This window comes from Pongo abelii, chromosome 13 (genome assembly GCF_028885655.2).
Source record: "Pongo abelii isolate AG06213 chromosome 13, NHGRI_mPonAbe1-v2.0_pri, whole genome shotgun sequence".
In the NCBI taxonomy this organism is placed as follows: domain Eukaryota; kingdom Metazoa; phylum Chordata; class Mammalia; order Primates; family Hominidae; genus Pongo; species Pongo abelii.
Genome location: NC_071998.2, coordinates 47,100,274 through 47,172,362, shown reverse-complemented (window position 1 = coordinate 47,172,362; position 72,089 = coordinate 47,100,274). Strand labels below are relative to the sequence as shown.

Here is a 72,089-nt window from a genome sequence, read left to right as displayed (position 1 = left end):
TATCCTTCTGCATTTATAAACTGACTTATTTGTTTTAAGATTTTTTTTATTTCTTTGGATTTACTATTTGTACAATTGCTTAGTCTATGTATACTGAAAATTTAAACGTTATAAACTGACTTATTTGTTTTAAGATATTTTTTGATTCCTTCGGATTTACTATGTGTACAATTGCTTAGTCTATGTATATTGAAAATTTTATATCTTCCTTCCAAAGCAGAATGTCTTTTATTTCTGCTCTATGTCAAATTGGACTAGCCATGACTTCTAGTATAATTCTGAATAGGAGTTATAGTCAGAAAAATCCTTTCCTTATTTCTGATCTTAGGGAGAAAACATTCTGTATTTACCATTATACATGGTATTTTCTGTAAGTTTTGTATAGATACCGTTTATAAGGTTTAGGAATTATCTTTCAAGTATTAGTATATTAAGTTTTTCATCAGGAATGGATGTTAAATTTTGTTGAATACTGTTTCTGCATCTGTTCAGAGGCACATGCAATTTTTATTCTTAGAGTCTTTACATACGGTAAACTATACTGATTTTTGAATGTTAAATCATTTCAATTGTATTTATCCTTGCTGTCCCAGGATAAATACCATTTGGTAATGATGCAGTAATATTTTCATATGTTCCTTCTTTGGGCTTGCTAATATTTTCGTTAAAAATTGTTTCTACATTAATTAGAAATATTGGTCTAAATCTTCGTTTTCCTATAATATGTTCTCTAGTTTTATTGTGTGGATTGTATTGGTCTTATAAAAAGTTTCAGAAAGCTCCCTTCCTCATCTATTTTGTGAGATTATGTAAATGAATATTATTTCTTCTGTACATACTTTCCACAATTTTTCTGTGAATCTACCTAGACCTGAAGATTTTTTGTTGTTATTGCAATGTTTTAATTACAAATTTAATTTCTTTTCTGGATATATTATTGGTGTGCTTAATTATTTATAAATTTTGATAAATAGCATCTTTCAAACAATGTGTTCAATCATAAGTTGTCATAGTTATAGGCAGAGATTTACTTGAGAGATGCCATTATTTTATTTTTTATTTATATTGGGCCAGCAGTGATATTTTTCTTTCATTACCTTGGTACTTTCTGTTCTCTTCTTTTCTCTCTCTCTATATATATCTTTTCTTGGTCATTTGGGAAAAAGCTTGTCAATTTTATTGATTCTTTTACTGTAAACCAGATTTTTCTTTAGATGGTTTTCTGTATTGTTTTTCTTTTGTTCAATTTCATTTATATTTTTTATCTTGATACTTTTTTCCTTATTAATTTTGTTTTAATTTTCTATATTTTTTATTGTCTTAAGATAGAAGATTAGATTCTTGATTTAAGACATTTCTTTTTCTCTAATATAATAATGTAATGCTGCTATGGGCTGAATGTGTCTCCCCCAAAATTCATTTATTGAAACTGTAAACCCCAATGTAATGGCATTTGGATATGGAGCCCCTGGGGAAATAATTAGGTCATGAAGGTTGGGTCCTCATGATAAGATTAATGTGTTTATATAAATAAACACTAGAGAGCTGGAGTTTTCTCTCTCTACTCTTTGCTATATGAAGATACAACAAGAAGATGGCTATTTGACAAGCAAAAAGATTATTCTCACCCAAACTCCACCAAGCTGCTACCCTGATCTCTGACTTCCCAGCCTCTACCATTATGACAAATAAATTTCTGTTAAGTAACCCAAGCTATGGTGTTTTTACTGTAGCACCTAGTACTGACTTACACAAATGCTACAGAGTTTCTTCTTAGCACTGCCTTGGTAACATACCACAAATTTTTATACGACGTGCTTTCATTGTGTCCAGCTCAAAATATTTTCTAACTTCTAAATTAAGTTAGAAATTTTGACCAATGCATTATTTGACCAATGAACTATTTAAAAATCTGTTGTATTTTTTTTAAATAATTTGTGATTTTCTAGATGTCATTATTTACTGATATCTAGTTTAATTCAATTATGCTCAGACAATAGACTTTATATGATTTCAATATTTTAAGCTAGATTTATAGGATTTTTTCAGATATGTATATATATTATGACAAACTGCTTTTGATATTCACAAGGCAGCATAGATCAGTAGCTGATAAAGTGAACTTGGAACTCAAGAGAGAGGTTATAGAGACATGTTCAAATTTGGGACAAGAAGAAAGAGTTAATAACAGGTTTAAAATGCATTCAGAGGAGAATCTAATGTGGAATCAAGAAAAGCTTAAGAAATTCTACCTTTGACCATATTGGAATAAGAGAACTGGATTTATCTATCTATTTGAAACAAATAGAGAATAATAAAAATATAATTATTTTTTAAAAGCTGGGAATTATTAAACAAAACATAATGACCCTGAGAGATGGAACATATATGAGCTGAAACCTATAACTGCAACAATTTCATTCCCTGAGAGTTTTTTCAAGCCACAATGCAATGAAAGGGTGAAAGGAAGCTTGGGTAAATGAAGCAGATAAACTGAAAAAGGGTTTGACATCTAAGAGACTATGAAAGAGAAGGTAGCTAGAGTTTATAGATCAGGGTAGAAGAAAGGAGGGCTGCAGAGACAGAACTCAGGAGATAAACAAAAGATGTCCCTAGAATATTCATAAAAATATTGATAAGCTCATGCACGTGGTGAGAAAAGTATCTATGGCCAAGAAGAAAATCACACAAAATGATAAGAGGAAATGGTACCTGATTACTGACACAGAATTTCTAAAAATATATATATTATTATTTTAAAATTTTTATTCCCATTTGCTTATTTCTACCAAACATTCTGGAAAACCTATAATTCACAGGCTATTGGGAAGAATATTTGAAAGAGAACAGTTAGCTCAAGACTAAACAATAACTATTGTCCTGTCTGAAAAATATGTTAAGCAAAACCTTATTGGATAAAAGTGTTCTAGAACAAAAGTGTTCAAAGGTAAGTCCAGAAATACAAAATCATCCCACACTCAACAAGGTAAAAAACACAATGTTGGGCATCCAATCAAACAGTGCTAGGTTTGCAGAGAAGCAAGAATGTATGACCCATTGTTGCAAGAAAAATCAATCAGTTGACACAGATTCACAACTGACACAGTTACTAGACTTAGCCAATAAGGATATTTAGAAAGAGTTATTGTAACTTGAGAATATATACATTCAAACATCTAAGGATGAAAATTACAACGACTGAGGAAAAAAAACTGGATGAGTTCATAAGAGATTAGACATTACAAAATAAAATATTAGTAAATGCGAAATTATAGAAATATCAGCTATCTAAAACAAAATAAAGTTAAAAATATACATCTTTATACATAATATAAATATATATTTCTGTATATTATATAACTCCTATAATACGTAATAAAAACTATATGTACACAAAACATTAGTGAACCACGGAACAACTTTATGCATCCTTGTAATTGAAGTCTCCAAACTGGGGTGAAAGAGTAGGGAGAAATACTTAAAGAAATGACAACTGAATTTTTCTGGATCCAAGAAACTTAAAGAATCCAAAGCACAAAAAGCATGAAGAAACTGCACGAAGAAATACTGTAATCTAATCATCCCACTGAATATAGCTGACTTTAGAGACTCACTTCTAACAGACAATGAAAATAGAAACAAATAGTAAGTTTACAGTAGAGAAACCTAGCAGATATTACCTTACACAATGATTAAGGTAAACATTATCATCGATGAATCATTTTCCCAGTACTCTCTGATATGATATGATGAGAAAGGCACATAATCTCTGGAGTATACCTCCCTAAAATTCGTAACCTTATTCTATTCATAAAAAAACAGACACACTCATATTCAGCAAAGGAACTTAGCAGTATTCTTCAAAATGTCAGTCATGAAAGAAAAAGAAAGACTTTGAAACTGGGAGAGGTTGAGGAGACAGGTGATATGACCACTATAGGAAAATAATGTCCTACATTGTATCTTGGGAGGAAAAAAGGACATTAGTGGAAACACTAGGGAAATATGAATAAAGTCTGTGGTTTAGCTAATAGTGTTGCACCAATGTTAATATCTTAGGTTTGATAAATATACCATAATTATGTAACTGTTAAAATTAGGAGAAACTGGGTGAAGGGTATATGAATAGCCCCTGTACTATCTTTGCAACTCTTCTTTAAAGAAATTCAAATTCATTTCAAAATATAAACTTAAATAGATACTATTTGCAAAGAAATCATTCAAGTATATTTAAAACCAGAATAACTATGACTTCAGAATGCTCTGTGACCCAAAAGACATCACCAATAATGTTTGCTTGAAAAAACAATCTTAAATTATGATTTGAAAATATTTCAGTTTGTGGTTGCTTATATTCATTCTAAAAATAAAATAGCAGTTCAAATAGATTATCTTGATATTTTCAAGCTAGAAATATGTCTTCAAACAATATGGCACCATTACCCCATATATTGCAAAAGTGTACACCTTGTGTGCAAGGCTGGCAGGTGTACCTGTTATTTAAAACATTCCACATAGAACTTTCCAGATTCTGACATTTTAAAAGGGATTATTCAATATTTTCTTTTATACAAATATGAATATAAATATAAATAATCCCATGTCTTTACTATTCCTGGTCCTACTTTGATGCAGCAGAGAAGAGAAATGGGTCATAGTTTTGAAAAAATAAAAGAAAAGAAAATGCTAGTAGTGGGAATGAGGAATGACCATTTTTCTGTTACTTTTAAAACTGTTTATAGCATAGAAGTCAGAGCAATAAGGTCATAATCTACCACGACAGCTTCTCACTCAGCAAATACAATGAGAACATCCTTAATGTCAAGGCACCACATTAAATTGCTCTGTGGGAGACAGATGAATTTTCTAATAACCAATTTCGCATTCTTTGGAGGCTTTCTCACCATTTACCATTGCCAGGTTTTCTGCTGTTTTGTAGTTTACCATTCTGTTGTATTTCCAGAAGGATTGCCTAGGGCAATTAGCAGTCAAGTGAAGAGAGAGATGATATGCACCTCATCTCAAGTTGCAGTTGACACTGAATAAATATTTCTGGTACTGTGTGATAATCATATTGCTGTGTTTAAAAAAATCTGTAACAAAATCTTCACAATCGTTCAGTGGGCCCTATTTCAAATAGTGCTGCACTTCTGAGGCTCATTCTCAAAAACGGAGGAGAAATTTAACTATATTTACACCTAAAATATAGTCCTTACAGACAAGAAGGAATTGGAATAGCCCTGCAATACTTGTGGTTCAGATGAACTTAACTCTGCCTTTTGCCCCTACCAGAAAGGCACAGTGTCATATTTTGGCCACCACACAAATTCGGAAACTAGGAATCATCCGCAAGAAGAAACTATTTTGTTGCCTTTTTTTTTTCCTCCAAAATAATTCTGTGTTGATAGTTTGAGAAAATAATATAAATCAAAAGCCGTAAGGCAATTAAAGACATTATAGTGATTTTTGCCTAGTGAAATTATCAGTTAGAGGATGATCGTTAAAACTGCACAATGCATACACTTCAGTCTTGGAAGATTGGCAGCTCCCTCTACTGTTTCTCTGGGTGAGGTGCGAGGAATCAAATCTCACCCCTTTGTGTAATTTCCTTGCCTGTGATGCTGGACTTTCACAGCTTGTCAATTAATGGCCTTCAAACTGGCAAGCTTTCAAACACTGGCTGACTTTCAGTAGTCTGATGGCACCTTTAGGGCACCTGCTTCGAAGACCAATCTACTTCAAAAGAAAGCTTGATACTTCTATTAAAGCAAGACATATGAATCACACTCTTTCTTTGAAGCTTTCTATTTCTGGGTATATCCGTCTGGTCTGTTTACAACAGATGCAGGCTTCTTCTGAAAAGCAGTGCTCCTGGCAATAAAAATTTGTGGCTTCAGAATCTGATTTCTTTTGCATTTTTTGTGGAAACATTCATTAGTTTTTATAAAGCTCAGATTGGTTTGCATCTATTCTTCTAGACCTCATTCATATCACATGTAAAACCAACTTTTTCATGTTTTGTCCTGCTAGATACATTTCTCATAATGCAGTCTTCATTTCTTTTAACCATGCTTTTGTTATTGTGACTACAGAGAAAAGGGGAAAGAAACAGGTGCTATTGTCTCTCTAAATAGAATATTCCAGGAACTTGTCTGCATTTGTAATTCCTTTTCTGTATACTGAGAAGATCTTTTAAATAGCCTGGAAGAAAAGTATTCATTATACTATAGTGGCTCAACTATTGCAGCTTAAGACACAAGGATAAAATAACCTGCTTCATTTGTTAAAACATGTAGAAGCATAATTACTTTCTTTTCTCCTTAAAATAAAATTTAGCACAACAGTACAGATTCTCTGTTAGAAGTTCATTTAAAACATATAAGAAAATGAATAAAAGAACTAAACTTCACTTCATCCCAGTATCTGTTCTTAGAAATAATGCCATTTATTTAAAAGAAAATACACACATTTTTGACAGAGTTTTCTATACTAAACTAACCATGGTTATTATTACTTTTCAAATGAATTGACATTATTTTTTCCAAAAAAAAATCTTTTAAAGATAACAAGGGTAGGCCAAATATAAAGGACAAAGTAAAATATACTTTTATTAGAAAATAATGACTCTGTTATTTGTGTAACTAGGAATTACTCTGTGTATAATGGCAATAGTATTGTGTATCTCTTGATGTCATGTAGTTGTTCCTTATAACAATGAGACTAAATGTAAAGAAAATTTCATGGACTGACAAATGTATAAGAAAATATTTCTCCCTCTTCTCTTTCCTTCTTCAAGATGCTGTAAGGTAGTGTTGAGTTTAAAATAATAAAACAGATATAGATGCTATATGTGAAATGCTTTCAATTTTGAAAGGAAGATGTTATATACATAAATAAACATGAGTTAAAATGCTGAGAGCCTTACAAAAGTAGAGAGTTAGTCTTTAAGGAATTTGAAGCAAATATTATTTAAGTAGATAGAGAAAATTCAAATTCCTGAACAGTATACCTTGAGAAAATACGTCTGTTTCTACATAGCAATGAAGCAATCATGTCAATTAAGATAAAAAATGTCAATTTTAACACATAACCAGATTGCAGAATATCTCACACTGATGTTCCTTAACAGCTAGATGTTTCACTATTTATGGCAAATTCTTCATGGACTTTACAGGCTAGAACCTTGAAGATGTAATGAATAATGATACTCACACTCCTATTATTTGATCATTCAACTGTTTTTTACTCATTCAACAAAATTATGAATACGAAATATTTCCTGGCACATGAAAAGAAAACATTAAAATGCATAAAACTAAATTAATTGAAATGGAAATAAAAGAATCATAACTTAAGTTTTAGGAGAAATTTAAATTAGTCCTTAGCCAAAGAGCATGAAAAACATCAAGTTGGTATGGACTAATTTTGTTATGAGTTTACCTGGATAACCAATAAGAACCAGTTATAGGGTTCTATATGAAAACTGTCTCCAGTGCCTGTAATATCCTCTGTCTCATTCTCTAAAATTTTGTTGGAAGAACTTAGCCCCGCTGTAATATGCTGCAGCATTACATCTAACATCTCATGCTATTACAGCATTCACTGGTGCATTGTCCAAAGCCACTTAGGGCAGCAGCTGAACTGCAATGGAACATTTAAATATTTTCTTGTCAGATATCTAGCTGCTAGGTTGCTATGCTGAGATCTAGTAACTCCACATTTCCATTTCTTTTTTTTATTATTGTACTTTAAGTTCTGGGTTACATGTGCAGAACGTGCAGTTTTGTTACATAGGTATACACGTGCCATGGTGGTTTGCTGCACGCATTAACCCGTCACCTACATTAGATATTTCTCCTAATGTTATCCCTCCCCTAGCCCCCCACCCCCTGACAGGCCCCAGTGTGTGATATTTCCCTCCCTCTGTCCATGTGTTTTCATTGTGCATTTCAACCACAAACATATGCCATGGAAAAACAGGGCATACCTGTAGCTCCTGAGTCTGTGTATAGAAAAAATTCTGACTCTAATTATGATCAGATAGCTAACTATGCTCCACTGAAATAGTTTAGTTGTATAAGCAAATGCAAAGTATGGTTTAAATACCATTCTTAAGCCTGGATATTAGTGATTCAGGTAATAAGTTAGAAGTGTCTGACATCTGTTGTTTGTAGACAAATAGTTGCTTTCATATATTTTTTCTTGTCTATCTCTCTGCAAAATATCTTTACAATAATAAAGATACCTCTTTTCTGAAGTATAATATGTACTAAGTCACTGAAAGTTTAGACATTTGGCTTTGTCAAATGTGAAAGAAAAATTACACATTTATCACTCAATATTATAAAGGATTTCTGATAGAAATACATTGTTTTTTAGAAGTTCAGATGTTGTTACTAACATAGGGATGCTAGGTGCATTATTATCAACAGTGTAAATTAAGACTTTCTTCCTTCATTTTACAAATGTTAAAAAAAAACCATTATTTTTAACCTGTATTTCCCAAAGATCAATAAAAGCCTTGCTATTGTTCAGGCATTGTTGGTTTCATAAAACATACTTCTTTGTAGAAAGCTTTGCCATGAAATCTCATACACTCATGTGCTTGGACACAGTCACTTCTATGTTCCTATTCCACTAGAATTTCATAAATTGTCTCTCATGTTTCCATATTTTGCAGATGTTACAATGTTGAGAAATATAAGGATAATACCAATCTGTGTGTTGGTTCATCGTAGAACAAACTCGTGATCTAATTAAAATAACATGTTACATTTCTAAAGAAACTGATCATAAATATTGTCAGAACTGTCTAGTACATCTACTACTCTAAGGATATCTGTCTTCCAATTGCAAATTATAATGCAATAAATTTTTACTACATATCAACATATCCTGAGTTGATTTTTCATGTTTCATCTTGGTGTCAAGATTTTGAACTGCCTTTCTTTTCCATGTGAAAGTGTGATCACATGAATTTCGTACCATTTGACTCAAAAGTTGGCAAAGCTTTTGTATCACATTTCCCAGGATCAAAATGACACCTTTATATTATACTAAAAAAACAGATTTGCTATGAGCAACTCTTAGATATACTTAGCAAGAATACAATAATAATAATGATCATAGAATAACATGAAACAGACATGCCTGCCACTGTATTTGTATTCACAAATTTAAAATCTTTTACAGAAATGTTGAAGGTAGCTTTAAGAGTTTTTTCCTTCACTATAGTTTAGCTGCATTTAAACTTCTTTCTTAAAGAATTTATTTCTACGTAATGTGTTTTATTAGTAACATGTTCTATAGCTTAGCTTTGCTCAAACAGCAAAGAACATTCTAAATGCCTTGAAAAAACTCTACCAGTTAAAGCTTTAAAATGGATAGAATCGACTTCTTGCTTCATTAACATGGTCATTCACATAATGTAATTCTAAAACCACATGGGTGGGTCTTATGTCTAGATAAGGTAAAGACAACTAAAAACTTATATGGCTCATGGACATTTTTCATGTTGAATTGAAGATGCAGCTCTTAATAATTGGTGTGAAAATTGGGCATGCTAAGATAAACTATAATATGACTATGGTACCTTTGGGACTTTAAATATGATCAAATTGAGGTTTTGCTTTTTGAAGTGATTGTACCAGCAAGAAAAATTGATAATAAATCAGTAAATGACAAATAACCCTGGATGCTAGAACTGTCAACTCAGAGTTAATTATCCAATGGAGAGTAATTTTTCAAGAAGATAGTGTTTGATTCCCTTTATTAAGCATATTTTTGAATGAGTAAAACCAAATTTGTGTGATTCATCACCTTCCCAGATTATCATTGTTTATGTCCTTTTTGGAAGACAGTCCTTGTTTCTAGTCTACATTAAATCACTGTTAAGGCTTGGGATCAGGAGAGCAAACATACAGTAACCATATACTTAAGAGACTCAAATAGTCTGAATTACACTTATATAATACAAATATATTTATAGTTATATACAATATATAACATGTAATATGAATATAATTATATTGAAGATAACAATTATTTTTAAATATAATTATATTTTATAAACATTAAGGAGTGTGTTGTACATATGACTATGATTATTTCATGCTTTCTGGACTGTTTCTTAAGCAGCATTATGTTTTAACTTTCTCCAGACAGTGTAATGTGGTGGTAACTCTTTTTACCAAACAACTGCATAATGTTCTTTTTCCCCCACTGAAAAAAAATGTACTGTGGGAAGCCTTCAGACAGATACATTCCCTTTACCTCCTAACTCCATGATAAGCGCTTTGTTTAACTCCAGCCCAATGGCTCTGGCTATGTATTTGCCAATAGCAATGTGCTTCTGCTGTGAGAAACCAGTGTGTAACATTGATAGTATTGGCAGTTATGGTCCCAGAACTGATGAATCCCTGAATTGTACACAAGAATCATGTTTGCCACTTATTTTTAGGAGGAGATTAAATATGTATAGGGACAAACGCAAAGGGAACAAGATATATCATTTTGATTTAGTTACTAAAAAAAAAAAAAAAAAAGAATGGTGAAGCCTATGGACACTGGTAGATTGCATGGAACCTAAGACCAAAAGGGCTGAGACTTAAAGGACTTCTGCCTACCTTGTTTGACCAAGAAAGAAGGAACATGTGTGGAAAAAAAATAAGAATTTGTGAGTGCAAATGTCCAGGCCTACTCCCATGTGGTAATAAACAATAATGATTTATTTTGTTAAAGCACATACTCTGTGCCAATAGTATAATAATAGTTTTTATGAATTATCTTCTTTCACCTTCATGTTATCATGTAAATTTTTATCTGCATTGTCCTCAATTGCATATGAGGACATTGATTTGTTTTTATTAGTGTTTTTTTTTACTTATTCACATTTTCTATATCCTCTTGAATACATTTTTAATTTTGTCTACAAAAATGTTTTGCTTTGTTTTTGAAATTTATTAAAATAATGTAATTTATTTTAATCTTATATTTAAGATATCAATATTCTCTAAAACTATTGCTTTTTCTCCTTAATATTGTTGTATTTTTCTCTTTTTACATTACATGTTTTGCTAATGACTTAACACTTTCTGAAAATCTGCTTTTAGTTTATTGAAGCTGTTTTCTTGGGGGTTTCAAATTTTCTGTTTATTGTTGTTGTATAGTTTAACTGCTTTGTAAAAATAGCCTGTGAACTCTGATTATTTAACACTTGCTGATTTCTATATGTCTCCATAAATGGCCGAGTTATAAAAATACTGCCTCAAAGTTCAAAATTTGTCTGATGTTATGTTTTATAGGTTCCATTAAGTCCAGTTTGATAACTGCAGTATTCAAAACTTCCTTGTCTTTGCTATGTTTTCATCAGAGAGAGGCAAGTTAATCTATTACTATACATTTCAGAGAGAGGTAAGCTCATCTATGGCTATATTGGAAGTTATGGAAAATTGAATGATTGCCTAACCATTATTTGCCCTTTTCGTTTCCATGAGTTTGTAACTTTGTAGGTCTTCCTGTAGAGGGAAAGTAAAAATTTTCTGTGACACTTTACCTACTTGACTTGCTTTAAACCATGTGATGTTAGCAGACATTGTATAAGTAGGAGCTTGTAATAGGCTTGTACAATGAGGCTTGCCCCTTAATTATTCTCCTTTTGAAGAACAGTGCTTCCCCAGGTAGCTGCTGTTACTAGAATGATCACTTGTGGAGAACACTAGACTTGATTATCTGTATAATGCAAGCTCAGCTGTAATTGTAGCTTCAAGCAGAGCTGCCAAACTGAATCTGTAATGGGTTACCACAGTTTTTAAAAATATACTTTAATCATCCACTTACTTTTCTTCCTTCCACTTTCACCTCTTCATTCCTTCCTTTAGACATTTCTTTATGGCAATGCATGCTTATCTAATTATGATCTTGCTTAAGAAATCCAAGAGGATAATCATGAAACAAACCAGAATCCTCCTGCTTAGGGGCTGCTATAAATAATTAGTTCACCATCATAGATAACATCAACCAGATCTCTGGATGTGGGATTACCCAAGAGAGCCATAGGAACAAGACACATAACCCCTGTACTCCGCACATCTCCAGCATGTCTTCCATGCCACGTTTCTCTTTATAAACACTATGATAAATTTCAAAATTTAAAATGGCACTTTAGAACACTAGTTGGCCATCTTCTCGGTTTGCTGGCTCTCAGATTAAAACTGCTTTTCCTCTCAACAAACCTTGTCTCTTGTGTTTGGCTTCTGCAACCAAACCTTGGTCTGGTTACAAATTCACCCTGAATTAGCTGATCTCCAGCCAACCCACACCTGTGAGAGGAACAGGTTCTTGTTATATGCCACTGTAGTTCCATTGTTGGATTTTATGAAGTATTACTATGGAAGTATCTAACTGATTTAGAGGTTTTGTTATTTTCTCATTTTAATTTGTCAGCATTATACCCATTTTTTACAGTTCATGCTGCCTACAATTATATAAACATTTAGGTGATTGTGTGTGTGTGTGTGCATGCCACTCTATTTCATGCCTATTAATTACTTACCTTTTATATTTTCCAAATCTGACATAATTATTTTTACATTAATGGTATTTAGCTAGTTTTTGTATGACACATGACCGACAAAATTTCTTCCTTGTTTTATTTTGGGTATTTACCTCATATGCCATGTATGTATATAAACATTTTATTTTGAAATAGTTTAGACTTTTATAAAAGTTGCAGAGATAACACGACACAGAGTTCATATACACCCAAGTTTTCACTATAGTTATTATCTAACATTAATATGACATATTTGTCACAACTAATGAACCAATACTGATACATTATTAAGTAAAGCCCATACTTTATGAGGATTTTTTCTAAGTTTTTATCTAATGTTATTTTCCTGTTACAGGATCAAATTTAGGATACCACACCACATTGTTTTGTCAATTATCTTTAGTCTCCTCTTTGCTGGGACAGTTTCTCTGACTTTTCTGGCTTTTGATGACCTTAAGGTTTTGAGGGACACTGGTTAATACTTTGTATAATTTCCTAAAATTTGGGCTTGTCTCATAATCGTTTTCATAATTAGATTGGAAATACAGGCTCTGGAGAAGAAACCACAGAGGCTACATGCTGTTATTATTATATCATACTAAGGGTACATGCTATCAACATGACTTATTGTTATTGATCTTGTTAAGCTTGGTCACAAGCAGAGGGAATGTTTGTTTGATTTCTTCACTGTGAAGTTATTCCCACGCCCTCCACCCTCACCCCCATAATTCCTTACTGTACTCTTTGGAAGTAAATCACAATGCCTAGCCCATATTTAATGGGTGGGGAGTTAAAATGCCTCAGTTTCTTATTGCTGCTATAACAAATTACCATAAACTTTAGTGGTATAAAACAACATAAATTTATTATCTTATAGGTCTGAAGGTCAGAAGTCTGAATGGGTCTAAGGTTTTCATGGAGTTGAATTTCTTCTGGAGGCTACAGGGAAGAATCTCTATTCAAATCCTTCTTCCATCTTCAAAGCCACAGCATAGTATCATTACATCTCTGTCTTTCTCTCTGACCCTCGGTTTCCAGTGTCACATCTCCTTCTCTTATCTTTCTGATTCCTTCTTTCTTATAAAGACCCTTGGAATTTCATTAAGTCAACCAGATAATTCAGAAATATCTCTCACTTTAAGATCCTTAATTTAATTACATCTGCAAAGTCCATTTTGCCTTAATTGCAGGAACATATTCAAAAGTTCCTGCAGTTAAAACCTGCAAAGTTAGGGGAGGAAAGGGAGGCATTACCTACTTACCACACATACTGGGTACCACACATACATTCATATATTTGCATAGATTTAATTTTTTGTTCAAAAATGTTTCATCTTTCAACATTTATTTTTTAAATGAATTTTACTATGTATATTTACGGTATACACTATGATGTTATGGCAGGAGTCCAAAACCTGGACCAGTACCAATCTAAGGCCTGTTATGAACTAGGCTACACAGCAGGAGGTGAGCCAGGAAGCTTCATCTGTAAGCCAAGAAGCTTCATCTGTATTTACAGCTGCTCCCTATTACTCAAATTACTGCCTGAGCTCCGCCTCCTGTCAGATCAGTGAAGGCGTTAGACTCTCACAGGAGCATGAACCCTATTGTGAACTACGCATGTGAGGGATCTAGGTTGCACACTCCTCATGAGAATCTAATCTAATAAGGAACCTAATCTAATAACCATTGTTTTATTCTCTATCTCTGTATATCGTACTTTTTAAAAAAACTGAGATTATGCAATATTTTTCTTTTCGTGTCTGGCTAATTTCACTTAGCATCACGTCCTCCAGGTTTATACATATTGTGGCAAACGGCAGGATCTTCTTTTTTAAGGCTGGATAATATATCATTATATATATGTGTAAATATATATTCCACAGTCTCTTTATTTCTTCATTCGTCTATGAATTGACATTTAGGTTGTTTTTATGTCACATCTTCCAAACATAGCTTGCTTTAATTACTCAGTAAATATCTCCCAATTTCTCATATTATTGTTAGAGTTTTAATTATGCTATCTTCCTGAAAACAAAACAAATTAGTTATTATTTTTACATTCAATAGGTGACAATTTTTTGAAATAATATGTCAACTTCTGAAGCTTTGATTCTATTTTATTTCTTCAGTTTTGTGGTTCATTTTCATACCTGCAAAAAATATTTTTAATAGCCTATTGTGTCAGAGTCTATGGCTAAAGAACTCTTGTCTCTTACTATTATAGATGTTATTATTTTGTATTCATTTTCTTATGAATAAAAATAAAAATTTACACTTTATATAAAGTATAAAATTTGAAGGTCACTATTTTTCCATTACTATTTTGAAAATATTTTAAAATTCTTGTCTTGTTATTCATAAGTTATATGTTATCAACTAAGTTACCTTTAAATTAAAAGCAATTTGTTTTTCTCTGATAGCTATAATAATTGTCTCTGGTTTTCCTGCTTTTCTGTATCTTCAGTATAAAATTTCTTGGGGTGGGTTTATAAGTTTATTCTTCTAAGTTATTGGTGTAAACTTTTGATTTGAGAACACAAAGGTCTTAAATACTAGAGATGTTTTGCCAATTACCTTCTTATATATTGCCTTTAGTTTATTCTTTCTGATGTTTTATTCTAGAAATCCTGTAAAACGTACTGTAGTCTATCAGTTTCTCCTTCTTGCCAGATGTTTTCATATTTTATTTAAACTTTTCTATTGAATTTCAAAGGAATTTCTCAAAATTATCTTCTAATTCATAAATTATCTCTTTCCCTGTGCTTAAACTAGAGTTCATCCCCTCTATTAAATTTTTACTATTTATCACATTTTAGGCTTTTAGACAAATCTCTAAGTTCTTATTTAGTTTTATCTGTTTTTATTGTACAAGTCCTTTAATTTATAAGGGAGTTGTGTCATCACTAATTTCAAAAATATGGATTATACTTATTTCACATTGTTTGATACATTTTTAATAAAACCATTCCACTGAATTTTCTTGGCTTTATGTCTTTTTTTTTCATTCATTTTGAAATTTTGCATTTGTTTCATTATTTAGGGCATACAGTTTCTATGTCTTTTTTTTTTCTTTTTCTTTCTTTTTTTTTTTTTTAGAGGGAGTTTCGCTCTTGTTGCCCAGGCTGCAGTGCAACAAGCGATCTCAGCTCACTGCAACCTCCGCCTCCCAGGTTCAAGCGATTCTCCTGCCTTAGCCTCCCAAGTACCTGGGATTACAGGCATGTACCACCACACCCGGCTAATCTTGTATTTTTAGTAGAGACGGGGTTTCTCCATGTTGATCAGGCTGGTCTCGAACTCCTGACCTCAGGTAATCCACTTTTCATTTTTCATTATATTTGACCTGAAATTAACACTCATTAATGAGATATTTTTTTCCTTTTAATTTTATGGATACATAATAGTTGTATATATATGAGGTACATGTGATGTTTTGATACAATCAAACAAGATGTAATGATTGAATCAGAGTAACTGGGATATCCATCATCTCAAAAATTTATTATTTATTTGTGTTGGGAAAATTACAAATCTACTCTTTTATTTGGAAATATAAAAAATCATCAACCAAGTTATCTTCTCCTAGCCTCTAAGACCCTTTTCAGAACTAGAAGTCTAGTGACAAATTGGATTTTATGAGATAGCTAGATTCAGAAGCAATATCTTAGGTCTTCTTAGCCCTCTAGAACAAAAGTTGCTATAAGCCACATGCCAGACAGCAATCGTAGTATAATTGTATCAGCAGTTTTTCAAAAAGGAAACATGAACACAGTCATTTGCTATAGTAAAGTGAACTTGACTACAGTTCCCCTCCCAAGGGAAGCAAGTTTATATCCCCTTTACTCTATGACAGCTGAATGCCTGAATGATGGCTGCTTCATAATAGGGCAGAACTGTAGCCCAGAATGCTTTATGCTTTCAGACGCGCTCATTGATTTGCATGTATTTTCAATTTCTCATCCATGGAGAAATCACATCATGCTTTCTGAGCTAGCTAAGGATTCTTTTTTTTTCTCTTTATAATTTATTTAGTTTTGCGTGGTTTTCAGAGCAGAGAGGATGAAAATAAATATTGTCTTGTCCAGTGTGGTAGGCAGAATTTTGGCCCCAGACTTCTGCCATCTCTCATACCTGGTATCACACTCATGAATATGTTCAACTACATGGCAAAAGGGATTTTTATGATGGAATTAAGGTTGCTTGTCAGTTTATATTAAAATTAGACAATTACCCCAAATGATCTGTATGAGACCAATGTAATCAGATGAGCACTTAAAATAAAAGTTATCTCCCAGATGAGGACCGAATAGAAAGTCAAAGAGATGTGATAGAAGGGGAAGTCAGAGACATCTGAAGTACAAGAAGAATTTGATGTCTTATAGCTGGTTTTAAAAATGGGGAGTGCCACAAGCCAAGGATGCAATGCAGTCAGCATTTAGAAAATGAGAAGGAATCCCAGCTGACAGCAAGTCCTACAATCTTGTGGGACTGAATTCAGCCAACAAATGTAAAGAGCATGGAAGCAGATTCTTTCTCAAATACTCGAAAGTGCCAGCCCACACCAGCTGACACTTTGATTTAGGCCTTGTAATCCTAGGTAAGCAGATCTATGCTTCTCACCTGCAGACTCCTAAGATGATAAATGTCTATTATTTTAACTACTAACTTTATGGTAATTTGTTACAGAAGCAATACAAAACGAAAACACCTAGATATGTATTTGCAACTTGTGTCAATAAAATCATCATTTCATATTACATATTTACTAATTAAACAGTAATTAAGTATGTTAAGGTGTTGCTTTTCCTCTTAGGTTGATATAGCTCTACTATTTGCATTTTGGAAGCTAAATTACAAAGTCCAATTTTAAATCAAAAGTGTTTTAATAAAGCCTTTAAAAATATTTTGATATTTTTGGGTTTATTTCCTTTTTTCCTATTAGCTATAGTTTTACATTAAGTGTTTGTTCAGAATATTTTACTTTAAATTTAAACTATAAATTTAACTATTCCAGGTTTTTCTGGTTTGGTAAACGTATGCCTTGTTATTTATAAGAGTTGGGGACTTGAAAGTAGATATATTTATTATTTTCAGAACGTGAGATATATCAGTTTCATTAAGTTCAGTGATTTAGTTTACTCTTTCTTACATGATATTCCATATACTGAGGTGATTTTAACTTTCATATTACAATTAAGTTCACACTGTTTTTCCCTTAGACTTCTTTTGCTATGCTTAGTTAATTTTTGAGGCTATCTAAATGACTCATGATATTTAGATCTTTGCTATGGATCATATTTTTGTCACTATTGTGTGTCTTTTTGTTTTAATTATTTCACTTTTACTTCAATTTTGTCAGATATTAATTTCTTAATCACTGTTTTCTCATTTTGCATTTGCCTTTCTATCTTCTCCATTTTCTTGTTAGAGTAAATTCCTCATGAAGCCATAAATGTACCTTGAAAGAAAGGGAGTAAAGTAGGAGAAATGACTAGGAAGCTTCAGCCAACTGCTTATGTGCTTCGCTTCACCTTCTGGACCTTATTAGGCCTGGTCTCACTTATTCCATTCTGTTACATGAAAAAAAATTTGCTATCAATGTCTAATTTTGTGATTTATTTGATCAGATAACATATAGCTCCCGATAGGTACCGTGATGTCCTGTGATTGTATATTTAGTGTCTGCTAGTGCCCAGTATTGGGCAGAAACTACTTTTTTAAAAAACTACTTTTATTTTAGATACGGGGGTATATGCATAGATTTGTTACGTAGGAATATTCTGTGATACTGAGGTCTGGAATGTGAATCTTGTCACCCTGATAGTGAGTATAGTACCCAATAGGTAAATTTTCTAGATTAGAAAGTTATAATAAATTAGCATGATCTTTCTCAAAAAATTACAGTTGCAAAATTTTGAACTTCTCTATTGGAGTGTGGCAAAGGCTTTCTCTGGCATTTATGTTTGACAACAATGCTACTGAGATCACTGGGTGTGCTTTGCCACGTTGCCCAAATGAGAAAAGAACAACTGCTTTGCCATGTTGCCCAAATGGGAAAAGAGCTATTCTACCTACTATAGAGCCTTTTGTTTGCTTTTGTTTTGCCTCAGATATTACTGAAAATAGACTTCTAGGATACATAATAAGTGAATCTGAACAATATGCCTGCATATGGTATATATTGCCTTCAAATATCAGAGGCATAACCACAAATATTTGGCCTTTTTGCATCATGTAGTATAAAGCTCAGAATATTCTGTTTAGAAAAATACTCCAATATACCCAAAACCACTGGATTCCTAGAACTTCTGCTAACATGGGAAGCCAGGAACTTTTCAGGATATATCTTCCTCTCTCTGACATGCAATCATTTACCAAGGTATATCTACATTTTTACCAAGGTATCTAGATTGCTTACTACTTTCAGTTCACCAGGAAAATTAGTGAAATATGATTATTGTAATATTCAACTTTGTATTTTTTGAGATATTAAGATGATCAAAGATACCTCACATAACATTATAACAAAGAGAAGAGTTACCTTAACCCTTAATTAAGACAATGGAGGTATTGTGCTGCTCTTGCCACGTAGAAATGAAATGGGATTTTTCTTGGCCCTGCTTTGCTAGCCAGAATTCCACTTCTGTGGCTGGCCAGGCCTCTGCTTATTTGTTCCCATCACACTGCTCTGACCCATGGCTCCAGGGCTAGCCCAGCTCCACCCCTGCCTGGTGCCAGCAAAGGATGAGAGGGTTACAGCTTATAGCTCCTTTCACCTCAGCTCTTTGGCAGGTCCCAGGTTCTTGTCCTGTGTCCAAGAAGAATGAGATTACTCTAGCAATTGAATGGTGAGGAGAGTGGAGAATAATTTTATTGAGCGGTGAAACAGCTCTCAGCAGAGAAGGGACATGAAGATGGTCCCCTCCATCCCCACCAGCCACATTGGGTAATTTCTCTCCCAGTGTGGCTGGGTCTAGGCTTTTATGGGCTCAGAATGGGGAAGTGTGTGCTGATTGGTTTGTGAGTATGCAAAAAAGCTAAAACAAAGACACCACTCAAAGGTGGGCAGAACAGTAAAAAAAAAAGAAACAATTAGGGAAGAGTAGGTATATGTAAAATAGGTGAAGTATGAGGGTCAATCACAGGAAAGTGTGCCAAACAGGAAGAGAGGTTCTCAGTCTGATCAGTGGGTTTGACTTGTAGCTTGGCTTTCAGGCTTTAAACTGTCTTTGGCTTGAAGGTGGGGTTTCACTGAGGACCTGCCCCTATCTGCCTAGACATTTGACTGCCTTCTGCCACTATTAAACCAAACTGCTTCTGATTATTATTCTGATATAAATAGCAATTAAAGCATAATTTAGGTCAATAACTTCATATATCTGTGTATTAAGTATCAGATATTGCATTAATTTGTTAGAATAAGAATACTTCATCTGGAACCAGAGCTGAGATTGGCATATGAATGTGTCTACATTTCCAATAACTAATCATTATTATCCATGTGCTATTTGCACTGGGCAAAATATAATTCTCATAGGGATGTGGTAAGAATCATCATCTCCTGTATCCCTCTTTAATCTCTGCAATTATCCTAGAGATGTGATATTGCTCTTGTCTTATTTTCCTGGCAAAAGTCAGTAGTTTGAAGGGTTTTCACTTGTCCTATGTTTTATAGTAGCCCTGATTCCATAGATCAAGAAACCAATTAGGAATCTTCTCATCTTCTAGATATAACTAACTATTCCCACAATACATTGAGAGGACCAGATAAGTAACCACAGAATGAGTCTATAATCACATTTGATTCATTGTGAGGCAGACTGGTGTAAGGCTTCTGATATAGACTGAGATGTGTAAGCCTCATTATGACTAATAAAACACTGTGACATTTTGATTTCAAGGAATTAATGCCAAACCTAAGCCAATTTTTGCTATTGTGAATATGCTTCTAAGAATATCCATGTGCAAGTCTTTGTGTAAATATAGGTTTTCATCTCTCTAATAAATACCGAATAGTAGAATTGTTGCATCATACAGTAAAATTATGTTAAACATTTTAAGAAACTGCCAAATTGTTTATAAAGTGATACATTATTTTATATTCTCACCACAAACATTTCAAATATTCCAATGTCTTTACATCCTTGCCATCATTTATGTTTCATTTTATTAAAAAAACAAAAGCCATCCTAGACAGTGTGAAGTAGTATCTCATTGTAGTTTTGATTTACATTTCATTAATGGTTAATGATGTTGAATCATTAAATATGCTTATTGGTCATTAAATATGCTTATATCTTTTTTTGAGAATATCTATTCAACTTATTTGCCCATTTGTCAATTGAATTGTTTGTTTTTGAGTTGTTAGCACTCATCATAATATTTTCAATTGGCAGGAAAGCAATGGTAAGAAAAAATAAGGTATTTATAATAGAATATTTTATTAGAACAGAATTTTTATTAAAATTAAAATTAAAAGAGAAGCCATAATGAAAATAAGGTTTTAAGTGGCTCATTTGTTAGCCATACAATAAAAAGTATTTATTAATAGGAAGTTAGTGAATTACTGTGTGATTACAGCAGCCTAAGAAATATGTCCAAAGAAAATAAATTTGTGTAAGAATATAAGACTCTTAGTAAGAACAGTTCTTTAAAGGGTTTATAACATTTGGAGCAATGCCAATAGTCAATCAAAAAACAAAGCAATTGCTTTTATAGTTGTTTGCATTGAGTTTTAAAGAATAGAAAGTGATACTGCCCATTTATTCAGACTCAATAAATGATTAAAGGATGAAGTGATTAAACAATTAGAGAGTCAGCCTCTGTTAATAGTGTATGTGGAACAATTACAGGCCAAAATGTTTTAGGAAAAGTTGAGAAAATACTAATTTAGTATAACCTGAAGAGGAATCTTCTAAGAAGTGTTAAAATTCATAATAGTAAAAATATATGTGAGGCAGAAGAAAGGCTTAATTGGACAAATTTTCAAAGATTGTGAAATTTTAAGGTGTTTAAATCCTATGGTGTTCATTGTATTATGTATCAGCAGGTATTTGGAAGAGGAAAATATTTAATATAGCATATGTTGTTAAATTAGTGGTGTCAAGGGACAATGTCATTAAGAATTGTGAACTCGACCATGATTAATTCTGTAAGTTTTTGTCATAATAGACTTAATGTACTGAGTAGCCCTACATCACAGCAGTTTCATGTCTTACCTTATAAACTTTTGTTTTAAGCTTTTAAACTTAAGGCTAAGATTGATATTCTTCTGACTATGAAGATTCATTCTCAACTACTATTATTGAACACTGAATATTTTTGGAAATTAGCTTTGCCACATGTTGATAACATTTGTTAGTGAATTTAATCTAAAATCACAAGGTAAAACAGTGTTCATGTATGAAACTTATACTGTGACAGTGTTATTTTGACAGAGATTACTGCTGTTTGAATTACAAATAATGTCCAAGTCCTTAATACACTTTTCATGCTGTCAAAGTTAAAACAAGATGCAAAATCTCCACTCCCACAAAAAATGCAGCAAATATATTTTCAAAGTTTAAATTACATTCCAGCAACATTTTTCAGACATCAATGCAAGTGCAAATACAATTTCCATATTTCTCAATCCACTTAACTGTGTAATTCAGGAGCTTCTACCTAATATTCATTTGGAAGTGATTGATCTGCAATGTGATGGTATGCTAAATGATGTACATAACAATAGAAGAGTTTAATATGTCTGTAAATGTCCTCTAAATGGTAAATATTCTCAGTTAAAACCATATGCTCATAGATTGATAGCAGAATTTATCTATGAGCAAAGACATGTTCAAAGATGACCTATGTAAAATGCGATTACAGATCAGAAATAACAGATGAAGTTTTGCAATTTATTTAATAGAAACGCTAACTTTGAATCTTAATTGAAAAACATCTGTCCAAACAATACCATTCTTCTACTTAGCAGACATGTATTGCAAAAAAATTGTATGCAAGTTTAATATATATAATAAAATTATATATGTATTTATAATTTTATCAATTACAATTTTTGCATTTCTTTCTCTCTTGTTACATAAGCATCTACATATCATTGATTTGCTTCTTAGCCTAATGAGCCTAAATTGCTTCTTATCTGGCTTTTTACAGAAAATGTTTGCTTACCCCTAATATATTGCTTCCTACTTTTTGTGTAAGAAAAAAGGAGAAATAAGAACATGCATATATATATCTGCAATTTTGAACCAAAGAAACTCCCACAATAGGTAACATAGAGATTAATGGAACTGGTTACCTTTAGGGTATAGGTAGAAGTGGGATGGAAAGGATCTGGGGAATCAGGGAAGATAATACTTCTTTGAATATATCTTTTTACACAGTCCTGCATTTTCAAACCATTTTAAGTTTTCATATTCTCACAAATAAATGAATACAGAGATATATAGATAAATAAATAAATACTATCAGCAAGGATGGAATGAAAATCCCCCAAATTTAATACAGACTCAAATGAACATACCTAGATATCAAATGAATAACAAAACCACATTTTTATAGGATTATAAACAACATTAACTCAAGTAACTTTTGAATACAGTATTAGAATTACACATCTTTATGAAAAAGACAACAAAGAACTCAAATAGATAAGAAGCTCTAATTAGTATATTTTTCTGAAAATACTTTTTGTACATTCAAAATTTGAGCAAATAAGTAAATTTTTTTTGGATAATGGTTTCTGACTGTTAGAGTAGGGAAAGGACAAAGGATAGCAACACCTTTGGGGTGTTGCTAGACTGGGATTGGAGTTATCAGTATAACCTGATGATTTGTCTGTGTATTTTTAGATAGTATGATACAGAACCGAATATAGATTTATTTAGGTTAATATATGTTGCAAAGATTACACATATTGGATAGTTGAAAGGAATCACAAGACTCCACAGAGCATAAATATGCAGGACTTTCACAGAGGTAAAGGATATGGTACAGCAAGAAAAGAAAATCAATCACAGGCAAGCTTTGGGGTACATAGAGAGTTCCACTTACAGCTACTGAGGATCCTTTATTAGTTTCATAAGACAAGCTTTATTTCCAGATTATGAACCACCAAGTATTGCATAATCTTTATTTTAATAGAGCTCAGGTAGATAGCTTTATTTTTTTTTTTAATGCTCCATTTGTTATTTAGTCAGAATAGGCTGTCTACAAGTTTGACTAGGTGTAAGCTGTCAATTTACAAATCCCTAAACAATGTAAACTTGTTGGCCCTGAGTGTTCCTATATGTCTGGGCATGCACACATCTATGGACATGTGAATGTGAGTATACATTTATATTTTACTTCCTAATTCTGTTCATTGAGAGGGTCTGGATGCAATGAACCTCAGTAAGAGTGAACTCAATTAGCACTGACATTTTGCTTATTGAATACTGTTCTCCCTAGAGGAGCCAGGGTTCCATAGATTAATGGCTTATTACCCAGCTGAGGCAAAAAAAAAAAAAAAAAAAAAAAAAGCATAACATTAGCCTGGGGCATTTTCTTGTTCCAAAGAGGTGAGCTGCTGGAAGAATGGCAACACATATCAAAAAGAAACAAGTTAGCTTGAAGATGTCAAGTCTGGGAAAATTTGACCTATTGGACAAATCTGGGAAAATCTGAGCAGGAAAAAACATGTAAAACTAAAAAGAAAATAACCAATTGAATAAAATAAGAATCAATAAATCCGTAGTCATGCAAAAAAGTAAATGAATGAGTGAAACAAAGAAAGGAAGGAGGGGAAACTGATTTCTTCCAGTACATTGTCAACTAATCAAGGAGAAAAAATGATGGAAAGAGGAAAGCATAATTTGGCAACAGTAATAATTGATTCAGTCAAGAATTATTAATGAATACTAAAATTGGTGAGTAAATATTTGGAGAGTAACAAAATACTTACATACGTCTTAAAAGTGTCTGCCCACAAGACATTTACTATTTACAAAGTGTGAAATAGTGATGTAACCACAGTGAGGAAACCTGGCACTCGTTACCTAGACCAAATGATTAAGGTTAAACATTGTCAATAATGGGAGTAATCAACAGAGTGTAGCTCCTGATATGATGCACTGGGGCAAACTCAGCATCCCTTCTTTGGTATTCCTGCCAAAAATGTACAACTGGTATTTACTCATGAGGAAATATTAGACAAACCAAATTGAAGGAAGTCTTATAAAATGTGTAGTTTGTCCTGTTCAAAAATGGCAAATTTATGAAATTTATAGGAAAAATTTAGGAACAATTCTGTACTAAATGTGTCTAAAGAGGCATGCCAAAAAACTGAATGCAATTCATGATCAGATTTTCTATTACTATAAAAGAAATTATTTGACCAACTGGCAAAACCTGAGTGCAGTTTACAAATTAGATAATAGTTTTGTTCAATGCTAATTTTCTAGTTTTGATAGATACCTTGTAAGGGAATCTCCTCAAGTGATTCTCAGAAGAAAATTACAAATTTTGATGGTTATAAGATGAAAACACAAAAATTAACACTTGTACTTGATGACAAAAAAAGAAAAATTAAAAAGATAAATGTATTAACAAATTATATGTATGCATATATATTTTTTTTTTTTTTTTTTTTTTTTTTTTAATTTTTTTTTTTTTTTTTTTTTTTTTATTGTAATTATTATTATTATTATTATTATACTTTAGGTTTTATGGTACATGTGCCCAATGTGCAGTTAGTTACATATGTATACATGTGCCATGCTGGTGCACTGCACCCACCAACTCGTCATCTAGCATTAGGTATATCTCCCAATGTTATCCCTCCCCCCTCCCCCCAACCCACAACAGTCCCTGAAGTGTGATGTTCCCCTTCCTGTGTCCATGTGTTCTCATTGTTCAATTCCCACCTATGAGTGAGAATATGCGGTGTTTGGTTTTTTGTTCTTGCGATAGTTTACTGAGAATGATGATTTCCAATTTCATCCATGTCCCTACAAAGGACATGAACTCATCATTTATATGTATGCATATATTTTTGAAGACAGGGTCTTGCTCTGTTGCCCGGGTTGGAGTGTAGTGGTGCAATCACAGCTCACTGAAGCCTGAACTACCCAGGTTCAAGTGATCCTCCCACCTCAGCCTCCTGAGTAGTTGGAACTACAGTCTTGGGCTGCCATGCCCAGCTAATTGTTTTATTTTTGTAGAGATGGGGGTCTCACTGTGTTGCCTGGGTTGGTCTCAAATTCCTGCGCTCAAGCGATCCTCCTACCTTGGCCTGTCACAGTACACAGTGCTGAGATTAGAGGTGTGAGACACTGTGCTTAGCCAACAAATTATATTTTTAATAATTTAACAAATGAAGTACAAGATTTTTATTGAAAAACAATATAAAAATTTGGGCAATCCTTAAAAATACATAAAATAATTACATATATGTTACATTTATGGATACAAAATATAATTTATTATTGTTGAAAGTTTTTCCTAAATTATATAAATATAATGCAATTTCACTCAAAATCCCAGTGGCATGTTTTATAGACACAAAGAAGCCACACCACAAAAATAGCCTCATCCCCTAGATGCTGTCATGAGTCTGAGTTATTTTTTGAAAGGCCAATCTCACCAATTGATGGATCTAATTGGTCAGGCCTGAATTGTGATATCACACCCTATCTTCTACATTTCAGCTATGGTAGTAAGTACATGTATCTTCCCCTCAAAAATATCCATACATAAAAATGAAGATTCCTCCAAAGGTCAGAGAATGCCTAAACCACACTTGTTTTTTAAACTACATCTAACATTGTAGGCTAATTTTATAATCAAAAAAGTATTTGAGTAGTTAGCCAATTATTCACAAAATATAAATTATGCATATATTACTTAGTTTTGAGTATTTATGGAAACAAATAAAATGCACATTCCTGGTCTTGAGATGTTTGCAAAAAATGAGGCAATTAAAATATATTAAAAAATTTTTGATTCTGGAAGTTAAGGACTTCAATCTAAACATTTATACAGAGCAGTAGAACCAAGGAGAAGTAGTATTAGATCTGTTGGGAACCATTGGATTATTTGTTTTTTATAAGGTAGCATCAAAGGTAATAGTTGATGGATAAATGAAAATTTGCCAGGCAGAAAACAAATGTGAGAAATGAAAGCTGATGTAATATATCCCAGTACATCAAGTCACAAGCTTTTTTTTTTTTTTTTGAATTTTTCCTATTAGCTTCTCAACTAGAAATATTGCTGCAAAGTATTCAGCTCCAAAACATTTGGAGATCAGCTTTATAATTCATTATGTGAGTGCTATTAACAATGCAGGCCATCCTGCAGCTTTCAGTTTTAGCTATATGCCTTTGCAACCTAGGTTCTAAACTCATTGCTTCTCTATAGCTACAAGAGGGCATGTGCTATAAACATGTGAGTTAACATTAAATGATGTGAGTTAAAATTGCATGATTTTAAAAAATTAACCTTATTAAGTTTAGGTGTCTCTATATTTTCCTGATGTTAGGCAAAATCTGGCCTTCTGGATCTAATTAATTTTACATTCAGGTTTTCTCTCATCTTTATTGGTCTTAAATATTTTTGTAGATATGTAAATATATTTAAGGGATTACATACATTGTAATAAGGACCCTTTATAGGCCCTAAACCTAGTTTAAAGTACACTACTATTTATAACTATTGATTATTTGGTTTTAGGTAAAACTTTTAAGTAAGGATGTCAGGATCTCCCTAGAGTTACACTGATTACAGTCCTCTTAATTTAGTAGGTACAGTGGTTTTGCTTTTCACGGTTTCAGTTCCTGTGGTTAACCACAGTCTGAAAATATGCAAGTATGGTGTAAGATATTTTAACAGAGAGAGACAGAAAAAAAGACCACATTTACATAACCTTTATTATAGTACAATTATTATATTATTAGTTATTGTTAATCTCTTACTGTGACTCATTTATACATTAAACTTTATCATAGGTAGGTATGTATAGAAAAAAACATAGTGTGTATAGTGTTCCATGATACCCTCAATCTCAGGCATCCACTGGGTGTCTTGGAAAATATCTCCTGCCAATATGAGGGGACTACTGTATAGTGGCTTTAATATTAATAATGAACATTTAAATTCAGAAATTAAATATACACTGATCTCTCTGTCTTAAATATTTTCTCCCTTTTTCTATCTCACCCATCTGGTTAATGACTCTATTTTTAAGGTTTCAGTTTAAACATCATTATCCTAAGGGATACTTCACTCACCATCACCACTAATTTCCCGCCCACCTCCAGGACTGGCAGATCCTCTTCTTATATGCCTGCTTGTTTACTTTGTATTATTTATTAGCACTTATCATGGCTGTCAGGTGAAACTGACTCAAGCAAGTACTTGCTTACCATGTATCTCCAATTTGGACTGTAAGTCTCATGAGAGAAGAAGCCAATTCTCTTTTTTATCTTATTCAGTACCTCACACAGTATTTGATTCTCAGTAAATGATTTTTGAATAAAAAGTGAATAAACTGAACAAAATTCTTTTAGAAGACCTAGCAAGACCATTTGTGAACTACTTGAGGAATTGTCAGGCAAATAACAGGTGTAGATATAACTAATTAGTTTCATGTAAAACTAATTACTGTGAAGATAATAATGTACATCTTTCTTTGATCATTAATCCATCATCATAATGTGACCAACACAATTTCTAGCCACTAGCAGGTGAATGAGGGTCTCAGTCCTGTTTCTACTGTCTCTTTCTTTTTTTTTATCCTGCATTACATGTTTTATTGTCTCACAACTATTTTTTTCTATTTGACTCAAGGGATTCTCTAACTCACTTTAGATTTACACAGTTTAAAATTTTTTTTATTAAGATTGCATATTAGGGCCCAGGAATGGTGACTCATTGCCTATAATCCCAGCACTTTGAGAGGCTGAGGCAGGGGCATTGCTTGATCCCAGGAGTTTGAGACCAGCCTGGGCAACATGGCAAAACCCCATCTCTACAAAAAACAGAAAAAAATAAGAAAATAAAAGATTAACGGAGCATGGAGGTGTGTACCTGTAATCCCAGCTATCAGGAGGCTGAGGCAGAGAATCGAGTGAACCTGGGAGGCAGAGATTGCAGTGAGCTGAGATCGTGGCACTGCACTCTAGCCTGGGCAAAAGAGTGAGACTCTGCCTCAAAAAAATGTGTATTAAGGATGCAGAAAATATAATATTTTTTAAAATTTATTTTTTATATAATTTATCTACATTTCTGTTTTGAACCCTATTATTTTAGGTGGCAGAAACATTGACTTAGCCAACATGGCAATTCAGCACTTCTCTGTTGCTCCGAATTGGATACAAGTTGTTGGTGTGTGGAGTGAGGGCAAGGGGAGGGGTTCTTATAAATGCTTGTGTAAATACACTTATATGTGATCATCATCAGTCCATGTTGGTTTCCACTGCTCACCTTCTCTGACATTCCAGTTTTGGTCCCTACGGACGTTATTGTAGCATCTCTTTCCTTTCTCAAAGGCTGCTTTTAATCTCATTTCCCACTACATCTTCTGGAGCAATCTACATGGCACAAGCAATATTCAACTGCTTCTTTGCTATGCTAGCTTTAGAGGAGCTCAGTAAAGCTAGGTATAATCTAATTTCTCTCAGATGCCAACACCTAATAATTCCTTGCATTCTTCTTGTCTAATTATCCCACTGTGATTCTATCTTGTTGCAAGAGTGGTTGGTCTGTTTTAGAGGTTTCAGGTATTTTTTTCTTTTGTACTGAGTAATATTGTGAACTAAACCTTGGGAATTTGAGGTTTTTCTTTCTTGTTGTTGTTATTGTTTTAACTGCTCACTTACCATAATCCCTCTTTCTAGTGGCAATGAATATCTTGGAGAATAACTGACATATTTGGGAGAAAAGTCAACAGGTAAAGAAGAAATCAGGGGATAATTGCTTAACATTTCCACATATTAAGCTGTTATTAATAATTGCAACGTAATTGTCTAGTAACTTTAGAATAATTTTATGCCTCATGCTGAGGCTGGTATTGCTACTGCACTCTTTGCTTCACCCTGGCAATTATACCATGTTATTTTATGCTGAGTTTAGTCTCCTATATGTGCCATTCTTGCTAATTTACCCAGCATCTGCTTTATTTAATATTGACTTACTTTGGCCACTTTTTCTAAGAGCAGTTTAGACTTCCAGTCAGGCTGTTGGTAGATGGGCCACTATTATCTTTCTGATCTCACAAACACCACTAGAATTACTCATTTTATCCTTGAATTCCTTTTACACAGGCCAGGATAGCTCAGGACAAGGACTGACCTCATACTCCTCAAGATTTCTAGTTTCAATGACTCCCATTAGTCCTGAAACATTAGTGACCTTGAGAGCTCCGATTTCATCATCCAGTAGCACAGAAGGACCTATTTGTGCTGCTCCTAGGTTTAGTAAAGAAAGAAAACCTTGGGAACAGATTGCTTTCAGGAAAATCATACTCTGTATGAAAAAAATCCTTTATTGAAAGGATTTTGGTGTTTCCCCTTTTAAAAACTCCCCTCATTTTTCTCTTCCTGTTGACTTTACTTGCAAATATATCATATATTCTTCAAGATATTCATTTCCACTAGAAATAGGTATTATGGTTAGTGAGCAGTTAAAAAACAAAACAAAAACAAAAACAAAAATTCCCATTTATTAGAGCTCACTAGTAATAAACGTCCATCTGAAACATATCAAACGCTATTTGTAGTTAGAAATAAAAAAGAAAACAATGGAGCTTCACAATACTTTGAATCCCTAAATTTCTCCTAGCAAACTACAAAGATTATCCTGGAAAATGGAAACTCTAACACCTGTGAACCTCCCCTTCTTCTCTTCCTTGTGTGCTCATTCTTTATACTTCAGCTAAAACATACCTGCCTTCTTGCACTCCCTCATTGACATACATATAGCAGGATTAAGTTACCAGCATTTCCTTCACGTTATCATTTCATTGGTAGACAGATGACTGAATTTTTCACTATTTGTATTGATAGGGTACAAATTGCTGATTATTGAATATTACAATCAATCACTTTTCCTGTGTACAAAGTGATCATTCATAGAATCATTACGAGTCATAATTGAAATTAAAATATGTTTCTGAAAAATTAAAAGTTAAAAACTAAGACATAAAAAATGTGGTCAAGAAAATTTGGAGATGTATTTTGCATTAGATAAATGCCTCAAGGTTTTCCAGATTTTGTATATATTCAACATTTATATGGCTCTGGGTAGTGATTTTCCAACACATAGGGAGTTTCTCTCTCCACCCTCAGCAGTTTTCAGGTTCAATTTGAATCCTTGAGTTAAGAAAAAAACTCAGGAGTGTATAAAATACATAACTAAAGCCCTTGTTAAAAAGCACAAAAGTATTTACATAAAATTTGAAAATATCTATACAGAAACATTCAACAAAGTTAAGAAATATAAACAATATATAAGTAGGCAAAGAATTTCTTTGACTTTCCAAGTGTTTTTACAAATCATTTTTAAAGAGACAAGAGAAAATGGAAAAATGGACACAATATTGCCCAGGCAGTTCTAAGGAAACTGTAAAGGGAAATCAACATGAAATATTCAATCTCACTGTGAAGTAATAAATAATGATAAGATCAGAAACCATTTTTACATACCTGGCAATTATTTTCGAGTGTAATTTGGCAAGATCCGTCAAAATTAAAATGCATGAAAGCTTGGGCTCTATAATTCTAGGACTGGGCGATTACAAAGGGTATATTTGTATGGCATGCAAAGATAAATCTTGTACTTTCTGAAAGTATAAAGATTAGAAACATCCTATAGTTTCATCTGTGAAAATCTACTTAGTAAATAATGAATCACAGTTTGAGGCTGTAGGTTACCTGAGGATGATATCAGATTCTTATGCATTGTTGACTTCCTGTAGGAATTTGATGTGGGCACTTGATAAACTGTTTCTTGTAGTATTAAATGAGTGGATTGTAAACATTGATTTAAAATACTTGTGTAAGTTTTGTGAATTATTGAGCAATTAGGAGATATATCAGGATATATATCAGGCATATGAGAAGTAAACAATAATGGTAGATGCAGTATGTGCTCTTACTGACTTTTAAAAGCAAGATCGAGAGATTGTAATGTTAATTTACATAATAATTTTCAAAGTCATTAGTACTTTATCATCTGTCTTTCATGGGATTAATTAGGACAAAAGGTAGAAAGCAGGTATTACACTGTAAATATATTTTTGAAAAACATCTATTAGTGAGTAATCTGCTTAGTTTTCTTTTCCTGAGTAACAAATTAACACAAGCTTAGCTACATAACAACACAAATTTATAGTCTGTCCTATGCTTAGGTTCTCACAACACCATAGTCAGTGTCATCTGCTGGGCTTTTATATGGAGGCTCAGAAAACAAATCTGTTTCCAATTTCACGGGGTTTTTGTAGAATTCGGTTGTTGGCATTTGGAGGACTAAAACCCCATTTCCTTGCTGGAGGTCAGTCAGCAGCTCTCTCTGCCTCTACAGGCCACTCACCTCCATATTCAAACTAAGGAGGACAGGTTGAGTCTTTCCTTTGCTTCTAATCTCTTCGACCTCCACTTCAGCAGTATCACTGCTGTTAAAAGGTTTATGTGAATAGATTAGGTTTACCCAAATAATCTTTCTTTGGATTAAGTCAAAGTTAACTGATTAGTGACTTTAAAATCATCTGCAAAAAGTTCATTTTGCCATGTTACCTGGCATAATCAGAGGATGATCTCTCAACATACTCCCAGTCCTCTGGATTCTAGTGAGAAATCTAGAGGAGACATTTTAGGATTTTACCACCGTCATATACAGTAGTCTCTCCTTATCTAAGAGGGATTTGTCCCAAGAACTCCAGTGGATGCCAAACTGTGGACAGTACCGAAGCCTGAATATATTATTTTTTAAATACATACAAACCTTTGTTAAAATTCAGTTTTAAATTAAACACAGTAAGAGATTAACAAAATAACTAATAATAAAATGGAGCAATTATAATAATATGCTGTAATAAAAGTTATGTAAGTGTGGTACTGTACTTCCCTATTTTCAGACCACAGTTGACCATGGGTAACTGAAACCATGGAAAGAGGAACTGTGGATAAAATGGATAGACTGTATTTGAATTAGGTGATTATGATTGACCATCCAGCTAGATCTTGGTGTTGCTATCGGTAAAAAAAAACAAAAAGTCTACTAGATTTTATTTGCATAGATATTCATTTGTATCTTTTAGTGGGCACCATAAGATAGATAGATAGATAGATAGATAGATAGATAGATAGATAGATAGATAGATAGAATATATAATCTATGTATCTATAGATACAATATATAATCTATCTATCTCTCTATCTATATATAATATAATCTCAAGAAAATACATTTTAAAGACAACATTAAGCATTTTACCCTACAGATCTAAACTAATGTTGGCTTACCTTGAAACTTTGTATTAGGAATAAAGAATTGTAGATCAGTAGGAAAAAACAAAATGTTCTTTCGATTACGAGAAATAATCAAACAATTTGTTTTGGAGATACTTACATATTCATTTAAAAGAAAAACCCAGAAGTAAAAAATAAATTATTTAACCTTTAATTTATAATAATGTAATTAATCTTTTCAAATTATATTAAAAGCACATTGGTTATATCATATATAGTTTCACCTTTTATGTTTTTAGTTAATAATATATTGCTTGTAAAGAATGAAATAAATACTATAAAATTCCAATGTACTATGAATATTCATTATTCTTTTCTTTAGCTAAATCAACATTAATTATGAAGTATCTTAAAAATTTTACAGATTTCTCAATAACTACAATTTCCATAATACAAGAAATCTTTTCTCATTGTTACTGTAAACTAAATGTAACTAGTAGCATTTTCTAAGTGCTTGGTCAATATTCTCATCATTCTTTTTGGAGGTGGGAGAAGGAGTTCACACAGGGCAATAATCCTGTTTTACAAAAGGTAAAGTAGAAAAAGTGAAATGTAAATTTTCACTGGAGTTATTATTGTAAAGATGGAAAATGAAACCCAGACTGCTTGAATAATTTCCTAATAATCTCTACTTTATTTTATTGTTGAATCTATACATACTGGTAAAAACTTTGTGATTCAAAAACATTTGTTATACATTTGTACTATATCTTAATTGAGACCAGGTTCTATAAAGGTATGGGGAAAAGTTCCATGAGGGTTTCACAATTTTTATTTACTCATACATTTAATAATTTTTTGAACATCTACTACTTATCATGATTTACGTTAATAAAATGGGTCAAAGAATTGGGAAAATCATTTCCAACTCTCCCTGTCTTTTATTTGGGGTTTTTGTCTGTAAGGTAACTGGTTCTTTGAACTTGGGAGTACATAATGACTTGTGAGTAAAAGAAAACTTCTAAGCTCTACTTTTTTTTTTTTTTTTTTTACTTTACCAATATTATTTACAAGCTACTGTTAGAATTTGAATATCAGTTGTTTGGAAACGGCAGTTGGAGAGTCAGTGTACATGGTTTAAGATTCGGAGTCGGCCAGGCACGGTGGCTCACACCTGTAATCCCAGCACTTCGGGAGGCCGAGGAGGGTGGATCACGAGCTCAGGAGATCAAGACCATGCCGGCTAACACGGTGAAACCCCGTTTCTACTAAAAATACAAAAAATTAGCCAGGCGTGGTGGCGGGCGCCTGTAGTCCCAGCTACTCGGGAGGCTGAGGCAGGAGAATGGCATGAACCCGGGAGGCGGAGCTTGCAGTGAGCGAGATCGCGCCACTGCACTCCAGCCTGGGCGACAGAACAAGACTCCACCCCCCAAAAAAAAAAAAAAAAAAAAGATTCGGAGTCATATAACTTAGACTTGCTTTTGACATTATCACTATATGACTTTGACAAGGTAATTTGTCTTTCCATGTTTCAGCTTCTTCACATCTAAAATGGGGCTAATGGATGTCATCTCATAGGATGGTTAAGAGACTTAAAATGTGCTAAGCACATAGAAAGTGGTCATTAAATGCTAGCTTTATTATTATTTTTATTAACTATTTTAGTCTGATAAAGGGTGAGATTCAAAAAGAATACAGCAAATTATAGTAGTTTCTGACATGATAATAATATTTTTTGGAAATCATAAAAAGGACTGCAATATCTTAGAACAACTCTTGCTTTTTACCAAAAGTACAGTAAATGGTGAAGTTCAAAATTATTGTTATCACATTTACTAGACACGCTTATTGGATTCTGTGAAACACTGTTTTAAGCACTTTAAAATTATTTTTACTTATTTATTTTGAGATGGAGTCTCGCTCTGTTGCCCAGGCTGGAGTGCAGTGGCATGATCTTGGCTCACTGCAACCTCCCGCCACCCAGGTACAAGCAACTCTCCTACCTCAGCCTCCTGAGTAGCTGGGATTACAGGCATGCACCACAAAAACCTATTAATTTTTGTATTTTTAGTAGAGATGGGGTTTCACCATGTTGGCCAGGCTGGTCTCGAACGCCTGTCCTCAGGTGATCCACCTGCCTTGGCCTCCCAAAGTGCTGGAATTAACAGGTGTGAGCAACTGCGCCCGGCCGCACGTTAAAATTATTAACTCATTTAGTTTTCATAGCAATGCTTTGAAGTAGTTAGGGAAATAGAGAAACAATATATAATAATATTATCTATGTTTACATTCCTAGTGAAAAAGACAAGATTTAATTCCAGGCTTTCTCTCTCAGGAATCCAAAATTCTGAATGAAAAGCTATCTACTTCTTAATTTTGAGTATTATAAAATGATAAAAACCCTAAAGGCATTATGTATATCTTAATAATTAGAAGTCATAGGTGGAATTCAGAAATTCTGCATTAACTTAGGCATTTGCTATTTCAAATAATATGGTATTTCCAATAAACAGCAAGTATGAAGGGAAAAATCCCAAATATAATTGTGAAAATTTCTATCTTCAATATCATTAACATATTATTTTCCTACAAAAGTACATAATTTCAAAGTAGATGAATATTCACAGCCTAATTCTATAATAAATAGTATGAAATATCATTTATATAATTGATGCCAACTATTTATCTAAGAACAACATAAACAAGGGGAATTACCAACTTATTTATATAATCTCCGCATTCATATTGCCAATTTTCTACTTTATATTTTCCTAGGGCTTCCCAAATGTTCTTAAAAACAATCATGTTACAAATTGGATTTGTGATCTTTACCTTTCCAGATCTTAGTCTTTCAGTGTTGTTTTGTCTATCACCTTCCACTCTAATCACCCATCACCAATTTTTAAAAATTTTAAAATATGTTTAGCTCCTATGCACCAGTAACAAGAATGTGCCTAATAAAATGTTTGTAACTTCTAAAATCATTAATAATTCAAAACTGAATCACTTATGACAATGCATGAACACTAAGTGTTCATAAGAGTAGAAATCAGAACTTATGCTATGCATTGAAAAAAAGAAATTATTTCAAACAAATATAGTTCCAATAGGAGGCAATCGTGCTCAATGGAGTGCTAAATTTAAGAAGACTGATAATGTCCCTTGTCAGTGAGAATCTGGGACAGCTGAAACTCTCATCCTTTGCTGGTGAATGTGTAAAATAACATAAACACTTTGGAAATCAGTACACATTTTGTGTTCATAACCAAATAAATTCCTCCACTGTGACTCAGAAATTCTACACTTTTTGTATTTATAGTCAAGAGAAATGACAAGAAATGTCCAAGAAAAAAACTTGCATGGAAATGTTCTCAAAAGTTTTATTGATAATAGAATAAAACTGAAAATAACCCAAATGCCCTTGAAAAAGATAATAGATAAACAAATTGTGGTTTATCCATAGAATAGAGTACTGCTCGGCAACTGAAAACAAAAACATCTAACCAACCAAACAAACAAAAAACCCTCTACTGATGCAACACAACTATGAAACTCTAACAATTTTTTAACTCTCCTGAGAGAAAGAAGCCAGGCACAAATGTGTACATACAGTATAATTCTATTTATATAAATTTGTGAAACCAGCAAAACTAATAGATGTTGAAGAAAATCAGAACAGTTGTTACTGTAAAGGAGTCCTGATCCAGACCCCATGAGAGGGCTCTTAGATCTCGTGCAAGAAAGAATTCGAGGTGGATCCACAGGGAAAAGTGAAAGCAAGTTTATTAGAGAAGTTAAAACAAAAAAATATGGCTACTCCTTAGACACAGCAGCAGCATGGGCTGCTCAGTTGCTTATATTTATTACTTGTTGATTATATGGGAAACAATGTATGAATTATTCATGAGTTTTCTAGGAAAGGGGCGGGCAATTCCTGGAACTGAGGGTTACTCCCCTTTTTAGACCATATAGGGTAACTTCCTGACATTGCCATGGCATTTGTAAACTGTCATGGTGCTGGTGTAAACTGTCATGGTGCTGGTGGGAGTGTCCCTTAGCATGCTAATGCATTATAATTACTGTATAATGAGCAGTGAGGGTGACCAGAGGTCATTTTCATCACCATCTTGGCTTGGGTGGGATTTGGCCAGATTCTTTACCACATGCTGTTTTATCAGCAATGTCTTTGTGACCTGAATCTTGTGCTGACCCCCTATAGCATCCTGTGACTGAAGATGCCTTAACCTCCTGGGAATGCAGCCCAGCAGGTCTCAGCCTTATTCTACCCAGCCCCTATTCAAGATGGAGTCACTCTGGTTCATACACCTCTGACACAGTGACTGTTTCTTGGGATTAAATGAGAAGAATGATTTCAGAATGTTCTGGAGGTGAGTTTCATGAGTGCATATATTTCTCAAAACCCAGATCCGCACATTTAACTTTAACTAAATTATACCTTAATATAAAGATGAGATGCCAAAAATAAATATGACAAATTAAAATAACTCAGATGAAAGCTTGTATATATGACCCTACAGTTATACCCTACAGGCACAGCGTCTGCACAATGGGATTGAGAGAAAAAAAACTTTTATGTGAGGAAGGCCAGCCCCCTTTAGTCATCAGGCTCAGAGAGACATTGAAATGCAGAAGCAGTCCACATCACATTCCCCTCTTGAACTAAATAATCACCTCTTGAAGCCACTTGCTTTTTGGGTTCTAGACTAACTGACACTAAGTAGCCATAAAATGCCATACACTGGACACCATAAGCTCGTACTCCATGGTTCAACAATGTGCAGCCAATCACTAACCAATGTTATTTCTGTGCCCAGTTAGAATTCCTGTCAAACAACTTTGCATCAGCCCATTCATTGTCCCCTTTTTTCCTTTAAAAACATGCCTGTAAGGAAGGCCTGATGGAGCACTCCCAAGGCAACATGGAAGCATTTCGCAGGCTGCACTTGCCAACCTTGGCCCAAATAAATGCTCTATAATAGTGTTGCCATGCTTTCTTCTTTCTGGTTGACAGGTCACATTTATTTACCAAAAATAGTTACTTTACTTTTAGACAGGTACAAAGGCAGTTTTGGGAAGACAGAAGTAGGTATATTTAAAAAATTTCCCCACATTAAATCCATGTGTAGCTCCACTGGGATCAATATCAGACAGTCTCTTCTTCCTCATCTTGCTCCTTTTGTTCTATTGTCATTTAAATAGAAATCTCTTTTGTCCTGTGTTCTGACTTCCTCTCCTACCAGTTCTTACTATATTCTGGTAGTTGGCTATAATGTCTTTACATCCATGGTGGTGTTTCTTTCCTGACTTGAGCCTGAAGAGTATTCAGAGATTTCTTTATGGTAATATAAATGATGCAGGATTTTTCCCAGCCCCTTTGCCAGGCTTGCAGCAGGAGGTGCCCTGTCTACCCGGCCCACTGGGCCGTGTCCGGCTTGTGCTCCAGCTCCTGGCTCCTACAGCTACTGCAACTGTGTGCTCAGCCCCTGGTAGGTGATGGTGTGTGAAAGAGCAATTGCAAGGTCCAGTCAGCTGTTCAAAATGCCAGCACAGTGATGGATTCCATGCAGGACTTGCTGCTGGACCAGGCATGTTTCCCCAAAAGGAATGTGGTGCACCCAGGCAGGGGTGCACATGACCCCAAAGAGACTGGAGGGGTGTTGCAACATGCTAATTAGCTCTTTTAGTCCTGCCATCCACAGCCTGACAGACAGTGGCATGTTAACAGCACAGTCAGCCTCTTGCCCTGCTCTGGACCATAGCTCCAAGGCTGGCTCAACCCTGCCATTGCTTCCCATGGTGTAGAGTGGCTGCCCTCCTCTGGCAGAGAACAGATGACCACAATGTTATAGCTGTCAGTACCCACGTTTGGTGGGTCCTGAATTCTTGTCCCCCATCCAAGAAGAATGTGGATATGCTGACAACCAAAGAGTGAGGGAGGTGGAGATGAATTTTACTGAGTAATGGAATAGCTCTTAGTGGAGAAGGGATGTGGGGTTGGTCCCTCACCCAAAGTCGGGTGGTTTCTCTTCCAGCGTGGCTGGGTCCAGGGCTTTTATGGGCTCAGAATAGGGGAGTGCACGATGATTGGCTTGTGAGTAGGCAAAAAATAGTTAAAGGCACCACTCAAAGGTAAGCACAACAGTGTAAAAAATCAATTAGAGAAGGGTAAATATATGTAAAATAGGTGAAGGGTGGGGATCAATGGGAGGAAAGTGCACCAAATGGGAAGAGAGGTTCTCAATTGAGTCCTTGGATTTGCCTGGGACTTGCAGCTAGGCTTTAAACTCTCTTTGGCTTGAGGGTGTTGTTTCATTGGTCACTCACCCCTGTCTGCCTAGGATTTGTCTATCTCCTGCCACTATCATAAACACCATTCCAAAGTATTTTAAATTCCTTACAATGGAGTATCAACCAGGCTTTTCTCCTAATAGGGCCCTTCCTTCATAGCAAACGATGAATAATTATCTCTCACTGTCTTACCAAAGACCACTTCCCTCTACGGGTGAACAGAAGTAAAGAAGGTGACAAAAGTAGGTTGGGGTGACAAAACAAAATGCTTTCCTGCTGTACTTACTTCTGATATCTGAGGAATAATTCTTAAGAGAGCAAGGTATTATAGAGCTCAAGCTGGCTCCAAGAAAATGATGCAGTAGGTTTCTCAGTCTTTGGCATGTCTCCAGACTCAGCCTTGTTTGTCTCTCCTAACATCTCACCTTTTCTTTCCTGCTATCCCAAGGGCAGGCTGCACATGTGTACCCGTCCCTATGAAAGTGTTAGCTGATAATTAAGATGATAGCTAAAGCCTAAGGTGTTAGCTGACACAATTTAAGGTATAAGCCTCCTGGTGAATTTACACTTTAATCAGGGACTTTGAAAGGTGAAATCCTAATTCTGTTCTTTTCATTTTCAATGCTCCATATTTAATATTTTTATTATGAATATTCATGAAGAATATTCAACTCATGTAATTAGGGTGAAATAAACATATTTATAACTAGATCTATCAGTTCCCATAATCTGATCCTCTTTCCACCTGCACTATTTATGAACAACATTCAAAACAAAACAGTGGCCAGAAAGTAGATATATGGACCACATCATGCAGAGCTACTTATAATTGCCCTTATTTCCTTCAGCCAGCCTTTCAAAAGTCAAAATGACTATTAGTATCCTTAATTGATATTTAAAATTGAAGCATGGCCAGCATAGGATGCTTAGCTCCTACTAATATGAATAAAATTGGTGTGATTTCTTAACCAAAGAAAAATGGCACAAACTTGCCAGACAAGTATTTTATTGACCTTGTTCATATTTATTCTAATTGATTACTTTCAGGGAAGAAAATGTCATAACTTTGGAGGGTGACAATATCTTTATTTTTAAAGTTTTACTTCATTTCACAAACCATTCTTCTGTAATTTCTATGGTTTTCTTAGTATTATATCTGGATAGTACACTTTCACTAACTGTATGCTTTCTTATATTCTGTATTTTATACAGTTGTTGGTATACCACTTATGACCTTTCCTATCTAGGTAAAGCATTGCCAAGATCTTCACATAAGATAATTTCTAACCAAGTCATCCTTCTCCTTTTCATCTGAAATAATTTTGTGTTTTTTCATTTAACCTATTTCCAGTTATCAATATACATATTTTTTGAGACAAGGTCTAGTTCTATTGCATAAGCTAGAGTGCAGTGGCACGACCATAGCTTACTGCAGTCTCAAACCCCTGGGCTCAAGCAATACTCCCACCTCAGCCTCCTGAGCAGCTGGCCCTATGGGTGCATTTCACCAGGCCCAGCTAATTTTATTTATTTATTTATTATTTATTTATTTATGTCTTTTGTAGGAATGGAGTCGTGCCATGGTACCCTGGCTGGTCTTGAACTTCTGGGCTCAAACAATCCTCCTGCCTCTGCCTCCCACAGTTATCAATATTGAAAGCCAGTTACTGATGATAAGATAGGTAAGACTGAACCATGGCTGAACTTATGCATTAATTAATGATTGGGAAACCCCTGAATCTTTGTGCTGTGAGTTGAGAAGTTTGATCTGGCATCAGTGCAAAAAGATGTGTAAGAGGCTGAAAGTTATTAAGGGCCTCAGCATTAGCAAGGCAGAGTGGAAACAGAAGGATGTACATGGGGTTGGACTAAATGTGATATTCCTGCTGTTAGGCAAATGATTACCTGTGGGAGGACGGTGTAACAGATCCAAAAGTTTGAATGACTGTGAGTATAAAAGTAACACTGAAATCTGAGGATAGTTAGAAGAGGTTTAGGAAACAAGAGTGAATTCTAATGGAATATACTGAGGTTGAGTTACCAGACAGATATTTAGAAATATCTTGAGGATAATATGACATTTTAGAGGTGACATTAAGAGAATATATATGTCTAGAGAATTATATTTCAGAATTTAAATTAGTAGAATTGAGAAGTAAGTTTTTGTTCCCAGAAAGAGGATAAGATGAACCAGGAGTGCCAGTGAACAAAAAAAATCTTTGAGAAATATGCAAAAATAAGAAATGGGAGGAAGGAATGATGACCAAAGAGATTAAAAAGGAGTAATCTTGGAGGTGGAGTGAGAACTGGTGTCATATATTTCACAGAAAATGAGGGTTCAGAAATATTAAAAAGAGATGTCATGTCTAGTATTAATAGCTGTCATTAATATGCACTAGACCCTTTACTAAGTACTTTCAGTACCTTATCTCATTTAGAGTTCAGAACATCTCTTTAAAATAGAAGCATTAGTTGCACAAAGTAATACGTCTCAGAGTTTCCTAAGGGCAACTATTCCGAAATTAACAAAGCTAGAGTTTGAATCTCAGGCTGTATGAATGCGATGTAACCATTTACCTACATTATCTTAAAAAATGACTGTATCCTAAGATTGAGAATGAAAAAGGGTCAAAGTGTTTGTTACCTAAACAGTGACCTTTGAAAGAGTAGTTTGGGGATATCTATCAGGATAGAAGCTTAGTGATAAATAATTGAGACGTGAATGCACAGTAGACATTGTAGAGAGTGACAAGAAATTTGGCCCTGAAATAGACAGCTTAGTTTGATGGGTTAGCCGAGTAGAACGAAGGAAATACATTAAATACTCTCTCTCTCTTTTTAATGATTAAGGAAACTAGAAAATCACTGTGTGTTAACAGAATCGTTTTACATTTGTAATATGGTAGTTCTGTGGGTCATTGACTCAGAGATGAAAGCTGACACAATTGAATAGCAATTTATGCTCACTGATGCATTACTGGGAAATGACCTAAATTAGATAGCCCTTGTTAAAAGTAATCACATACATGACATTAAAGAAAGTGAAATGCTAAAATACTAGGCAGAAATAAAAAAGAATTACATTAATCTTGTAGAAAATAATGCTTGTTTTGTTGAAGAAATATTAGTATCCATAAATTTTAGACTCTATCACTTCCTGGCACAGATATATAAGTTAAAAAAATCTGAAAATATATAGATATTCATAAGCCTGGGGTGGTGCCTTTCAAAATTCAAAGAAAGTGACCAGAGCCTTAATTTTATTTTTCTTCTTTCAAGACATGAGTAATTTTATAATAGTGTGATATATTATAGTAACATAATTCAAAGCATGTCCGGCTGAGAGCCACTATTGTGGCACTTGTGAGTGGATTTGTATAACTGATATTTTGATTGAAGTTTCTAATTAATTAGACAACATTATCCAAACTTTGAAGAAACTAAACATATTAGAGTATGAGATAGAACATTGGTGTATTTTGCAAAATTTCAATTGATATGGCCCACAAAGGTGGAAGAAAATTCATTATCTATTAATATTTATAATATCATTTTTCTAAGGGACAGAAGACATGTAACTTTTCATGCTGGGGCAGCTGGCACCTAATTCAAATGCACTGTCCTTCACTCTAACACATTAAAAGACATTTTGACACAAATAACGCACATTTCTTAATACCTTCAAATATAAGCATACACATAAAACACATTAAATGATTGCCTATGGGCAGTATATGGGCCAGGATACAAACACACACACACAGACACCTACAGACACACACACATACACGCTTCTTTTGTCTAGGTGTGGCCATGTGACCAAGTTATCACTAAGTAAATGAGAGTAAAAAAAAATGAGAGGCCCTCACTAGAGGGCCTCTTCTATCTATAGGAAATGTCTCTTTGGGCTTTTTCTCCTTCATGAGGATATGCAGTCACCCAGTTGTGACTATATAGAAGACACAATTACCTTGGAAAGAGCAGCCCAACAGTATGGAAAAAATATTCCTTGAATGACCTCAGGAAAAAACGTTTTCTTCATAGCCTAGATTTTACTGACTGTTATAGAAAGGAAAGAGATAATAATAATAATATACTGTATTGAAGCAAGCTTTATTCTCAGTTGAATCAGAATTCCAAGGGAAGAGACTAAAATGTGTTGCCTTGTCAATGACCACCAATAACAATGACATTGACATGCAAGGCTGAAAGTTTTGTACCACTAACTGTCCCCAAAAAGCCTGATTGGAAAGTATTATTAATTGTAAGTTAGAACAAAATAATCTTTTTGGGAAGGGCTGCAAATTATCTAAAATCTTCCATTTTTCTCCTTAATTATACAATTTTTCCTAATTTACACAAATTAGGAAAAGAAAATTACTATCCTTGTTGCTCAAGATTCTCATTCTACACTCATCCCACAGGTAGCCTTGCCTGGCTCACAGAAGTACATTTTATTTTATAAATATATATACTTGCACATGCAATTTTCAATAATAAAATCATGTAAGTCATATTATTTAAATAACTTTTTTTCATTCACAAAAATATTATGGACAGATTCCATGTTCAGCACATATAGTTCTACCTCTATTTTTTCTGGAAATGCTGTTTAGTATTTAATTCTATTCCTCTACAAATAGTGGAACAGTCATGTATCATGGTTATTTGGATTGCTATCAGTATTTTTCTATTACAATATATGTTTTAATAAGTTGTTCGCAGGTGTGTATATAGATTAATATGTATTTATGTACTCAAGCTACTATTTCTGTAGCTAGATTCATAGAAGTATTGTTATTCTGAATACAGCAAGCATAATTCATCCTAAAATCTTTCCCCCGAAATGTTGGCCCCACAAATAATATATTAGAATATCCATTCTCTACACTCTCACCACCAGATGTTAGGTTTTCATCTTCAGAATATGATTAATTAAAGTTCTTGGAAGTGGCCAATATCAGATATAGATACACATGACATCTCTAAATAAAATGTGTGAGGAGAATTATTTAAATATCAAAGTTCACTCAGATAACATAAAGTAGGGTAATGGCTACTAACAGTTGGTGTGTGTTATATATAGTTAACTTTCCATTAGGAAGCATAGTAATACATTGCCCCCTTTTTAACCTTTCAAAACATATGTAATGTAAATGTTCTCTTTTGGTTCATATTGTTCCCTCTAGAAGCATCAGATGGTGTAATCTGGATTTACACTATCACAGTAATTGAAATATGAATATATTTGAATTGCTTTCACAATTATAAGGGTTGAATTTAATTATTTTTATTAAGATGGGTAGTGGGATACAATCACAAAAATAAACAATATATTCCCTGTTGTTCATGGCACTGTGCCAACTACTATACAGCATGAGAGGACATTACGTTAATTCCCAAAGATTTGCATTTGAAATTCTTTAGGATAAAAATTAACATGGAGTGAAGTTGATTGTGATTTAAAATAATCTCATATTCTTTTATTTATTTCTATTTTTCTTTGCTACTTTCCATCTTTTTGTATGCAAGGGTGAGGGAACAAATTGACTATTTTCAGAAAGAGTAAAAGAGAAATGTTTAGAAAACACGATGTAGTAGAGTAACTGAGAAGCTTCAAGCAATGTAAAGTGAATGGGGCTTTAAAAGATGACACCTAGAAAACCTGATTTTCCCAGAGTCTGAATTACTAGAATGGGAAAAACTATACAGAAAACAGAATAGTGAAAATGTGTGCAATAAAAATGAAATACACCATTTTATCACCTCAGAAATCAGACCAATAATAAATAAATATTCTGTGAAATGCAGGCTTTGCCATTAAGATATCAAAAGCCTTTATACCAAGTGGCAAGTTCTTTAAAAGAAATGAAAGGAAATTCCAAATTGAGGGTATTGTTCAATTTAAAAATTTATAAGATCCTGTGATTCCTCACATAAATGTAATATGGTGCAGAACAACACCAAATTACCATTCTGCCCTCATCCTACGCCTGAGGAGTACATTACTGGGAGGAAGACAGGTTTCAAATAATATCAGAGAAACATATAGAGTAAATGTGCGTGCAAAATTCCCAGTTGTGCTTGTTTAATTAGATGCTGGTAACAGCAGCAAACAATAGTAAAGAAGGCATGGAAATAGAGTGTTAATGAGATTCAAATAAATCAGATATCACTGTTGGAATACAGATAAAAGACAAGCTCCAGTATATCTGCATTTTAATCAGCCTGATCACAGTTTTGATGAATGTGCCAAAGGGACTGTTCTTTGCTCTGTTTTCATAGTGAGTGAAAGGCAACAAAAGGAGCAGTTTTGATTTTTACACTTCCTGACAGATGAGTCATATGGGATTAATATTGGAATTCATTAAAGCTAGAATTCTACCTAAGGATCATATTTCACAGGATATATACATTACCATTTTATAAAGGTGACATTTAAGAGTCTGGTTAGCTATTTAACAGATTTTGGCAATTGGACAGGACCTAAGTATATACACATGATATTACTAAATATATATGCATACATAAACACACAACACAAAGTGTGCTACATTGCTTAGGAAAATATTCTGAGCCATACACAAAAATACATTAATTTTGCTGCTATTGAATAAAAGAAAGAACTCCCAAATACAGTCATTCTCATTATCTAACCATGCATTAACCAAGTTTCTAGAACTGCAAGATATTTTAAGAAGAAAAATTATTTTATTAGGTAAATATTTACTAATAAATTAACTGCTAAAGATCAGCCACCAACTAGATACTCACCACTTAACATTAGAGTCTATTCCACTTGGGTCAGGCACAGTGGCTCATGTCTATCCTCCCAGCACTTTGGGAGGTCAAGGATCACTTGCAGCCAGGAGATCAAGAACAGCTTGGGAAACATAGCAAGACCCGGTCTCTATAAAAACTGAAAAAAAAAAAAAAAAAAATTGGCTAGGGTTGGTGACACACACCCGTAGTTCAGGCTGTAGACCTAGTTACTCCCTTGTCCCAAAAAAAGAAAAAAAAGAATTCATTGCACATGGATAAGTCAGTCTTATACTGAATCTCAGGTGTATAGAACATCTGACATTATAGTGCAAATATAATAGAAAATAAGATCCAATGAAAATTACAGATCTTGAAAAGATGCAAGATTTTATGAAGTTGATGAAATTGTTGGAGAACTGCTCAAATAATCTACAAGAAGTTGACAAAGGAGATTTTTTGATAATTAAAATGGATAACAGTCAAGTTAATTTTCAAACAATGTTTAATACTTCAAAAGGGGATGTCTTGAAGATCAAAAGACCTAGGATCATTGAAGAATGGTAACACTCCTGAATATTTTTCCTAAATACCAATTTTGAGAACACATTATGGAAGCCAAAGATGAAGCAAGATATACTATATCACACCACCACATAATACTTTTAGAAACAAAATTTGATTAATAATCATTTATTAATATTTAATTTGTCCTAAATTTCAGATCATATATGTAATTATGAATCAGAATTTTTCTCAATACACAAAAATAATTTTCATAAATTTTTACATTTTTAAAGATAACATTTTAAACATTTTTTTCCTCTTTTACTATTAATTTAGACACTCCCATCTGTGCCTGCAATGTAAGTCTGAATCACTGAACTTATCCGATTGACTTCTTTAGGCTAAAATATCTATCATTCTGCTAGGCCGGGCATGAATAAGACATAGCTCCTCTACAGAAGCTCACAGTTTACTGTAAAGAACATTCATGTCAACAATAACAGTATTCCATTGTGACAACCAGAATAAAAGTTGTAAATTAAAATGTGAAATTTAAATGCAAAATTTGGTATCTTGGGTCATAGAAAAAAACACATAGATTCTATTTGGTAGAGAAACAAATTAAGTCATTTTTTTGTACCTGTCTATACTTTTCTTAATTATGAAGATTCATTTGATATTGTTGTGAATATATGTGTTTATATTAGTTTATATTTTCTATATTTGCCACATTTTATGTTAATCTTTTCTCTCCTAGCATGCATAATTTATCTCTGACAGTATTTCACAACATTAAATCAGCTTGGCGAATATAAAAGGACATTGTAACTGTAATTCTGAAAGATTCCAGGAAAAGAAAGATGGCTGTGTGAAAACATGGACTTGGTCTCAGAATGACAAAGGGTAAACACAAAAAATTAGAAATCTTTAGAAATAAGTGCTACAAATTGATTTACTGAAGTGGTAGGCTAATTTTGCTCTTTTGCAAGAAAAATATCTAACAAATACCAAGTCTATATAGCTTGTCAGTTGCTTTTTCAGAAACAGTCATCTAACATACAACCATAATTTGGTCAAGAATGGACCACATATACTATGGTGGTTTCATAAAATTACAATGGAGCTGAAAAATATCTGTTGCCTAATGATTAGTTGATGAAAAGTATATAGAAAAGGAATACAAAAAAGAAAATATTTTTCTATAGCCATAGAACTGTCTGCTTTTTAAGGTGTTATTGTAAAAGAGTCAAAAGTTTTAAAACTTTAAAATTTATAAACCTAAAAAAGTTACAGTAAGCTAAGGTTAATTTATTATTAAAGAAAGAAAACTATAAAATAACTTCAGTGAAGTCTAAGCTTACAGTGTTTGTAAAGCCTACAGTAGTGTACAGTAATATCCTAGGTCCTCACATTCACTCACCACTCACTCAGAGCTTTAGTCCCGTAAGCTTCATTCATGCTAAGTACCCTATACAACTGTAGCATTTTTAATCTTGTATATCATATTTTTAGTGTACCTTTTCTATGTTTAGACTTGTTTATATGTACAAACACTTACCATAGTGTTACAATTGCCTACAATATTCAGTTCAGTAACATGCTAAACAGGTTTGTAGCTTAGGAGCAATAGGCTATACTATATAGCCTAGGTGCATAGTAGAATTTTCCATCTAGCTTTGTTTAAGCACACTCTATAATATTCACACCATGATGAAATTGCCTAATGTGGGGGACGTATGCTATGTCCTCTGGATAAATAATTTTCTATTTCTAAATTAAAACCCTAGAGAGTGACCATACATCTTAGTTTGCCTGTGATATAACTTGTTCATATCACATGTATTAAGCCACCTTAATGTTTATAAAGACCTTTTTATTCTTAAAGTGTCCTGGTATAGAAAATGAATTATATGCTTATCATCCATGGTAGACTGTATTTATGTGAGTATAAATGCAATATAAAATACATACTCTGCAGCAGAGATATTAGAGACTGCCTGCCATAAAGTAATTGCTCTTTACTGAATAAAATGTGTGTGTTTCCAAATAAAAATTTATGTGGATTAGACCAGAGTCTGAGCATGTGTTCCAACAGTGGATGCAAATCACTATATGGCTATTGCATAAACTTCATTTTCTGAAAATTTGTGTGTGTATTTTACAATTCTTTGGAAACTGAATAAATTTTGCAAATAAATATTTTTTAAAATAACAGAATTCATCATTTTAAGATATGCTTCTATTCTTTATATTTTTAAGGAAAATATTACCAATTAATTCATGACCTGCCATTGATTTTCAGACATATCTGATTTTCAGAGATGTTAACAGGTAGATTAAAAATTGAAAAAAAGCAGTACAATATTTCTACTCTGTGTAATAACAAATTAATAAAATGGTATTATTGGTTATCACATTATTTACTCTTTATAAATATATTTGTGTTAAGTAGACATCAGTGCATCAATTATCCTGTGAAGGTCATCATATTCTGTTCTGTGGGATCATAATTTAACAAGTCAGTATGCTGTGCAATGTATCTTTCAAATGTTTAATATTTCTAGATATCTCACTTATGTTATATGTGAATTCAACATTGCACTTATTTATACTGAACATGTTACGGTGCCAGAATCTTTCCTAACGATAATATTCACCCATTTTGACTTATGAATATTTGTTTAATAACCCTTTTAGGTTAGGCACAAAATTGAAATAACTCTATAATAGTGCATTTGGGGAAGGTTCATTTTAACAATTCAGTGTATTTTCTTATTTGCAGTCACATAGAATATGGTTGGCTCTCAAGCCTGAAGTTAAGCTGAAGTTTAACACATATATGGAGAAAAGACATTTGTTGGCAGCTACCATTCTGCTTTCTGTATCTATGAGTTTAATTTTTTTTAGAGTTCACATATAACGTAAGTGAGATCATACAGTATTTCTCTTTCTTTGACTTATTTCACTTAGTAAAAAGTCCTCAGTTTCATCCATGTTGTTGCAAATGGACTTCCTTCTTTTTTAATGTCAGAAATATACCACCATGCCTGCCCCCACCCACACACATTTAACTTCTTCCTTTCTGATTTGAATGCCTTAATCCCTCTTTTTGTTTTGTTTTGTTTTTTGTTTTTGAGTGGAGTCTCACTCTGTCACCCTGGCTGGAGTGCAGAGGCATGACCTCAGCTCACTGCAACCTTCTCCTCCCAGTTTCAAGTGATTCTCCTGCTTCACCCTCCCACATAGATGAGATTACAGGTGCATGCCACCACACCTGGCTAATTTTTGTATTTTTAGTAGAGACAGGGTTTCACTGTATCGGCTAGGCTGGTGTCCAACTCCTGACCTCAGGTGATCTACCGCCTTGGCCTCCCAAAGTGCTGGGATTACAAGCATGAGCCACCATGCCTGGCCTGAATGCCTTTATTTCTTTTTTAACCTAATCACTCTGACAAGTACTTCTATTACTATGTTGAATAGAAGTGGGAATCCTTGTGTTGTTCCTGATCTTAGAGGAAAAGCTTTTAACTTTTTTCACCATTGAGTATGATGTTACTTGTAGGCTTGTACTATATGGCCTTTAATATGTTGAGGTACGTTTATTCTATAAGTAATTTGCTGAGAGTTTTCATGATGAAAGAATGTTGAATTTTATCAAATTCTTTGTGCATGTGTGTATTTATTGAGATGATCATATGATTTTTGTTCCTCCATTCTGTAAATGTGGTGCATCACATTTACCGGCTTGTGTATGTGTAAGTATCCTTACATTCCTGTAATAAATCCCATTTAATCATGTAAATGACTCTTAATGAACTGCTGAATTTGGTTTGCTAGCATCTTGTTAAAAAGTTTTACAACTATGCTGTGATGATTGACTGTCGATTTTATTGGATTGAAGGATGCAAACTATTGTTCCTGAGCGTGTCTGTGAAGGTGTTGCAAAAGGAGATTAACATTTGAGTTAGTGGACTGAGAGAGGCAGACCCACCCTCAATCTGGGTGGGTACAATCTAATCAGTTGCCAGCATGGCTAGAATAAAGAAGGCAGAAGAGGGTGGAAAGAGTAGACTTGCTGAGTCTTCTGGCCTTCATCTTTCTCTTGTGCTGGATGCTTCCTGCCCTCAAACATCAGATTCCAAGTTCTTCAGCTTTTTGACTCTTGGTCTTACACCAGTGGTCTTGCACTTACACCAATGCAGACTGAAGGCTGCACTGTTGGCTTCCTTACTTTTGAGGTTTTAGGACTTGCACTGGTTTCTTTGCTCTCAGAAGCAAGAATGCAAGCAAAAAGATAATGGAATAAGATTTCTAAAATATTTTTAAAAACTAAATATCATCTCCTTTGCTGCAGCATGGTTGGAGCTGGAGGCCATTATCCTAAGCAAACAAACACAAGAAAAGCAAACCAAATGCCGCATGTTCTCACTCGTAAGTGGGAGCTGAACACTGAGTACATATGAACACAAAGAAAGGAACAACAGACACCGGAGCCTACTTGAAAGTGAAGCGTGGGTGGAGAGTGAAGATCGAAAACTACCTATCAGGTACTATGCTTATTACCTCCGTGATGAAATAATCTGTACACAAAACCCCTATGACACACAATTTACTTAAATAGCAAATCTGCACATATGCCCTAAATTTAAAATAAATAGATAAATATCAACCCAGAATTTTATGCCCAAAGCAAATATCTTTCCAGATTGGAGACAAACTACACTTTTTCCAAAACTCAAAGTAATTTATCTCCAGAAGACCCAAGAAATGTTTAAGGAAGTCGTTCATAAAGGAAAATGATAGCAGGGAGAAATATGAATCAACATGAGGGAACAAAAAAATGCTGGAATTAGTTAGTGTCTATAAGGCAAAATACAGGAGAGTGTTTTTCTTGTTACGTAAATATCTCTGGAAGATAATTGTTTAAACAAAAATGATAAAAATGTAATGTGACATATGAAGTAACAGATGAAAAACAAAATGTATACCAATTATATATAAAGGGCAAGAGGGGAAAAAGGAAGTATATACTTGTATGGTTGTTGTGCTATATGTGAAGTGGTATCACTTCTGAGAGGGGACTAGGAAAATTTCAAAGTAGTTGTTATAAATTTTTGACTAGTCACTATTGTAACAAAAAATAGTTATCACTAATAAGCCAATAAAGAAGATAAAGTTGTATCATAATTACTCAATCTAAAGGAATGCAAAGTAAGAAAGTAAAGGAGAAAGAAGTAAAGAAAAATAAAACACAAATATCATGATTATAGATTAATTCTAAGCATATCAATAATCATAGTAAATGTAACTGGTACAAATAATACAATTAAAAAGCAGAGATTGTCAATTAAATAACAAACAATAATCAGCTACCTGCTACTTAAATATGTTTCAAACATAAAGACTCACAGATGTTAAAATTAAATTATGCAAAAAGATATGTCAAGTAACACTAATAAAAGGTAACTTGGAGTGTGTCTATCGCTATCAGATAAGGTCGTTTTCTGAGTAAAGCATATTACCAGGAATAAGGAAAGGCATTTTATAATGATAAAGGAGTTTACTTATCAAGACAGCATAACAGTCACAAACACTTACGCACCTTATAACAAAGTTTAAAAATACCTAAAAAAATACTTATAGAAGTTAGGAAAAATAGAAATTTCAGAGTTATAATCAGAGATGACATTTACAGAATGCTCTATCCAACAACAGCAGAATAAACATTCTTTTTAAGTGCACATGAAACATTTAATATGATAGGCTTACTCTGGACCACAAGACAAGTCTAAATACATTCAAAATAATTCAGCTCATACAAAGTATGTTCTCAGAGCAGTATGGAATTTAAGTAGTAATCAATACCAGAAAAAAATGTTCAAATGCTTGAAACATAAATAATAGACTTCTAAAAACATTTATAGCTTAAAAAAAGAATCAAATTGGAGAGTATTTTACCCTGATTGCAAACAAAGACATATCATTTCAAAATTTGCATAAAGCCATTCAAGAAGCATTGAGGTCAGGGAGGTGGCCTATCATCCCAGCACTTTGGGAGGCCAAGGCAAGCGGATTACTTGAGCCCAGGAACTGGAGACCAGCCTGGGCAACATGGTGAAATCCTGTCTCTACAAAAAATACAAAAATTAAAAAAGGAACATTGAGGTAAATGCATAGTATGAAACACCTACATTAGAAAAGGAAAGGTCTCAAATTAATAACATCAGCAAATTGCCTAATAAAATTAGAAAACTAAGAGAAAATAAAGTTCAAAATAAAATAAATAATAATAATGTGGGTGCAAATCAATGATTAGAATGCATGAAATAATAAAGAAAATCAATGAAACAAAAGGCATCCCTTTGAAAAGATCAATAAAAATGATACATTTCTAATCTAACAGATTAAGAAAAAAGAGAGAAGATCACACCTTACTAATAGCAGGAACAAGAGAGGTGACACCACCACAGATTATGTATATATATTAAAAGACAGACATGGTAACATTATGAACAACTGATTGTCAATAATCTCAGCAACTTATGAGAAGTGGACAAATATCCTGAAAGATGCATACTACCAAAGCTCATTCAAGAAGAAGTAGATAACCTAAATAGCTACTTACAATTAAAAAACCTAAATTGGTGATATAAAATATTGTAACAAAGTAACCTCTAAACTTAGATACAGTCACAGGGAATTTTATAATACATTAAAAATATTAATTATTTATTAACTTTTCCCAAAAATGAAGAGGCGGAATTAATTTTCAGCTTATTCTTTGAGGCTAGAAAATAGGTAGCAAAATAAAGCAAAAGCATAAAAAGAAAAGTACAGATACATATTCTTTGTGAATACAGATACAAGAATTCTAAACAAAATATTAGCAAATCATATACAACCATATGTTAAAAGGATAATGAAAAATGACTATGAACAGTTAAGTCAGCAATTTAAGACTGTTTTAATATATAAGCATCAATCAATGTAATTCACTGCATTAACAGATTAAGGAAGAAACAACAATTGATCATCTCTTATAGACACATAGAAAGCATTTGGAAAAACACAAATTTTATTTCTGATAGAAACTTTAAGCAAAGTAGAAACAGAAAACATCACAAACTGATCAAGGGCATCTATGAAATCCTGACAAAAAATATTGTATTTAATGGTGAAACACTGAATACTTTCTTCCACATATCAGGACAACAGTGGAGATGTGAGGTCTCACCACTTCTATTCAGTATTGAACTGGAAGTTCTAGTCATGCAATTAGCCAATAATATAATAATAATAATTATAATAGGCATCCAGTTTAGAGATGAAAAATTAAAATTTAATTCTCATATGAATTTATTCTTTTTTCAAAAAATTCTGTGGAGTTTACAAAAAGCAAATCAAAGCAAATAAACAGAAGCAGCTTCTAAAATAAGTTTAGATATTGCAGGTTCTAAAATAAATACAGTACAATCTATTGAGTTTTTGTATACTAACAATCAGAAATTCAAACAAAAACACCTATACAATTTAAAATAGTATAAAATACACCTTCAAAGGGATTGATCCAACAAAAGATCCACGAATTCAATACAACTAAAAATACACACTGAAAACCATAAAGAGTCCTGAGAGAAATGAAACATTAAAAAAAATACCTTGTTCATGTGTTTAAAAGTCTTCATATTGTTAAGATGTAGAATTGATATCTTGATATACTGATATATATCTCAGATTGATATATAGCTTCAACAAAATCTAATATAATTTTTACCAGCTTTTTCTAATATAATTGACAAGCTGATTCTAAAATTCACATGGAAATGCAAAAGACATACAATGGTTAAAACACTGAAAAAGAACAAAATTGGAAGACTAACACCGTATGGTATAAGACTACAACAATCAAGATAGTGTGGTAGTGTCATAAAAATACACTAGTAAATCAATAGAACCTAATAGAGAGGCCAGAAATAGACCAAATCATGTGTATGTAAACTGATTTTACATCAAAATACAAAGAGATTTCAGAAGAGAAAGGATATTTTTAATAAATCGTACTAGGAAAGTTGGAGATACGTATAAACAATACACTTTTGATTCCTATCTCACATATTATATAATAATTAACTAAAAGTGAATCAGTAATTTACTTAAATGTAAAGCCTAAACCTGTAAAAATTCTAAAAGAAAATCTTTACAGCTATTGGTTTAAAAAAGTAGCTTAGTTTGAACATCAAAAACACAATTTATAAAAGAAGAAAAAGATTAATTAAATTTCATTAAAATGTAAAATGTCTGCTCTCCATAATACACTCTTAAAAGAAGGAAAACACAAACCACAGAGTGCAGAAAATGGAATTGTATCCATAATGTATAATGAATTCTCAAAATGCAATAATAAAACAAGCTACCTAATAAATATGAGGATGAGAAAATAAAACAGACACAAGATGAATATATCAATAGCACAGATTTGTAAATAAGCTGAACATCATTAGTGTTTACAGAAATGCAAATTTAAAAAATAATATATGCCTACCCATTTATTATAATAGTTAAGATTTAAAAGTTTGGCCATATTAAATCACCATGGAGGAAATGTAGGAACTAGAATTCTTATACACTCCTGGTAGGAATATAAAATGATACAATCACATTGAAATTCAGTTTGGCAATTTTTTAAAAATTTTGGCGAATACATCACATATGATCCAGTCACTCTTCTAGGTATCCTTTAAAAAAAAAACTATATATATATATATATATACACACATATATGTTGTTAAAAAGACTTGCATACCCATAGTCATTGCAGCTTTTCTAGTAATAGCTAATAAGTTGGAAAACAAACAATGAATGCTCATCAACAGGTCAGGTATATAAATCCAGTAGAACATTGCTCAGCAGTAATAATAAATGATACGTACAACATCATGGATGAAACTCAAAATAATTATGCTGAGTGGAAGAAGCCAGACCTAAAAGAATATGTCCTATAAAATCAATGCATATGAAATTCTAGAAAATGCAATTCACTGTCGATAGAGAAACGGGCAATTGCTGGGAGAAGGGAGAAAGAAGGAATTACACTGGATCTTAGCCAAAAGGCCGACAAGCGGTAAGAAGGGATCACAAAGGGAAATGCAGAGTTGGCCTCATGGAACGACAACCATTATGGATGCACAGAACCCGTGCTCAGACCTTCCCTGTGCTTGGGGTTTAATGGGATGCTGTAACCCTCTTGAAATTCTTATTTTATCTTTGAGTTTTTGTTTTATAAATGGAATCATAAAACGAAACGTGTGACAACTGAACATGTGGTAGGAGTTTGGAGCCTTGGCTCACACGGGGCCTCCTGATACCACCCTCTACTGCTACTAGGACGGGTTCTTGGCTGCCCTCTCATGAACTCTGGCACCTTGGGACCCTACCCTAGGACCACTGCCACCTTTAATCAGTAGTGGAGACCAGGTTGCTTGGGCAGGGAGGCTGTATGCAGTGCTGCTGCATCCCTCTGCCCCTGTGGGAGCCTGCGTGCGTGGGCAGAGAGGGGAGAGGGAGGGCCGGTGTGGCCCAGAGGCGTCTTAGGGAAGGGTAAAGAGAAGACCACTCTGCTTTTGGTTGGCAGCACCTCAGCACATTTGACAGGCGAACCATAGGGGATCTCTTAGCTATCCAGATCCAGGAATAGAGCATGTTGCAGGATAGAGGTCGCATTCCTTGGAGGTGTCCGGACCACCGAGATGGGACTAAGGGACTGTGAACCCGTAGTAAGAGGAGATTGACTTCCCTGCACCCCGCAGGGATCCCACATTTTTGCTATGCACTGGTTACTGCAAATTGTATATCTTGCCCTGGGAATTTGTGCTCACTTTTCATATGTTCACTATCTTGATTGTGGCAAGGTTTTCACAGGTATATTCCTTCATCAAAACTTACCAAATTATAACTCTTTACATATGTACAGTTTATTGTATGTCAGATATGCCTCAACAAAGCTGTGGCAGAAAATCCAAGAGCAATGAAAAAATGGGTCAGTTTATTACCCACTGATATGTTTGTATGTAAACACCTAGTTCTATATGTAATTTGGATAGAAGAAGAATATTGTTTTCATACCCATGGAAGGCAAATAATTAGTAGCGCTTTTATCACAAATGACAGGCTATGCAGCTATCAAACACATAGCTGAGGAAACAACTGCTTTCCATATTATGTAATACAAAACAGCAAATTTACAAAACTAGTTTGTGCTTGAATCAGGTAACACTATAAGGCCACACTGAAGGTTTTTCAAATCATTGCAAAGGATATTGACTGAAATCTTAGTTAGGTTAAAAGGATGGAACTAAGTATAAAGGATTTGGAGTTTCTTTTAAACAAATAATTCCAAGGCTATATTTCAAAAAATTAAAACGTGGGAGTCCTGTCGTTTCTCCCACTGATCTATTTGCCAGTCAGAATAAAGAAAGTATTAGCAGAATTGTTTTTTTTTTCATGAATTCTATTTCCTGATGTGAGGAATTTTATTTAGTCTAGGAGGCCAGGAAATTCACTCCCTAGCATAGCTTTCAAATTAACCTAGCATAGTTGTGGCTGATCATGGCAGAATCTTCTTGTCTCCAAGACACTCTCTTGCTTCCTATGGCTACCAAAGAAGTGTGAGATTATCCAATGGAGTACCTCTCCTCCTCCAAAGGAACGCAGTTCCTCACCAGCAACGGAACAAAGCTTGACGGAGAATGACTTTGACGAGCTGAGAGAAGAAGGCTTCAGACGATGAAATTACTCCGAGCTACGGGAGGATATTCAAACCAAAGGCAAAGAAGTTGAAAACTTTGAAAAAAATTTAGAAGAATGTATAACTAGAATAACCAATACAGAGAAGTGCTTAAAGGAGCTGATGGAGCTGAAAACCAAGGCTCGAGAACTACGTGAAGAATGCAGAAGCCTCAGGAGCCGATGCGATCAAATGGAAGAAAGGGTATCAGCCCTGGAAGATGAAATGAATGAAATGAAGCGAGAAGGGAAGTTTAGAGAAAAAAGAATAAAAAGAAACGAGCAAAGCCTCCAAGAAATGTGGGACTATGTGAAAAGACCAAATCTACGTCTGATTGGTGTACCTGAAAGTGACGGGGAGAATGGAACCAAGTTGGAAAACACTCTGCAGGATATTATCCAGGAGAACTTCCCCAATCTAGCAAGGCAGGCCAACATTCAGATTCAGGAAATACAGAGAACGCCACAAAGATACTCCTCGAGAAGAGCAACTCCAAGACACATAATTGTCAGATTCACCAAAGTTGAAATGAAGGAAAAAATGTTAAGGGCAGCCAGAGAGAAAGGTCGGGTTACCATCAAAGGGAAGCCCATCAGACTAACAGCGGATCTCTCGGCAGAAACCCTACAAGCCAGAAGAGAGTGGGGGCCAATATTCAACATTCTTAAAGAAAAGAATTTTCAACCCAGAATTTCATATCCTGCCAAACTAAGCTTCATAAGTGAAGGAGAAATAAAATACTTTACAGACAAGCAAATGCTGAGAGATTTTGTCACCACCAGGCCTGCCCTAAAAGAGCTCCTGAAGGAAGCGCTAAACATGGAAAGGCACAACCGGTACCAGCCACTGCAAAATCATACCGAAATGTAAAGAACATCGAGACTAGGAAGAGACTGCATCAACTAACGAGAAAAATATCCAGCTAACATCATAATGACAGGATCAAATTCACACATAACAATATTAACTTTAAATGTAAATGGACTAAATGCTCCAATTAAAAGACACAGACTGGCAAACTGGATAAAGACTCAAGACCCATCAGTGTGCTGTATTCAGGAAACCCATCTCACGTGCAGAGACACACATAGGCTCAAAATAAAAGGATGGAGGAAGATCTACCAAGCAAATGGAAAACAAAAAAAGGCAGGGGTTGCAATCCTAGTCTCTGATAAAACAGACTTTAAACCAACAAAGATCAAAAGAGACAAAGAAGGCCATTACATAATGGTAAAGGGATTAATTCAACAAGAAGAGCTAACTATCCTAAATATATATGCACCCAATACAGGAGCACCCAGATTCATAAAGCAAGTCCTGAGTGACCTACAAAGAGACTTAGACTCCCACACATTAATAATGGGAGACTTTAACACCCCACTATCAACATTAGACAGATCAACGAGACAGAAAGTCAACAAGGATACCCAGGAATTGAACTCAGCTCTGCACCAAGCAGACCTAATAGACATCTACAGAACTCTCCACCCCAAATCAACAGAATATACATTTTTTTCAGCACCACACCACACCTATTCCAAAATTGACCATATACTTGGAAGTAAAGCTCTCCTCAATAAATGTAAAAGAACAGAAATTGTAACAAACTGTCTCTCAGATCACAGTGCAATCAAGCTAGAACTCAGGATTAAGAAACTCACTCAAAACCGCTCAACTACGTGGAAACTGAACAACCTGCTCCTGAATGACTACTGGGTACATAACGAAATGAAGGTAGAAATAAAGATGTTCTTTGAAACCAACGAGAACCAAGACACAACATACCAGAATCTCTGGGATGCATTCAAAGCAGTGTGTAGAGGGAAATTTATAGCACTAAATGCCCACAAGAGAAAGCAGGAAAGATCCAAAATTGACACCCTAACATCACAATTAAAAGAACTAGAAAAGCAAGAGCAAACACATTCAAAAGCTAGCAGAAGGCAAGAAATAAGTAAAATCAGAGCAGAACTGAAGGAAATAGAGACACAAAAAACCCTTCAAAAAATTAATGAATCCAGGAGCTGGTTTTTTGAAAGGATCAACAAAATTGATAGACCGCTAGCAAGACTAATAAAGAAAAAAAGAGAGAAGAATCAAATAGATGCAATAAAAAATGATAAAGGGGATATCACCACCGATCCCACAGAAATACAAACTACCATCAGAGAATATTACAAACACCTCTATGCAAATAAACTAGAAAATCTAGAAGAAATGGATAAATTCCTCAACACATACACCCTCCCAAGACTAAACCAGGAAGAAGTTGAATCTCTGAATAGACCAATAACAGGAGCTGAAATTGTGGCAATAATCAATAGCTTACCAACCAAAAAAAGTCCAGGTCCAGATGGATTCACAGCCGAATTCTACCAGAGGTACAAGGAGGAGCTGGTACCATTCCTTCTGAAACTATTCCAATCAATAGAAAAAGAGGGAATCCTCCCTAACTCATTTTATGAGGCCAGCATCATCCTGATACCAAAGCCTGGCAGAGACACAACAAAAAAAGAGAATTTTAGACCAATATCCTTGATGAACATTGATGCAAAAATCCTCAATAAAATACTGGCAAATCGAATCCAGCAGCACATCAAAAAGCTTATCCACCATGATCAAGTGGGCTTCATCCCTGGGATGCAAGGCTGGTTCAATATACGCAAATCAATAAATGTAATCCAGCATATAAACAGAATGAAAGACAAAAACCACATGATTATCTCAATAGATGCAGAAAAGGCCTTTGACAAAATTCAACAACTCTTCATGCTAAAAACTCTCAATAAATTAGGAATTGATGGGACGTATCTCAAAATAATAAGAGCTATTTATGACAAACCCACAGCCAATATCGTACTGAATGGGCAAAAACTGGAAGCATTCCCTTTGAAAACTGGCACAAGACAGGGATGCCCTCTCTCACCACTTCTATTCAACATAGTGTTGGAAGTTCTGGCCAGGGCAATTAGGCAGGAGAAGGAAATCAAGGGTATTCAATTAGGAAAAGAGGAAGTCAAATTGTCCCTGTTTGCAGATGACATGATAGTATATCTAGAAAACCCCATTGTCTCAGCCCAAAATCTCCTTAAGCTGATAAGCAACTTCAGCAAAGTCTCAGGATACAAAATCAATGTGCAAAAATCACAAGCATTCTTATACATCAATAACAGACAAACAGAGAGCCAAATCATGAGTGAACTCCCATTCACAATTGCTTCAAAGAGAATAAAATACCTAGGAATCCAACTTACAAGGGATGTGAAAGACCTCTTCAAGGAGAACTACAAACCACTGCTCAAGGAAATAAAAGAGGATACAAACAAATGGAAGAACATTCCATGCTCATGGGTAGGAAGAATCAATATCATGAAAATGGCCATCCTTCCCAAGGTAATTTACAGATTCAATGCCATCCCCATCAAACTACCAATGACTTTCTTCACAGAATTGGAAAAAACTACTTTAAAGTTCATATGGAACCAAAAAAGAGCCCGCATCGCCAAGTCAATCCTAAGCCAAAAGAACAAAGCTGGAGGCATCACACTACCTGACTTCAAACTATACTACAAGGCTACAGTAACCAAAACAGCATGGTACTGGTACCAAAACAGAGATATAGATCAATGGAACAGAACAGAGCCGTCAGAAATAATGCCACATATCTACAAGTATCTGATCTTTGACAAACCTGACAAAAACAAGAAATGGGGAAAGGATTCCCTATTTAATAAATGGTGCTGGGAAAACTGGCTAGCCATATGTAGAAAGCTGAAACTGGATCCCTTCCTTACACCTTATACAAAAATCAATTCAAGATGGATTAAAGACTTAAATGTTAGACCTAAAACCATAAAAACCCTAGAAGAAAACCTAGGCATTACCATTCAGGACATAGGCATGGGCAAGGACTTCATGTCTAAAACACCAAAAGCAATGGCAACAAAAGCCAAAATTGACAAATGGGATCTAATTAAACTCAAGAGCTTCTGCACAGCAAAAGAAACTACCATCAGAGTGAACAGGCAACCTACAAAATGGGAGAAAATTTTCGCAACCTACTCATCTGACAAAGGGCTAATATCCAGAATCTACAATGAACTCCAACAAATTTACAAGAAAAAAACAAACAACCCCATCAAAAAGTGGGCAAAGGACATGAACAGACACTTCTCAAAAGAAGACATTGATGCAGCCAAAAAACACATGAAAAAATGCTCACCATCACTGGCTATCAGAGAAATGCAAATCAAAACCACAATGAGATACCATCTCACACCAGTTAGAATGGCAATCATTAAAAAGTCAGGAAACAACAGGTGCTGGAGAGGATGTGGAGAAATAGGAACACTTTTACACTGTTGGTGGGACTGTAAACTAGTTCAACCCTTGTGGAAGTCAGTGTGGCGATTCCTCAGGGATCTAGAACTAGAAATTCCATTCGACCCAGCCATCCCATTACTGGGTATATACCCAAAGGACTATAAATCATGCTGCTATAAAGACACATGCACACGTATGTTTATTGCGGCATTATTCACAATAGCAAAGACTTGGAACCAACCCAAATGTCCAACAATGATAGACTGGATTAAGAAAATGTGGCACATATACACCATGGAATACTATGCAGCCATAAAAAATGATGAGTTCACGTCCTTTGTAGGGACATGGATGAAATTGGAAATCATCATTCTCAGTAAACTATCGCAAGAACAAAAAACCAAACACCGCATATTCTCACTCATAGGTGGGAATTGAACAATGAGAACACATGGACACAGGAAGGGGAACATCACACTCTGGGGACTGTTGTGGGGTGGGGGGAGGGGGGAGGGATAGCATTGGGAGATATACCTAATGCTAGATGACGAGTTGGTGGGTGCAGCGCACCAGCATGGCACATGTATACATATGTAACTTACCTGCACATTGTGCACATGTACCATAAAACCTAAAGTATAATAATAATAATAATAATAATAAAAGAAAAAAAATAAATAAAATAAAGAAAAAAAGAAAACTACAAAAAAAAAGAAAAAAAAAAAGATTTTAAAAAATAAAAAATAAAAAAAAAAATAAAAAATAAAAAAAAAAAAAGAGAGACTGAAAAGGACAACTGTTAATGTGTACTAAAGAGTATTATACATCTATTTAAGAGAATATGAATTTGGTATCACCAAGGCAGAATAATTGTTATAAATATATAAGTAAATATACATATATATGCATACATATATATGAGCATTCATGAACCCGAAAAGCCAAAATATAGCTACAAGCTAACACTGTTTAGATAATCAATAATAGGACTTTAAAAAATAAGCAATATATAATGAAAACTATCTTTATAGATGTTCATTATGTATGTAAATGCATACAAATATTCACTCAAAATTGATAAAAGGATTATCCTTTTAGAAGTATCTTGAATTGTGGAAGCAGCCGAGTGGAACTGTAATGTTGTTTAAGTTTGAATTATTTTACAATGTGAATGTTAACATTTGCTGTGTATACCTAAAAATGATTTTCAAAATTACACATGAATGTGCTTTGTAAAAAGTGAACAAAACATATGAAAAACAAATGACAAAACAAGTGACAAACAAATATCAGAATCGTTCAGCACAATTAGACTTATTACTGTCAGTACAGGGATCTGCAAGAGCAAACATGCCAAAACTGGAATGAGGGTAAACTAATGAAAGATTTATTAGTAATCCTGGTTATGTATCGTAACCAAAAAGAAAAATAAATGTGTCACTAATGCAGTGCCACTTATAGTAAAGGAGCAGTGTGTGTTCTAAAGAGGAGATTTGTGCTCAGAGACCTCCAACGCTTCCACAATGAGAGTGCATTTAAAAGAAATCTGCATTTAATATCTTCTATGGCAGAGAATTTATTGACTCATTGAAACTAACATTTGTAGAATGCATCCATTTCCCAGGTATTGTGCTAGGCAGAGAAATTCAAAATATATGATGTATCTCTAATTGCCATGAAAAAATAACAAGATGCTTTGATTGAATTACTCTGATTTCCTCATTATTATAAAAGCCACACTGATATGATTGCCTAAAAGTTATTGTCCTGTACATTTTTCAGGAATGCTTCATTGATATTTGAATGCAAACTACACATAAGATAAGAAAAAATGGAGTTGCTATTAGCTATGATATATTCCTGGCCTTTTAAAATATGTATTTGATATTCCATCTATTTAAGACAATGTTTTTCAAATAACGAATGACATATATTCTTTCTCTCCTTCTTTCTTCCTCAAACAGGGGGTAATGTGGAACTGTTCCAGGACTCTGACTGGACTGAGGCAAAATCTTTAAGCAAAATTACTTTAGCTCTGTGCTTGGTGCTTTTCCTTAATATTTCACTGGGTCTGAAAATAGAAGATCAAGGTGAAAATCAGTGAAGCTCATCCAAATGTCAAAATTGGTTGTACTCATAGTCTACAAGATAAAATGAACAGACTTGCATGATGTTATCACCAGGACAGTAATTGAAATGCTGATTATGACTGCATACATAGTCAAAAGAAAATGAATGATATTAAAAATCATACATAGTCGGAACACCTCTCATACTTTAAGTCCACACAAAGACATCACATATTTACTACGTTTCAGAAATATCAACATTTTTGTCTACACGTAAATTAAATGTGCATTTTATGGCATATAAGATGGCAACTCACTTGACATCCTACTCAAATTGAAATTTAAAACATGTTAAATTTATGTTGAATAGTGGCGTCTACAGGGATAAGAGAGCAGCAGGACTGATTTTTACTGTGGTGTAAGAAAATCTAAATTGTATGTTTAACTTTTTGTATGTCAACTAAATCACATAGTCCATTATGAAAGGAATAAAATACACAGCATTAGTTTCAGAAAGTACTCTTTTGATCATTTATTAACAAAACTAAAACAACAGTTTTTTCCTCCAAATGAGGCGATTGAAGGCCTATTTATTTGCTTAACAAGAATTCTCTTAATTTTAGATTATTATAGTTTGTCATAATCCAGAATTGGGATGGGATTTGAAGAACAATACAATTAAAATGAGAATTAAAGTGGTATCCAGGTTATTTTTAAACAAATAACTTCTACTAAAAGCAAATAAATACATAATACTTAGTCAATGTGTTCCAACCAGGATACTAGAATGTATTTAAGACAAATGAACAAGAAAGTATCTTTCTGAGTCTTACTCATTCTCATAAAAAGAGTAATCTTATGATATTCTATAGCTATATAAATAATTTCTTCATTAGTGTGTGTGTATGTGTATAATGTGTATGTGTGTGTGTACACGTACACACACATATATACACACAAATAGATTTAAATAAGAACATGAACATGAAACATTTTATGTTTAAATAAAAAAATGAACCTGGAAGTCAGAGGTGAAAAATAATGTGATTGAATTTTTAAAAGCCTTGGATATTTTAGAAGAGAAATCTTAAAGATGGAGAAATGTATATTAAAACTACATTTGATAATACCAATAATTCATCGTTGCTTCAGAAAAAATAAAAGTGCCGCCAAATGGAGGGAATTCAGAAATTCCTGAGCAAAGTGCTTGTTGAGATAAATTCCTGAAAGGAAAATTAAACCAACAGGCCATTAAAATAGGAAGCTTTTTTCTACAAGCATTACACTTAGAGCAGTAAAATAGAGCATGAGATTCAAAGTCTTATTTTTAAAAAAAGAGACTTTCAAATAAAAGTTGACGATGGATGAGTCGTGTCCTATTCTTGATTTGGATAAAAGAAATGGCAAAACAAACTGTTAACAGAAATTTAAAGACTGCAATACAAGTTCAATAAAGTTGTGAGTTCAACAGACTGAAAGTCTTGGAAATCCAGGCAGGTAAAGTAACTGGAGAAACTACTGGGGTTCCATATAATGAGTGTTCCAATGGCTGAGAAGGAAATCAGTGCACATATTGTTAAATTCATTATTGGTTTTGATCATTAGAGCATCTTTCTCCAATTAACCTTTTCTCAGCAAAGTAAATGAGACCCTGATTGTCTGCCATCATTAATACATCTTTAGAAACTTAGCAATTCTCTTCTTTCTCAACAATGACATTTTGAAACTTACTGCTTTTTGTAGGGAAAGCACTTTACATATATTAGGCCATTAATAAAACTATCCTTTTGGAAAAAAATAGAAATTTATTTTAAAATTCATATGTTTATGCTTTTCTTACAAACTTGTACACCTACAAAATAGCAAGATAGACACCCATTATAATTTTTTTCAAATGTTATTGTTATTACTAATTTATTTATTAGAAGAGTTGGAGTAGTGTTTCTGTCTAGAGATTACTCTAATGAAGTCAAATACATCTTTTTATTCAAAGCTCAATTTGGAAACAAAAGCAGCTCAGCTGGGATTTATGTAGCTAGAGTTCTAATTAAGAGCATGACCCAAACATGCAGTTATTATATTTCAATTGAAAAAGTCCAATCATATAGATTTTGTAAAGGCTTAAAGTGTCTTTACTGAAAAAATCTGTGTTCATATTTTCTATAGGTTCTTTCATATATGTGTCAAAGTTTGATAAAAACATAATTGAGAAATTACTTACTCTTTATAGCAGGCATTCTTTGACCCTGTTATTGGCAATAAGGGCAGTGAGATCTGAGGATTGCACTGAACAGTTTTATAGCAGTAGACAAAGTAGTTTCATTATCACAGGCTCAGTTTTCTCTTGTGAGTCTTAGGCAATTCTTTTACTGTCCTTATTGCAGCCAATTCGTTATTTGAACCGTTTTCCTCTGAAGTCATGTTGTTTAATGGAGTACCTTGGTCTGTCCTCATTCCCAAGGCTCCCTTTAACCTAAAAGTTATTCTGATGGGTCTAAGACAGGGATTCTTCTCAAAATCAATTTGAAGACTGCAAAGATATTTAGTGTAGTATTTGGAATAAATATTACTTTGAGTTGAAACACTCATCTCTGAAGAGCAAAAACTAATATAGTCCAAGCAATATGCTGTTGGCAGATCTTAAATAAGCTCTATCCTCTCAGGGTTTGAGAGGCAGATTGCTTATGCTTCATGAGAGCCAAGCTTCTTGTCTCAGGAACATAAAGGATGAGATTCTGTCCTGAAGGACCATTTCACAAATATTGGAATTTTTATAGTGTGTCTAGTTTATTTGTTATAATACAAAATATGTTTTTCCAGTGTTTCACAAGTTCAGCATGGGGATCAGATTTTCTCTTGCTCAAGCGTATTGCCCAAGGCAAATATTAGCATTTCTGGTGACATCTTGTTTTGGATTATGAAGTGCATCCAAAGTGTGAAAAGGTTCACAGTGAGCAATCTGACTACAGACTCTTTCTTGAAGATGAGTTACCCCTAAAGTCATTTTTCCCCTTTCAGTAATTTACTCATTATGACCTGGTATTATTTTTAGATTTCAATTATTTTGTGAATGAATTTCAACAAAATGATTTTTACTCCACAACAGAACCCAAATCCAAACCCAAACTCAACTTTATTTTGTAGAAATGTTTTAAGAAATCGACTTTGGATTTGGAAAATACTATGAAAAAATTATATGCATATCTCTTCAATATACAACTTATATGTGGATGACTAGATATGCGTTTCATAAGCAATGTATAAGATTGCATAATGTGTTTTGATTTTTGTTACAAATTGCATTATTCTGTTTGAATTAATCTGCATCTTCTCTTCACCAAACTTGTTTTGCATATCTATCCACATTGATATATAAAGATCTACTTCATTCTTTTAAATCCCTACATGATACTCTTTTGTTTGAAAATTATCATTGATAGATATTTAGATTGTTTTCTAGCTTTTAGGGTTAAAAAAAAGAAAACAAAAGCAAAGCAAAACCTTGCAACAAACACCTTTGTAATTGTCCCTTTGCAAGGGACACTGGCAAGAGGTTTGAGTTTTAGGTTAAATTTTCAATTTTACTACCATCAATTTCAATTTATTTGCAATTTTGTATTTTAAAAAATAATACCAAATTTAAAATTGCTTTTATTTAAATAAGTCTATTATAGTTAACTGCCCCTTCAATTTCTTAAACATCTTAAGGCTACTCAACATAATTTTTTTCTAAAAGGATTATATATACATATTTCATATTTAAATATATACAAATATTTTATATACGTATATATACATATTATATTTGTATATACATTTTATATATATATATTTCATATTTAGAAATGTAGTAGAATCTCTTAATGTTTTTCCAATGTTTCATTTACTTTTAAAGACTGTTTAAACTGTTAAACTCTGTACACAATTCAATTACTGATTTACAACCAGACTCAAAACAAAATATAACAATAACAAAGTGCTCACTAAATTTCCACTACTGTAGATTAAAAAAAAAATCTTAATGATACTCTAAGCAAACACAGTGACATAAAATCTCATTTATTCATATTAAATATCATTAATAACTTGAGGGATCATTTTAATAAATGAACTAAGCAAACGTTTCTTAGGAACAATTCAAAAATAACATCTTTGCCTTACAAGATGATTTTTATACCTCTTTTGTAAGTTGCAAATATATTTTTCTACACCTCAAGAACTGACATATTAACTTTTTACAACCTCAAATATTTTTCCATAATATCAAAAACATTATTAATAGCATTATGACTTTTCTGTAAAAAACAATAAAGATTTACTTAATCTAAGCTGTTATTAAAAAGAAAATGCACTGTGACACCAGTCAACTTGGGAAAGGAAAATAAACAGAGATAATGTAAATTTAAATTTAATATTATTTTATATAAAAAGGAAAAAGTCACTGGAGTTTAAACCCAAAATTTATTAGTTCTGTAAACCAGTCTGGTTTTAAAAAGTCTTTAAGCCTTGTCTGAATCACATGAAGTGGTATCTACTGTATTATTCTGTATTTTCTTGGTTGCACAGGACCACATCCATTGGCCTATAGTAGGCATTACTTGTTTTATATTAATAATATATTAATAAATCCAAGTATCTGAGTGAATTCAAACGACTTACAATTTGATTGAAAAATTCTAGCTAGCTTCACAATGGATTGAAAGTTTAAAAAAAGAGAAAATTTCCCTTTACAATCAGTTTGAGTACGCTAGTTTGAAAGGGATTATATGCATTTACACACACATATATACTAATAACATGGTAAAAATCCATTAAATAACTAATAATAGCAGTATGAATATTATAATAAAAAGAATAGGAAATTGACCAGTATTATAAAAATTGAGTAGGGTCAGCTGGGTGCAGTGGCTCACACCTGTAATCCCAGCACATTCGGAGGCTGAGGCAGGCGGATCACTTGAGGTCAGGAGTGCGAGACTAGCCTGGCCAACATGGACAAATCCTGTCTCTACCAAAAATACAAAAATTAGTCAGGCATGGTGGGGGGCACCTGTAATCCCAGCTACTCGGGAGGCTGAGGCAAGAGAATCACTTGAATCCTGGAGGCTGAGGTTGCAGGGAGCTGAGATTGTGCCACTGTACTCCAATGTGGTTAACAGAGTGAGACTCTGTCTCAAAAAAAAAAAAAAAAGATTAGGAATTACATACAAAGGCCTTTTCATAGCCTAGACATCTGGGCAAAAAATACTAGCCTCCCAATAATTACTAATTAATTAAACTTTCATTTGTTATGTTTTCCTTAACATTTCTCTTTTGAAGAGAACATTGATATAATTCCCAAACTACTGATAATTTGTCATTGTTGGCCTGTATTTACTGAATTGAGAAAACAAAAGCAAATGATCAAAAAAGCTGTTTATTTATAAATTATAAATGGAGTATCACTGATGTGCTAAAATTATATCTTTGCCCTGAAGAAGATCACAAAATAGATTTGGAAGCAATTACATGAAAAGAATTACAAAGAATTATACGATACTTGTAGGTATATAATTTATTTTACACACACACACACACAGAGAGAGAAGAGCTACCTCCTTTGAAGTGCAAAATATAGCCAGCAAGGATGAAAGGAGACCTCAGGTGAAGGTGTAAATTTATAAGGGAATGAATGTGTGCATGTGCATGTTTCTGTATTTATGTATGTGCATGTTGGTGGAAGAGGTTGCTGAAGAATGCATGAGGAGGTCAGGGCAAGAGAGACAAAGAAAGAGCAAATACAAGGCAAAATCATAGCACTCATGATGCTAAGGAACTCCATGGAGAATAGTACTGATGAAAAGTAGAATACTGGTCGGGCATGGTGGCTCACGCCTGTAATCCCAGCACTTTGGGCGGCTAAGGTGTACGGATCCCTTGAGCCCAGGAGTTTCAGACCAGCCTGCGCTACACGGTGAAAACTCTACAAATTAAAAAAGAAAAAGAAGAGGAAGAGGAAGAAGAAGAAGAAGAGGAAGAAGAAGGAGGAGGAGGAGGCAGAGGAGGAGGAGGAGGAGAAGAAGAAGGAAGTGGTAGGATGACAGAAAAATTTGTGGTTGAATTAAACTTAGGGGCCATATACCAAGTTTGATTAAACAGGAGCATAAGTCAGAACTGCTAATCTAGACTAGGTTGTTTTCTATTTTTTTATTCTTTTACTACTGTTTTATTTTAAAATTTTATCTCCACTTTTAATATTGGATGTGTACCGCAGCTGTCTAAAAAAGTTCTGCCATTCTCTAAATATTTTGTCTTAGTTTATTTATGAAAATGAGAAAAATTATAGTATTTATATTTCAAAAGTTTCTTGAACAGAATTAATGAGTTTATACATGCAGAGAATGTATAATTGTCTATGGTACATGTTCAGCACTCAATTAGTAAATAGAATATGAATAGAATTAAAGACACTGGAAGGAAATAAAATTAAATATTAGCAGTGCTTATCTCTGTATGGTAGTATTACATTTTATTGTCATTCCCACTTCGTACCCTTTGGTATTTTATATTTCCCAATTTTGTCTATAATGAGTATTAAGTTACTTTCATCAGAAAGATGTTTCTGAATTTATAGTAATGTTTTTACCATTAAGACTTTTTGCCCTTTAACAGGATTTATAAAAGTTACAGCAGGAGGTCGAGTCCAGGAGAGCTGTTGGGCTGAATTGACAATTTTTCCTTCTTTTATGTTACTACACAGTTGAGATTATACGTCAACGCTTGTTAATGTATTTTATTCTTCATACTTTTCCAGAAATCAAGCAAATGACTATTAAAAAAATGTTGTCGGAGTTGTTTTCCATCATTCCTTCCCCTACCTCCAACTTTGCAGTTTTGTTTTGTTATTGTTACTGTTTTCATTGTTGTTTGAGTTCATTTGTGTTCATATTGTTTTCATTTGTTTGTTTATCTGTAGGTCAGGAATCTGATCAAACTTTAGTGGTATTTATGAAAGAGAAAGAGGTGACACACTCAGTCAGAGTTCTGGTTTATTTTCTAAACAACTCTAATGATGGTGGTTGAGAAATGGCAGAATTATAGGATATCCTCCAAATTAATTAGCCCCAGGGGCAATTATCAGAATACTGATAGAAAAACCGGGTTGACTGGTGACCAGAAAGAATATTAAGAATAGTTTAAAGTCTGTGTCCTCACATAGTTGTCATTTCCTCCTTAGGATTCTTTATGACAATTCTATCTTGTTCCCATCTCCTCTTTCTGTCGCTAGGTTTGAAAGTAGGTGAAATATTTTAAAAATTTGAAACCCCAACCTACTCACTTTTGAACTCTTCTATCCACTTCCAAAATACTAAAACACAGCCCTTTGACTTGCTGTTACTTATTCAGGATGCTAGTGGAATGAGTAATCTGATTTAAATTTCAATCCTATCAACACACACACACACTGTCTACCCCCAAGAACTGTCTCTAGAAAGAAACTTTATATCCAATTCTAGCCATATGTATTTCTTAGAATCATCCAGGGAAAAACCTTGATTTTTGCAGAAACTGAAGTTTTCATATGTAGTATCTGACAGATTTCAATTATTTATTTATTGCAGATGAAAAAGAGAGAGGGAGAAGGATTAAACCTTTTGGGAGAGAGTTGGCTGTACATTGTCACTTTGAAATTGAAGATTCTACTAACTTCAGGTTGTTATTCTTAGAGTTTAAAATCAAAAGCTACTTTCAACAAAATTGTTTTCCTCTTTCAACTGTGTATGGTTTAGATAAAAAGTAAATGACTGTTTTTGAGTGACTATTGATGAAGTTAACAGAAGATTTTATTAAAATGTTATGGAGGAGATTCTACATAAATCAAACAGAATCAGAATAAGAAATTAAAGGTAAAAGAATTATTCATTTACATACAAAAAAAAAGTGAAACTAGCAATGTCTAACCTTGTCTTCTTTTAAGAAAACTCTGTATCTGTATTGCATAAAAGTTCATAAAGCAGGCCAGGTGCAGTGGCTCCTGCCTGTATTCCCAGTACTTTGGGAAGCCAAGGTGGGCAGATCATGAGGTCAGGAGTTTGGGACCAGCCTGGCCATCATGGTGAAACCTTGTCTCTACTAAAAATACAAAAATGAGCTGGGTGTGGTGTGCAGGCCTGTAGTCCCAGCTACTTGGAAGGCTGATGCAGAAGAATCACTTAAACCTGGGAGGCCAAGGTTGCAGTGAGCTGAGATTGGGCCATTGCACTCAGCCTGGGTGACAGAGAAAGACTCTGTCTCAAAAAAAAAAAAAAGAAAAAAATAGTTCATAAAACCATTTTCAAAAGCAATTTATTACTTTT

At 33.8% G+C, this 72,089-nt stretch overlaps 1 long non-coding RNA gene across 4 annotated transcripts; it reads left to right on the top strand.

Moving 5' to 3' along the window:
• Positions 1-34,113: 34,113 nt before the first annotated feature.
• On the top strand, positions 34,114-71,681 carry LOC129047728 (uncharacterized). 4 transcript variants are annotated; one of them, XR_008509489.2, is made up of 6 exons: positions 34,114-34,251; positions 37,223-37,391; positions 40,878-40,994; positions 47,336-47,481; positions 50,933-51,125; positions 71,355-71,681. It is a non-coding gene; the product is annotated as an uncharacterized LOC129047728 (long non-coding RNA). The 4 variants fall into 4 exon arrangements; XR_008509487.2 differs by lacking the exon at positions 71,355-71,681 and adding an exon at positions 63,649-65,042; XR_008509488.2 differs by lacking the exon at positions 37,223-37,391 and having other exon boundaries at positions 34,121-34,251; positions 71,355-71,664.
• The last annotated feature ends 408 nt before the right edge of the window (positions 71,682-72,089 follow it).